This window comes from Leptodactylus fuscus, chromosome 2, assembly GCF_031893055.1.
Source record: "Leptodactylus fuscus isolate aLepFus1 chromosome 2, aLepFus1.hap2, whole genome shotgun sequence".
In the NCBI taxonomy this organism is placed as follows: domain Eukaryota; kingdom Metazoa; phylum Chordata; class Amphibia; order Anura; family Leptodactylidae; genus Leptodactylus; species Leptodactylus fuscus.
The window spans coordinates 75,082,055-75,143,002 of record NC_134266.1 but is presented as its reverse complement, the minus strand read 5'-3'; the positions used below and the strand labels follow the sequence as shown (position 1 = coordinate 75,143,002).

The window sequence follows — 60,948 nt, the reverse complement described above, 5'->3', positions numbered from 1 at the left end:
GCTTCAGGTGTATCCTAAAAACACATCTCTTCAGGCAGGCCTATAACATTTCCTAAAATAACACTTACGTACTTACTAGCCTCTGCCCGCAACTTCATCTGTGTGTTGTTGGCGTCGATGATTCCTGATTTAAGCTTGCCCTATATGTCAGTCATTGTTTAGTTCATTGAAATGGGAGCTGAAAGATTGAACAGGAGCAAACTAGGAGCAGAAAACAAGATGTCAGGGTAAGTCATTGGCATGGGGAGGGAGGGGGGAGAGGGGTTGAGAGCAATAACACACACTGACGCAGCAGAGCCGGGAATACTAGTATGAGCATGAGGCAAAAAACAAGTAAAAAATCAATGACAATAAATCTTATAATGCGTGGGTATACAAAACAGATACAGCAGGACAGACACAACATTACAAAGGTACAGAGGGAAAGAGGGTGCAGAAATCAGCAGAGTAGTAGAAGTGGTTCCACAGAAGCCAAGTTTCTCGGTGTAAACCTTCGTCCGGGCGGAGCTCAACCATCAGGTCTTCCATTGTGCGTAGGTGAAGGAACTCCTTCAGCCAGGAGAGTAGGGTAGGAGGGGTCAGGGATTTCCATAACCTGGGAATAACTGATCTAGCTGCCATCAGCATGAATCCCAGAAGCCTGCGGGTTGGTTTCCTGAATTCTCGTGAAAACATGGAGAGCAGCAGAGGAGCAGGGTCATCCTCCAGATCCACCCCAGTGACCTGCATGATAACCCGTCTTCCCCATTCCAAAAGGGGCGCAGGAGGGGACATCCCCACCAGATGTGAGCCATCGTGCCACCTACAACACCTGTCAGACATGAAGGTATAAATTTCGTGAAGGTGAGCCGGAACCCTGTACCATCGTGAGAATTTTGTAGTTAGTCTCCTGTGCTTTACATGAAATGGAGAACTTACTGCACATGTTGAAGGCAGATGGCCACACACCCAGCGGGAAGGAAACCCGCAGCTCCCTTTCCCAGCTACCCACAAAGGCAGGCAGAGTACTCTCCGAATCCTCCATCAACATGCCGTATAAAAGAGAAACAGTGTGTGCAGGAGGTAGGGAGGAGAGACACAGACGTTCAAGTGGGAGCAGAGTTCTATGAAGATCATGAGAATGTTTCAGAGAGGAGTAAAAATGGGAGAGTTGAGAGTAGTGCCAGTGCGCGGAGACCGAGTCAGGGTGCGGCAGCCAAGCCAGTAGTTCTGCTCGAGGGAGTAGGGAAGAGGCCGACGTAACATGTCGGGGCCACCAACAGAATGGTCCAGGAAGGGGGAATCGAGAGCAGCAGGGAAGTCTGCATTGCCCAAGATTGGAGTCAAGGGGCCGTCATTCCGCATTTCACCAAAGACACGGCACACTCCCAGAGTTTGACGGGCAACAAAGGGAAGTGGGTAGCCCTTGTTGTCAGACCAGAGCCTCTTGTGAAGCCAAGGAAGAGCAGTGAGAAGTAGCGAGCACAGTGACTCCTCCAGGGCAACCCAGAGTTTGGAACGGGCGGTATAGTGCCAATCGAGAATGCGTGAAGCAGCCACAGCCAAAAAATACTTTGAGCATTCCAGGACAGCCAGGCCTCCCCACCATATACACCGAGATAGCGTGGCTCGAGCTATAAGCGGGGGTTTTGACGACCAGATAAATTTGTTGAAAGCCTGTCCTACAACGGAAAAAAAGCACAAGGGGAGTATACAGGGGACCGACTGAAAAAGGTACAACAGCCGGGGAAGAACATTCATCTTCAGCAGGTTGATGCGTCCCAGCCACGAAAGACCCCTGGTGTCCCAACACTCAAGATCAGATCGTAGGGTGCATAAGATCGGAAGGAAGTTCAGGGAATAAGAATCTGCAAGATTAGTAGGAATTTGCACCCCAAGGTAGAATAGCCTTTGTTAAGGCTATTCCGACTTGTCAACTAGAAAAAAAAAAGTTTAAAATGGTAGAATCCCTTTAAGAGTAACCCTGTGTGCTCAGGCACTTTGGATTTGTACATAAAGGACACTGGCTGGTGACAAGCTCATACAACCACTATACAAAAACCTCTACCTCATGTGTTACGCTTTCTACCTCATAGATTGTAAGCTCTTGTGAGCAGGACCCTCACTCCTTCTTTCTAGATTGATCTATTACATTGTAATGACTCCTTTTGTCTATCGAGGAACCCTATGATTTGTAAAGTGCTGCAGAATATGTTGTGACAATATAAATAACATATTTATTATTATATTTGATGCTATGAATCTGTTGGATTTCTTAAGATTATGTGAACTGCTTTTACGTTTTCTTCTAGTCTTTTAATGTGATTTTAAGAGTTTCACATTATCCGGTATTTGGATCCATGTTACTGTAAATGTATCAGCATAAATCACATTTTATGATACAAAGTTTTGCCCAATCTTGGTGCTAGGAAAGAATGTCTTATTTTCCCGTTATCTGGTGGAGGATGATACATAGCTAGGATTGGTATGTCATAACAAAGAGATGCTTTTTTTTTGCCTAAAAATGAATCACTGTATCAGCAAACTGCCAAAAGTACATACTGTGATGCTTTTTCCAGAAGCCCGCTCTTTGGATTAACTATTAACCTCCTGTTTAAAAGAACAAACATTGTGCTGCTTGCTTAGTACAACGTGTGTCTTTTAGATAAACAGAATATGTACAGAGTATCTAGCATGGGATCCTGACTGGTGTTAGCACGCACCGACAACTACACGTACCAAAACCTCTAATAGAATGTTCTGTCTGCGGCAGTAAGTCAACGCCCTACCGTCAGTGCGAAAGTTCCTTCACTCACAGTGATGCAATATCCTGCTGAGGACCTTAAAGTTTTATGTGAAAAACAAACTCCACATACAGTCCTATGAAAAAGTTTGGGCACCCCTATTAATCTTAATCATTTTTATTTCTAAATATTTTGGTGTTTTCAGCAGCCATTTCAGTTTGATATATCTAATAACTGATGGACACAGTAATATTTCAGGATTGAAATGAGGTTTATTGTACTAACAGAAAATGTGCAATATGCATTAAACCAAAATTTGACCGGTGCAAAAGTATGGGCACCTCAACAGAAAAGTGACATTAATATTTAGTAGATCCTCCTTTTGCAAAGATAACAGCCTCTAGTCGCTTCCTGTAGCTTTTAATCAGTTCCTGGATCCTGGATGAAGGTATTTTGGACCATTCCTCATTACAAAACAATTCAAGTTCAGTTAAGTTTGATGGTCGCCGAGCATGGACAGCCCGCTTCAAATCATCCCACAGATGTTCAATGATATTCAGGTCTGGGGACTGGGATGGCCATTCCAGAACATTGTAATTGTTCCTCTGCATGAATGCCTGAGTCGATTTGGAGCGGTGTTTTGGATCATTGTCTTGCTGAAATATCCATCCCCGGCGTAACTTCAACTTCGTCACTGATTCTTGAACATTATTCTCAAGAATCTGCTGATACTGAGTGGAATCCATGTGACCCTCAACTTTAACAAGATTCCCGGTGCCGGCATTGGCCACACAGCCCCAAAGCATGATGGAACCTCCACTAAATTTTACAGTGGGTAGCAAGTGTTTTTCTTGGAATGCTGTTTTTTTGGACGCCATGCATAACGCCTTTTTGTATGACCAAACAACTCAATCTTTGTTTCATCAGTCCACAGGACCTTCTTCCAAAATGAAGCTGGCTTGTCCAAATGTGCTTTTTCATACCCCAGGCGAATCTGTTTGTGGCGTGCTTGCAGAAACGGCTTCTTTCTGATCACTCTCCCATACAGCTTCTCCTTGTGCACAGTGCGCTGTATTGTTGACCGATGCACAGTGACACCATCTGCAGCAAGATGATGCTGCAGCTCTTTGGAGGTGGTCTGTGGATTGTCCTTGACTGTTCTCACCATTCTTCTTCTCTGCCTTTCTGATATTTTTCTTGGCCTGCCACTTCTGGGCTTAACAAGAACTATCCCTGTGGTCTTCCATTTCCTTACTATGTTCCTCACAGTGGAAACTGACAGGTTAAATCTCTGAAAAAACTTTTTGTATCCTTCCCCTGAACAACTATGTTGAACAATCTTTGTTTTCAGATTATTTGAGAGTGGGCTGTCCATGCTCGGCGACCATCAAACTTAACTGAACTTGAATTGTTTTGTAAAGAGGAATGGTCCAAAATCCCTCCATCCAGGATCCAGGAACTGATTAAAAGCTACAGGAAGCGACTAGAGGCTGTTATCTTTGCAAAAGGAGGATGTACTAAATATTAATGTCACTTTTCTGTTGAGGTGCCCATACTTTTGCACCGGTCAAATTTTGGTTTAATGCATATTGCACATTTTCTGTTAGTACAATAAACCTCATTTCAATCCTGAAATATTACTGTGTCCATCAGTTATTAGATATATCAAACTGAAATGGCTGTTGCAAACACCAAAATACTTAGAACTAAAAACGATTAAGATTAATAGGGGTGCCCAAACTTTTTCATAGGACTGTATATACTGTGTATACGTGTATGTGTAATATATATATATATATATATATATATATATATCCCATACTTACTATTATTACTGCGCCTGAAAAGTATCTCATCTCCTAACCCCACTCACCACTTTTTAAGACGGTGGGTGAAGGGGTGACAGCATAGTTCTGACTTCTAGCCATATTTGGATATAATTACTTTACATCCATTTTCCTTGAAGACATTCAAGTAAATGTTATTTTTTGACTGTTTAATGTGAGTAAATTATATACCTTCATTTTTATCTTTGTGCATTTTTAATTTTTTTTTTCTTTTTGATGGAACCTGATACTTGAGGCACCACACTGCGGAAGTGGGGCATTATACTGAGGAGGCCATTTCAAGGCAGACATTATATAGTAGGGAGCCACATTAAAGGAGACATAGTGTGGTGGCCACAGAATACTATAGTGGCCATAATGAGAAGGACATTATACTTTGTCAGGGCTACTAAAGAGGCATTATAATGTGTACAGGCACATGAATGAGAATGGGCAAAACCAAGGTGGGTATAAGTGGGGTGGAGGAAGAACTTATAAAGATACATTCACTGCGGTGCTGTGTCCTTCTTTCAGTTCTTTGTGTCTGAGGCCAAGTTACTGTGGTTTCTAAATGCTTTCATTTTTCAATTGATCATGGAATATCTAAGAGAAGAAACTTGACAAGCTAACATACTGCAATGTTGACACCCTATTACAGTACCACGCTGGGATTCAGCTCTTTACAACGACCCTATGGCTACATAATGGCTTTTATACACTTGTGGTAGTAGGACTGGACAAAACAATTCAATGTATAAGAGGAGCGCCCCAATACTTTTTGCTCAGATAAGTGTACCTTCTTAGCCAGCCTTTGCATCATCACTTTCTGCATCACATTTTCGGAAGAAGTTTTGAATGGAAAACCAAGAATGGATTAAAGGGGTTGTGCAGGATTGGTAAACATGGCTGATTTTTCAAAGAAAGTGATCTCATCTCTGTTGGTTACATAGCAATGCTAATGCACAGTCCCCCTTTCCTATTGAAAACACATCCATGTGTATGGAGGAGGAGGGGGAGGAATAGCTGTAGACTGTAATAATTACCACATTTATCTTAATATTCAGATACTAGGTTTTTTATTTAAAGTATATCTTCAATATCCTGTGCTATAAAAAGAAAGAAGACCGAGATCCTGGAAAATGTTTAAATGCAGAAATTTAATCAAATAAGCATATTATACATTACAGAAATGTTGCAGATTTGTATGTATGGAAAAACAAGAGATATTTATGTATCTGTCATTAAAAACTGGAACTTTAATGGGACTTGCAGGTAGACAACAGCAGTTACATTGTAAAATGCCGCGTGTAATCGTATTCTATAGTGGGAATGACAGCCTGTACAAATTTTAGAAAAATGAGAAGGTACCTGATAAGATCACATTAAGGAAGATAATAGATCTAGACATAGTATTATTCGTTATCTGTTACATGCAGTAGAATAAATACCCAGCTAAACTGTGGTTAAGAAATGCTGAAAAGCAACTCAGTACATCTGTAATATGCATAAACGACATATACCGGTATGTCATGGAATGCTCCATGCCATATATGTACCTCATGTTTTATTAAAAGGATTTTGGATAAGAATACTGGACCGTGTCATACTCCATCCCAGTGTGCGCAGATCTCCTGATCTTCCTCCATACAATACATGTACAGGCACAGGTTCTGGTGAAACCTAACAGACATATTTAGCTTTGAAAATGCAAAAACTAAGCAAATGGTGATGAAGGGATGAAGCAGTATGAGAAACTAAACAGGGAAAGACAAGGAGGTATTACAGGTATATCTGTGGGGATATCGTCACTCCATAAGGAGAGAACCACCATTTAGGTGCACACCAATAGAGGGCGCTGACTGAGAGTGTGCAAGTCTATCTTCCATGATGTAATTAGGAAGACAGAGCCTCAGTCAAACAAACCTATAGAGTGGAGCACTCATGGCTTAATAAGACTCCACACACCTAAATGGTGGTTCTCTCCTTATGGAGTGACTATATCCCCTCAACCCTGTCTAAGCCTCTCACCTCTGCCAGATCAGTCCTCTCTGCGTCAAGCTGATGAGATGCAAATACATCGAAACAGCTGTCCTTGGCTGAGAAGACTGTATCTGGTATAATCCCAACATCATTGCAAACAAAGGCCTCTGAGAAGGTCGGCATGATGTTAAAGGGAGCGCCCTCTATAGGTTTGCTTGACTGAGACTCTGTCTTCCTAATTACATCATGGAAGATAGACTTGCACATTTTCAGTCAGCGCCCTCTATTGGTGTGCATACTTGAGGCACAGGCATCCTAATTACATAATGGAAGTCAGATTTGCATATTCTTCCCGAAGTATATCTGTGTGAACATCATTTTCATGGACAGACAGAGAGGTAGTACTGTGTCCGAATCCATCCAAGGGAAGCAGTATCATGCCTTCAACATTCAAAGGAGTTTTATCACCACAGATACTTATCCCTTATCCACAATATAAGGAATAGCTGTCTCACCACTGGTTATAAATGTATGATCTCTGAGCCCTAGTACCCCACTGATCACTGGAACATGGGACACAAGACTTACCTACATAACTTTGAATAGAATCGCAGCATTCCTCCTCTATCGCTGCTCCACCCAAACTCCTCCTCACATCAGTTGTGTAGGTCAGAATATTAATAATAAGTGCTATTAAACTCATATGACTCAATTGCAGGCCTCAGTGGTCACAAGGGGCTTGCTGACGTCACAACCGGGATCACAGACCTCATCAGTGATCTGGGCGCTTGTAACTGAAGAGGCCAGCAGATGCCAGTGGACCACTGGTCCTTAAGGAGAGGGGATTAATAGCCGTCTTATTTTCACTCACTTCTCCTGGGCTTTCACTTCTTATACTTTGGGGTCCACTGTTTATTTTGAAGGATGAAAAGGCTTTTCTATTGTTAAATACTACAGATTATGTTGTCATGGAGGTAAAATGGAGTCAAAAGTATGTACAAAAGTCTATGGGGATGTCGAGCAAAACATGTGTTGCTCAACAAAAGTCAAAAAATATGATGTGAACAGCCCCTAAGAAGTGACTAGAACAGTGGTCATGCATACTCACTACCACTCCATCACTCAGGACCCCAGTTCTTATGATCTCCCAGGGTCCCAGTACATGGATGATCAGCAATCCGATGCTTTTCCCTAGAATATGGATGGCAATGTGTTGTTAGAGGGAAATTCTCTTTATTAAGAATATTATAAATCCCCGGAGAATCCTGTGACCTGTATAAATACATTTGGCCTGTACTTTTGTAATATTGTACAAAGTATAATATTTTAATTATTTATAGTAAGGAATATAGTATTACATATATATTTCACATCTCCATATAATACTACACAGAAACACAAAGCCACTGATATATAGAATATACAGTAGTAATAAAGGATACATGTGAACGCCCAGCTCTCCTCCACCTTCTGCAACTGTCTCAATGATCTTCTTCATAACTTCTGCATGCCTTCACAGGAAAAAAAAAATTTGGCAGATGTTGAGTAAAGACGAAAACAATTGTATGCAATAGATGTGTATATTTCCGTAAATGCTGTTTTCACAATCATATTTCACATTCTGGACTTCTCTAGGAGGAGGAGGAGGAGGAGGAGGAGGAGGAGGAGGAAGTACTACTGCGTAATATTCACTGACCCAATGCAAGAACTAATAAGTCTTATTCCAGAGGTCACCCTGAAGTCACTAATAAGAAATCTCTCCCTCTCCATCACCCTATTACTGAACAGGTCTTCAATGATACATCTTTAGCTTCCACAAAGTTTTGTTACAACAGACGTTATTTCATCAGGTATTCTCTATGTGGCTGTGAAGCCAATATTTTTGTGACGGTCCACATGAGGAGGAAGAAAGGTTAAAACTGCCAAAAAATTACCCCAAACCCCAAGTCCTTTGCTACCTGCATGGATGTACTGAGCACATAGGTGGTGGTGGCAGGTTAGGGTGATTTTCAATAGTCACAGTTTTCTTCACATGATCTTGGCTAATGTCTTCATACATGTTCTCTACGGTCAATGGCTGACGTTGCTGGAAGTTTGAAGACAAATTAAAATGATTAAATTATACAAAATACTTCTATATTTTGTAACACACTATAATATATATATATATACACACACACAGTATATATTATATATATATTTACATACACACACACATGCATTTGCACATACAGTTGTGTCAGGAAGTTTTGAGACTGACACAAATTTTGGGTCTTCACAAACTACATGCATAACAAAATCAGATGCAATAACCATAGACATATCTGACTAAAGCTTGTAATCTTCATCATAGTATCATCTAAAAACGCCAGACAAAAGAAATCCTGCAAGCCTAACTTTTCATCCATCAATGAAGCAGCAAACTTTGTGAAAACTAAAATTTGTGTCAGTATGGTCAATTTTGGTTCGAGATCGAAAATCTGTACTAACTCATACTAAAAAATAAAACGATTAGTAATATTATTACTATTACAACAATATTAATAATTGTTAAATAATTATATTATACAATTCTCAATATCATATAATTAAACATATAGTTTGTTGCAGCTTTACTTTCATAGGAATTCAAACATTGGCTTTTTAAAGGGAGCCTGTCAGCAGGTAAAAACAGTATCAAACTAATGCCAGTATATAGTAGGACTACATCTACACTTTCCAAAGAAGCCTTTGTTATTCTGCATTGCAGCTCCAATAACATGAAAATCAGAGTTTTATTCTTATGCAAATTGTGTGAAAATGGCTTCAGGGGCGTTTCTTCTCCTACTGGGACATCACACATTGCTCCAGATAACCAACCCCAGAATTGTGAAATCGCTATTAGCCCTGCGCTACAGTCCATGCAGGCCTTGTCCTCCCTGCTGTAAATTATAATGAACAGTTTCTTCGCTGTAGTCAGTCTCACTCTTTTCCTCCAGGTCAGTTCACTGAACTTTTTAAAATTTTCCTTAATCAAAAACAGGAAAATTAAAAATCGAGAAGCGCCCATTAGCTTGAGAAAAGATTTTATTTTTAGGCAAAATTGCCTAGCCCAAACAGAAGTGTATGTCCATTCTGAGAACTAAGTTACATCAGTATATGCTATGTATTGTAGGAGAGGAACAAAAAGCTGATTTTATTTAATTATTTTTAACCTTTTTAATGTCATAGCTGAGCCAAGAGACATGGACTGGGTCAAAAACGTAGATTGACGTAGATTTTGTACTGGCCATTCAGATATGCCAATCTTTTCCCACCTTACACATCTTTTCTCAAGGTTAAATAACATTTAATTATTTTAATCTTTCCTTCGAACTGTTCTCCTCCATGACCCTTATTTTTTGGCTGGCCTTTGTAATCTGAACTAAAGCTCAAAACTAAACAGCATCTTCTAAATGAGGCCGTATCAATGCTCTGTAAAGTGCTTATATGATATTCCTGTCCGTCAAATCCATCTAATGCATGGCATGGTCTTAGAAGCAGTCAATTGACCTTGTCTACTGTATGCAATACAAAACTGTAGATTGTATGCAATATAACGACTTCCATGTTTTGACCACAAGACCAGTCTACAGAAATCTCACTGCATAACTTACGCTAGGTTCACATCTGCTATAATGGGGTCTTTCGGGTGTCCGCAGTTTTTATGCTGAAAGTGGCAGAGAGAAAAGTCCTACAAGCAGGATTTTTCTCTTTGCCGATTCTTGTCGGTTTCTGCAGTAGAGTCTTCCAAAGAGACTTCAGTGCAAATGTGAACTTAGCCTTACAGGACTTAAACTCTGTTGAAAATGTCTAAGATACTAAAGGGTTCCCCAGAATCCCCCAGTGGAGTGAAAATGGCCTTAAGTATCCATACACTTGCAAATGTGCACTCTCCTTAAAGGGGTATTCCCATGTACATAATCATATCTATATTTGTAGATAATTAAAAGTTAAACATTTTTGCAAATATAAGTAATTAAAAATTCTGCAGAGTTTAAAGGGGCTATATCAGTAAAATCATGCTGATAGAGCCCCAAATATGCGTAAATAGACTTTAAAAAGGCAATTCAGGCACCGTAAATGTTATATTAAACTACCCCCCCCCCCCGTTTTAAAATAAAACCCTAAAAAAGAATGTGATCTACTTACGCATCGTGCACGCTGGGCGGGCATTCAGGGTGCGCCGTCTTCTTTATCCACGCCTCCTCTTCCTGCGACGTCCTCCGGTCCTGTCCTCCTCCGGCGCTCGCGAACTGACACTGAAAAAAAAAATGGCCTTGTCGCCTGCGCAGTAGCCATAGTAGAAGCTGCATGCTACTGCGCAGGCGCCCAGGCCATTTTTTTTAAGCAATGTCAGTTCGCGAGCGCCGGAGGAGGACAGGACCGGAGGACGTCGCAGGAAGAGGAGGCGTGGATGAAGAAGACGGCGCACCCTGAATGCCCGCCCAGCGTGCACGATGCGTAAGTAGATCACATTCTTTTTTAGGGTTTTATTTTAAAACGGGGGGGGGGGGGGGGGGGGGTGGCTTAATATAACATTTACGGTGCCTGAATAGCCTTTTTAAAAGTTATTCACGCATATGTGGGGCTCTAGCAGCATGATTTTGCTGATAGAGCCCCTTTAATGATTTTCTCTAACGTTCTTAGTGGTGTTAGTCTGTTGTCTTGATCGGTTGCCAATGGATACGACCACAAATGCAGAAAATTTCTATAGTCTGAGACTTGTCAAAAAATCCAGCCATGATCTTCTTATTGTAGCTGGGATATCAGACCGGGACATTAGAAATATGAGAAGATATCCCGGCCACAATAAAGAAATCTTGGCCGATTCTCTGACCTTAGAAAGTTCCTGCATTCATGGTCGTATCCACTGGCAACCGATCAAGACAAAAAAAAAACTGTGACCAAAAGATATTTAGAGAAAATCTCTAAAACTCTGAAAAATATTTAATTACTCACCGTATTTTCCAGACTATAAGGCGCACATAAAATACTTCGATTTCCTCAGAAATCGAAAGTGCGCCTTATAGTCCGGTGCGCCTTATATAAGGCTTGAAGCGGCGGCACGCGAGGAGTTAAGTGGCGGCCGCCGGCAAAGTCTCCATGCCGCTTCTATACATTGCAATGGGAGCGCTCTATTCAAATAGTATTCGTTCATCTCTAACTATTTGAATAGCGCGCTCTCATTGTAATGTATGGAAGCGGCATGCAGACTTTGCCGGCGGCCGCTGCTTAAAGGGATTCTACTAGAGATGAGCGAGTACTGTTCGGATCAGCCGATCCGAACAGTACTCGCTCAACTCTAGATTCTACCATTAAAAGAACTTCTTCCCCCTGACCACGTCGGAATAGCCTTAAAAAGGCTATTCGTCTCTTACCTTTTCTATAGCCAGCGCCGCCTTCTCCCTGAGCTGTGTTCGCGCCTTCCGTGTCCCCGTCTGTGTTGTCTTCTTTGGGCCTCATGGATGACGCATGCGCAGTCGGCTCTGGCTGCGAGAGCCTGTTAGAGCCGACTGCGCATGCGTCATCCATGAGGCCCAAAGAAGACAGAGACGGAGCTGCGGAAGAAGGCGGCGCTGGCTATGGTAAAAAGGTAAAAGACTATTCCGACGTGATCAAGAAGGAAGAAGTTCTTTTAATGGTAGAATCCCTTTAACTCCTCGCGTGCCGAGCGCTTCCATTCATTTCAATGGAAGCGTGCCATTGAAATAAATAGAAGCGGCTGGCACGCGGGGGGTTAAGCGGCCTCCGGTAAAGTCTGCCGGCCACCGCTTTCAATCACATATAAGACGCACCGGACAGCGCTGCGCCTTATAGTTCGGTGCGCCTTATAGTCCGGTGCGCCTTATATATGGACCTAGGCAGGACTATAAGGCGCTCATGGGTAATGCGCCTTATAGTCCGGTGCGCCTTATAGTCCGCAAAATACGGTATATTTGCAAAAATGTTTAACTTTTAATTATCTACAAATTTAAAAATATTTATGGTCATGGGAATACCACTTTAAGGAGTTTTCTTAGTCTCTGACCCTAGATACTAAAGGACACTTTCAGACGTTTTGAGCTCCATTCCTAAATATGTCACATCTGTTTGGGTGCCGCGAGGAAGACCTAAACAATATTAGGTAGGTGGCTTTATTATTATCATGATCAGTTTAATTACCTCAGAATAGAATTACTAAAGAATACAACTTGTTTTGCAAAAAAGAAGTCCTCAAACAGTTGTGTCAGAGATGAAAATGACTGTTGGTATGAAACGAAATTTCTAAAATGAACACTTATAATAAAGTTTACACTATAACACAGCATACATTCTAATTTGTGAAATTTTGTTGTAAATACCACTGGTCAAGAAGGAGTTAAACAAGAGCACATTTCCCCCCATAAAAACTGTGACCTTAAACAGAACAAAATGTGGTTCACATCAAAGTCACCGCTACAAATCATACAACTATGTTATATCACCACGCTGTGACCTGCCCCATGAGCTAGTGGCGTGCAGAATCTACACGTCCAGAATGACGCAATAAAGCCGGTACAACTTAAGCAACTTTTTGTTTTGCAATATATAGAGAAAAACACAACAGTAAGGGCAGGTCTGCACGTTCTCAGAATGGAACTTCTTTCTTTTTAGAGACCACAGTTCAAGATGCGGAGATATATGGGGAAATAGTAACTGAACCACGAACCACTAAACAGAGGCCAGTTTTCCTCAATATAATTGTAAAGTTAAACAGGAAAACCAGCTCCGGGACATGCACTAAAATCCAGGACACAGGTCATTGCAGAATCAGCTGAGCCATGACGCCAACAGAAGTCACTAGAGAGCCCATGACCACCACTCCTTTCACACTCCATCCGGATGCAGCAGGCAGGCATGACAGAGGTTGGGTTCCTACTGTTCTGTAGATATACCATAAATGTCTGACATGGAATTACGCCTTTAAAAGGGAAACTCTAGTGATTTTTATTCTCTTCATTACATTGTCTAAAAGATGACCCCTTCATTAGTAATATCTGTCTACTCGAGTGTCTTTTCTTATTCTGCTTTCATGTTCCTCAATAAGTCACATGATCACAGTGCAACCTCTTTTTTATAGCATGGGTTGCTGTGCAAATAGGAGGTCTCTCTATTAATTGCAGACTATAGCAATTTTAAATATTAAAAAAAAAAAAAGTTAAAGGGGTCGTCCCATCACAAGGATCCTATCTATACTGCTAGTTTATGTGGATTTAAGACTTTTCCTAAATGCATTGCTTGTTTGGCCGCTATCTTATATTATTCACTTCATTGTTTACACTCCGTTTCTATGGCGCTTGGGATTATCTGCTCATTTGTCAAGTGATGTAGTTGCCTGCTCTCAGGGGGAAGGGAGGGGCTGGGAGCAGCTCTGAGCTGTTTGAGAAGCTGCGCTACTAAAATGACACATATAGGGGATGTGAGAACTCCGGGATTTCTGAGCTCTTAACAGTCGGTTTAATTGAATTTGGCTGATAAGGGCTGAGATAGGGAGTCCGTTACCTCTGTATGTAATGCAAACTGACTCAAATCCAGCTCTACTACATCAGCTTCACACTGTGCTAATTCATTTACAACCAATCCTGTGCAAGTGAAACCCCACCCACCTATGTGCCGAGAGAAGCAGGAAGTGAAGAGAGCACAACAGCCTGCAGGTTAGTGAACAAGCGTCATGGGAATACCCCTTTAATGGTTTTCACATCCAATCCAAGGAGGAGGGCTTATGGTGAAAGATGGTGCACTTTTGGGGCATTTTTGTGGTTAAGGAACAATAGTGCTGATGCAAGATATCAAATTATTAACTGTGGGCATGAGATCCTATTGCCTACCAAAGGAACTATCCCATGTTATGGTGATAGCTGCATATGTCCCCCACCTCTGCAAAAAGCTGATTCTGCCTGTTATGTTTACATGCGTTGCCCCCCTCCTCGTGTCCTCAAACTGCGGTTGGGCTGTATTATCACTTATTATCTTATTGTATTATCACAGAGAACTAAATGATCATGACGTTTTTTCTTTCTTTTTTAGAAACTCCTAGTATCTCTCTATATGCTATGAGCTTGTATGTGTTCTCTTTTGCTATATACTATTGTACTATCCATGAAGCTGTAACACACTGAATTTCCCCATGTTATGACTATTAAAGAATTATCTTATCTTATCAATGTTGACTGGATCAGACTTTCTAAGGGCAAGCCTCTTTGATAAAAGGAACTGTAATAAATAAATAAATAAATAAATAAATTATGAACACCCGAGATATAGCTGTCTGAAGTGACCCTCCCCTGCCCTCATTTTCTCTGTATTTTACACAGCCCCATACTCCAAGCCTGTACTGGGAGGTGGGAACAGTTCTCAATACAAAAGCAAGAAAAAGAATAAAGAGATGAAGGATATCACAGAAAGGAGACAAAATGTGTTCATAATTTATATTACAAAATGTATTCATGACGCAAATTCTGCCAGGAATTCAAAAGTTGTCCGAAAGCTTAGTCACCCTTTAAAACTAACATCCTACCCGTAAATATTCCAATTGGTGGGAATCCGATTCTCAGCATGGCATTCAGCTTTTCTGAAGGAGCAGACAGGGCTGTGGAGTTATTGGGTCAAACCACCAACTGCTCTATTTTTCCCACAGACTGATTATCCTTCACAAATAGCTGACAGCCGTGGTCAACAAAAGTAAAGATTCTGTAATTCATTAATAAGGTAGAGATTGCATTCCTAAGAAAGTAAATCCGCAAAAAACATGCATTTTTTTTCCAACTCCACAGCTCTAGAGGCCGGTGAACATGTGCAAGCACAGTAAGCACTGTGTCTTTATTGTTTACCGCTGGTGCCCATACTCAAAGACATATTACATAGTGGAAGTTCTGTAACAATGCAACAATACTGCAATATGACGCTCTGAGCACTGTAGCTCCTGGCACTCGAGGTAGACAATGAAGTGCTCACAGAGGTTGGGAGAGTGATGCAGTCCCTTCAAAATAGTTGCTCATCAGGGGTGATGAGAGTTGGACATATGCTGGGGTGACTATCACAGCAGGTGCACTTACATTGTGGCACACGGTTTACACTTGCTAGTCATGATAATATGAACATTTTATAAATGTTTCTTATTACAATTCTCTGTAATTCTATGTGGAAATCACAATGAGATGTGTGGAACACCAAGAAAACAATGTACAATTTTAGTTCATTTCATACCTCATCATAGCCGAATAACCAGAGTCTTGGCGTTTGGTAATACTTGTCATATGTAATATAAAGGTCGTATGTTCTAGTCTGTAAGATGGCATCTTCAGCACCTTCAGCTTTCGGCTTGCTTGCTTCTACTATTTTGGCAGTGTCTACAGTTGCCTAGTTAAGACAAGCAAATATATTATATTAGTGAAGACTTCAAACCATTCAATATACCGTAAGATATCTTTTATTACTATTAAAACAACGGCTGTTTCAATTCTTTTCTTTAACCTTTACAAAGGTTTAACATTAACTCTGGGTTTATTACTGACCCCCCACAACTAGTGATTGGCTCAGTTACATTTCTGTATTCACAGGGAGATGGAAATTGAGCTGCAGATTTACACCATGGATTTCACCGCTAGCGATGCACAGGATAAGATCAGACATAAATCCGCCACATAAATTACATGCCATGTCTAGCCAAGATTTCTAGTTACTGCTCATGATTTTGGTGAATTGCTTGAATGAAAGGGAAGAAATTATCTATCTGTGAATCAGTGGTACCTTTAGACCTTCTAAGGAATCTTTTTTTCTGCAGCCATAAACTGTCCCTGCACAGTCGCAAAGTACAGAAATGCAATAAGAGAAAGACAAGAGGTCCTGGCTCTGTTGTCCCAGATATGTAGCAGAATGGCCATTAAGGTGCATGAGTGGGCTACAAGAGCCTGCAGTTTCCCATACACATTACATATATCTGTGTGTAAGATTGCCACAATTGGACTCAGAATATACAATTAAATTAGTGATACTGATGAAAGAAAGCTATGTGCATGTCAACTTGTCATTGCAGGTTTTCAGTTTTTTTCCCCCTCTAATTATATAATTTACAAAAAAAAAAAATACGGTTTAATATTTTGACCTCCATTATTTTCCCTGACTTTCCCTATAAACAAATAATTGCATATGGGATTGTTAGAAAAAAACAAACAACAATACATGGTAGGGATATACAATGCCTTGGCAGAACACACTTTCATGAATAGACACTTTCAGAGCCATTTGCAATATAGGTAAAAGATAACGTCCTAAGCTTTGTCCAAACTGGTAATACTGCACTTACATCATCGGTATCTAGGAGTCCACTCTCTTCATATTCTGAAAAACAAACATATACACACATCTTTATATACCATCTCACTCATATACACCTGTAAAGCGCAAGCTACAATCGAAGGTTATTCTCATCTTGGCAAATCATCCCTGGGACTTGCCGTCAGCTATTCCTGTCTTGGCCGTGATTTGCTGATATGGGAATAAACTTTTCAAGGAGTTTCCCCCCCCCCCCCCTCCCCCAAGTTTGGAAATATACTAACTTTTGTTAAGGGTCTCCATGGGTGTCCCTGTGCTTCCAGAATATATATTCAACATGTGGTTGGGCTGTATGTTTCCCTTTTGGGTATGTTCACACGGCAGAAAATGAAGAGGAACCCCTCTTCATTTTCTGCTGCCGGCATTTTCGCCAAGGTCTAGCTGTGATAGGATGCATCACCATCCCGCTGCGGATTAGGCCCAGATGAATGGATTGTTTCTCTGTGCATTGGACTGAACATAGTATAGTATCTCACAGCTTACAATTTAAGAAAAGTCTTCTATGTGCTTTTAGCTACTGCTGGCTAGTAGTACTGCCATTATACTGCAGTATGATTACAGATGGGATATTATTCACAGACAGTAACAGCTTTACTGACTATTCTCGTAGATCCATTTATTTTTTTCAGGAATCTGACACACCATGCCTGCATGTATTTGCAGTTCAGTATTCCTATATGTCCTATTCTTCTATGCTCTCTTGGTCTTTTATTGTTTTCTATTTCAGTTACTTGAGGCAGAATTACATGTGCTACTTATTGTGCACATCCCCAGCCTGAGATAGAAATATAAAATGTGTTGCAGCCATAATGTGATTATTAGGAGCAAAAAATACTTAAAAGGGGCTCTATCACTAGGAAAAGTCATTTTTAACTAATCACATCTTTGCATAGCCTTTAGAAAGTCTATTCCACACTTACCTTTAGTATGAAGACTGCCTCAGTGGTTTCTGAATAAGTCAGTTTTTATTCATATGCTAATTAGACTGTTGCACAATACATCGTGCACTACTCTCCTGTTGTTTCCTATGGGAGGCTGATGATGATGATGACTCAGCTTCCTGTTTGCCTCACACACATAGGAGAATAGGAGAGAGGAGGCTGCTGGGAACTTCCTGAGCTGGCTGGAAGATCATTAGCATATGAATAAAAACGGACTTATTCAGAAACCACTGAGGCAATCTACATACTAAAGGTAGGTGTGGAATAGACTTTGTAAAGGCAATGCAAGGATGTGATTAGTTAAAAATGACTTTTCCCAGTGATAGAGCCCCTTTAATTATAGGACACCATGTCTGAAGGCTAATTCAGCCAGAGAACAGGCTGCCCATCAAGACCCTGTACATATTTCAACTGTTCATGAAAACTCAGGTACCCTTTTAAAGGGGTTACCACAATATCCATTTATGGCATATGCCATAAATGTGAGGTAGGTATGGTTACTAGGAGTGACATGCTAAATTATGCCCAGCTGACAACCGAATTCAGGTTAACCCCTCAATCACATCTGCGTTTGGTAATCCGCTCGGGAAGTCCGCATGGGGATCCCCTGAACGGACTACCAAACGCATTTGCAAGCGCTGTGCAGTAAAAGCACACAGACCCCATAGACTATAATGGGGTCCGTGTGCTTGCCGAGCGCTGCCCCCATAAATCATGCAGACAGGAAAGTAGATTGTGAACTACTTTCCTCTCTGCATGTTCCCTGCGGAGATCTCGCAGCAAGCACCCGGACCCCATTATAGGCTATGGGGTCCGTGTGCATTTACTGCACAGCGCTTGCAAATGCGTTTGGTATTCCGTTCGGGCGGGTCCCCATGCGGACTCCCCGAATGGATTACCAACGCAGATGTGAACCAACCCTTACAGCTGTAGTTGGACTTACAGAAACAGCTGAGCTCACTGACCTACACTGTTTTAGTAACTGCCACGGAAATGAGAGTTGTGAAACCAGCATAGTGCAGTGAACTACATTGTTCCCCATCTCACAAGTTATACAAACTCACTGTGCTACACTGTTTTTGTAATACTAATTAACTCCAATGGGAGATATGGAAGTAGAATAGCTCAGTAAACATGGCTGTTTCTGTAAACTGACCACTGCTGACAGCTCCTGTGGATGTGCTGTAAATGACTATCATGTAACAACCACTTTAATGGCAAAATATGACCAATTTAACAATATGGGTTGAAATCCATTTTAAGGAGGCTGGGATGGACATCATATTACACATGAATTTAAATGAAGGTTTTGCTATGTTTTACCTTCCATATCTGCTGCTTCCCCGTCATCATCATCGTCGTCATCATCACAAGCTGCACGGTTGGCTACTTTTCCAGAATCCTTGTATGAAAAAACCCCAAAACACATGAAATAAGCTCACTTTATAACCATATTATGGAAGTGCTGCTATCAGAACAACAATAAATAGAGAATTATTGGAAAAATAATTTTAATCTTATAAAATACTTCCAATTATAATAAGACACCTAAACTTTGTCAAGTGATATTATTTACACCCAATTTAATCATTATTATTGGTTAACCAATTTATCTCTTGCTACATTAACCCTTTCCCTGCCAACCACGTATTTATAGGTCCTCCCAGGGTGGCAGTTCTGTAGCCGTGGATGTAGCCAATACGTCCTTAGTACTAATGCCAATATCTCAGCACTAGTTGGGCCTAGGAAGAAGATTTTGGATTCATTTTAAAGATGAGAATTTCATCTTTACAAAGATAGATACCAAGATTGTCATGATAACTTACATGTCCAGAGTGATTCACTGTTGAAAACGCTATTTGGCATTGAGATACCATTGCAGATCCCAATTCCCGACAGCGTTTTTAACAGCAATTCGCTCTGAAACCGTAAGGGATATCATGAAGATCTTTGTATCATTTTCTCATGAGATTCTCATCTTTAAAAGGAATAAAAAAAATCATCATCCTAGCCCCATCCAGTCCTGAGATATAGGGCTCTAAAGTGTCCCTTTCCCAACATCCTGTCTCAGGAAACATCTTAAGAGCTGCTGTATGAGGAGAAGAGGGGCGGAGAAGCCCTGCAGACTGCGCAGAAATAATGACTCATCATCATCTGTGCATAACTTGTATGTGACCCCAGGAGGGGCTAGCATGGACTTCTGTCCATGTTACCCCCTCTCCTATCAATAAGAGAGCATACTGTACTTTTGCACTCTGATTGTCACATAGAGGTATAATGTAATTCCCCTCTGAGCCTTACTAGAGGGGTATTCTTATGCAATACCACCCCGAAAATAACCAGGAAGTTTATTGGCGCTGTCACCCAGACATTTACCTTTGTCAAGGTTGCATCGCCAAGAGTCTCGCCAGACACTTACACAACACATGCACAAAGTCGTGAATAAAGTTTACATTTCACCCAATCCCTGTCCTGTTCATAAAGATAAAACAATAGTAATAACGATTATCACTAGAGATGAATGTATAAATTGCTACCATTTTTCTAAGAGGATAGAAAAAAAGATATCTCTTTGTTCAGAGTGTATTCATTTTAGCTTACCTGTGTCTCAAGTGTGATTTCTTTCACAGCCTCAGTAACACTGTTCACACCTAGCAGACACATTAAAAGGAATATTACCATTTATACAAAGAGAAGTCAGTAAAAGAAAAATGTTCTGATGAAACACAGTAGTTACTACAATAAGAAGAATACTAAACATAAGTGGTTGCACGTGACAACAGAATTCATATTTCACATACACAAGAATCTGCATCGCAGAGAAAACCCCACTAATGTCATAAAATGGGGACAGATATAGTTGATTATTTTAAAAAGTATTAACAATATTTATTGATAACCAAATAGTTAAAAAGTCACAGAGAGACATACAAAAATAACTCACTAAAAATAGTGAGCAGACACATACATCAACCCACTCAGCAAAGTGCAGAGCAGCTCCTAGTCATAGGTATACTGTATACTAGAGAGTCTCTGAGACATATGTGCATATAACTCTCCACCCAGGGAACATAGCAGCCAGCCAGCTAGACAAAATCATAAATAACAACATCATATATCATAAATTACATACCCAAAGACATAGTAAAATAGTAAGCAACGGAGCCGATGGCAGTAAACTGCTGAACGCCTGATACACGTTTCGCCTAGGATTGCTTCATCAGCGCCGATGGGAGTAAACTGATGAAGCCATCCTAAGTGAAACGCGCTTCAGGCATTCAGCAGTTTACTCCCATCGGATCCGTTGCTTACTATTTTACTATGTTTTTGGGTATGTTATTTTTTATATATGATGCTGCTATTTAACTGGCTAGTTGTCTAGCTGGCTGGCTGCTATGTTCCCTGGGTGGAGAGTTATATGCACATATGTCTTAGAGTCTCTCTAGTATACAGTATACCTCTGACTAGGAGCTGCTCTGCACTTTGCTGAGTGGGTTGATTTATGTGTCTGCTCACTATTTTTAGGGAGTTACTTTTGTATGTCTCCCTGTGACTTTTTAACTATTTGGTTATCAATAAATATTTTTCATTATATATATATATATATATATATATATATATATATATATATATATAGACATATATATATATTTGCATTTGTCTCGGTTTCTTTGGTTGTTATGTCTAGTCTATAGTAGGACTTTATTTGGTAGTGTACTTTTTTTTTTTGGTTATAGTTGATTATTTTGCCTAATATTACACCAATTGTTACCATGTACCCGTATTTTTCGGACTATAAGATGCACTTTTTTCCCCCAAATTTGGGGGGGGGGGGGGGGGAAATGAGGGTGCGTCTTATAGTCCGAATGTGAGGGAGGGTGGAGGAGCGGAATTGCAGCATCACCACGCTGCTGCTGGATTCCTGCAGGACAGGAGTGTAGCGATGCCGCAGGCACTGGCACCTGCGTCGGCGTCTAAAACTCTCCCCAGCATCCGTTGTTCTATTACAGCGGTTGCTGGATCTGTAATGGCGGCCGCCATAGCAGCCGGGTTTCCGCTATATGCGGAGACCCACAGCTAATGCATTCTAATTGTGGGCATAAAAACTTAACCCTCCCTTCCTCCCAAAGTGTAAAATATCCCCCGGGGCTGGTCCCCACCAGCCCCATACTTGTAAAGTTGCAGGCCGGATCCTGCGTGGCGATATCGTAGGAGCCGACCTGTTCTGGTGACAGCCCGGAGCCTACTGAAGGCTCCCAGGCCTGTCACTGCTATATTACTATTGCGGCTGGTCCATGACCATCCGCAATAGTAATGTATAGAATCTCCCATAGTCTGCAATACACTTGTATTGCCGTCTATGGGACTTGCAATCAAATGATTGCAGGTTCAAGTCCCCTAGGGGGGAGGCTAATAAATACCGTAGTTAAAAAAAAAAAGAAAAAAAAAAAAAAAAAGAAAGAAAAGTTCTAAAATCACCTCCCTTCCCTAGAATACATATAAAAGTAGAGAATTACAGTGAAACACATACACATTAGGTATCCCTGTGTCCGAAAATGCCGGTCTACTAATATTTTTCCTGTACGGTGAACGTCAAAATCAAAAGTGCTAAACCTGGCGGGTTTTTTTTCACCGTTTTGCCTCTGATTTAAATATAAGGTGATCTAAGCAATAAACATTCCCCAAAATGGTATAACTAAAAAAGTACATCTGACCCCGCAAAAAAACACTCTATGCATCCCCGTACAGCTGCAGGGTCACCTGTCAATGTGGCCTTGCAGCTGTTGCAAAACTACAACTCCCATATATTAAATATTGTACCATTTGTGCTTCAAAATTTTTTTCCCCTATTTTCCTCCTCTAAAACCTAGGTGCGTCTTATAGTCCGAAAAATATGGTATATAGTATATCTATGGTTATATTTTGGCATATTAAAAAATTACATAAAGTAATAATTAAAAATTATTAACATAAGTAAAGCTAAGGTCAGACTACGAAAATTGTAGAAGACTTTGATGGGGACTGCCTCAGACTGCTATTCATTTTCCGTCCCTCCCCTTTCCACTCACATGAATGAGCCTAACCAGCTGGGTGTCACTTGCCACCGAATCTGAAGCAAAAATAAGCAGAATGCTTATTTTTTTCCATGTCCTGCTTCAATCTCTACCTCCCATTGAAAATAATGGGGGGCAGAAACATGGTAGCAACAACCGTGTGAACAGGCCCTAAAACTGAAATACAGCATATATTTTTATTTAATCAGATAGTTGTGATTATTTGGACCCCATCCCTCAGACAGGTTAAGGTGACCATGCACATAAAAGCAAAATCAGCTAAATTTGTCAGCTATCTACTTTAGGTGCATGGAGGTGTGTCGATGGTATAAAGATTTCAAACTGGCCAGTCCTCTTTACTCATGGGAGATAAGACGCCACTAGACACCTGTTAGTCGGTCGTCGTCCCCCCCCCCCCCCCCCCCCCGGTGAGAACACTTGCACTTCTGGCAACAGCTATAGAAGGTGTATGGACAACTTCATTATTTTCTTTGTTTAAATCTAAATAATACACAGCAAAAATACCAAAAAAATGCACAAAAAAGGTTAAATAAGAAACAACCCCTTCAACATCCTAAAATAGCCTGGTCTTCAAGAGCCAAATACTTGTCTATGTGAACATAATTGATAGATAAATGGGCCCCTGACACCTGTGTTGGTGGGTGAGAGTTTTACCATTTTACACTATGGAAGAATATATACATGAATCCCACAAGCAAGTCATACCTGCATGATGAAATGTGTCAACCCAACCTCCGTCTCCGTCATCCTCTTCTATAATGGCCTCCTGTTCATCAGAATACTCCATCTGCTTACACCTCTTGTAACAGGGCACTGAGGGAGGTGAAAGAATGAATCGCTGAGCTGTAGTACAAAGTAGTCCGTGGTGGCAAGTGTTATACCCTTCAGCTTTTCATTTACCTTTCTCCCCATCTTGTACTAGGTTTACAGCAGCTCTTTCTATGCTCTGTTATTGCAATGCCCATTCTAATAGACAACATGGAAATTAAGGTAGAAGAGGAGCTACACATTGCACACATAACAATTCATTGTCCTACAGAATTACACATTAGGTTTAGACAGGATGCCATGATACCAGAAGAGTGCAGAATGGTGGCATGCTGTGACTACTAGATGGCTGGTATTAGGCTTGGTAGTTCCTGCCACGACTGTCTGCTGAAATATGAGAAAAGGGTGGCCTGGCAAAATCTGCTTTTACAGAAAAGGTATGGAGGGGGAAGGGGTCGGGCATGTTGTAACCAGTAATAGAGTCTAAACATTTTAGTGGGGGATGGGCCAATGCAGTGATTACTGAGAAAATTCTTCTATTCTGACTGCTAGTGGGGCAAAGTGTTTACTAGATTCTGTTTTTTTTTTTTTTTTTGCTTTATTTCTTACACATGTATCAATAGCTTGTAAATAATATATTTAGCAGTGACTTTGGCGCAGGCTCCTAGACTTTGTGAAGATCAGTCCAGTCCTGGCTACAGGTTCTCTCACTGGTTATCCAACCCCAATGTTTCCCTCTATTACCAACACATATATTCTACTGCCGCTCCCATTATACAGTCTGATGATTTGCGCCTTTTTTATGTTCCTGGAATTGTATTGTAATTTCACTGTAGCTTTCACGTATTCAATGAATATAATGAAAGTTATCAAATGCTGACTTATTCAGAAGACACTTCAGGAGTTACATTTACTTTCACTGTCGCTCCTTTACTCAGGTACGGGGTTATATTTCAGGGGATGGATTACAGTAGCAGAAGGAATCCCTTGTTGGGTATATCGCATGCACTTACCATTCTTTGTCATTAGAAACTGCTTCTCGTTGGGCAGATAAGGTTTAATTTTTAATTCTTCACCGGCGGCCCTAAAGTAAAATGTGAAGAACATAACAGATTAAACCCCACGGACACCAATACAGCTACAGTGTAGAAGATTATATGACAATTCATCTCAAATATGTGTGACTCCCAGCCTCATAAATGTACATACAATCCTACAGAAATGACAAATATTTTCGGGCATGTCCCAAGACAAACTGATAAAATTTACTGCCAAAAATCCTTGAGTGCACATTAGGCTTCCAATCTAGATGGGCTTGTGATACATTATTCAGTGTTTGTCAGCTCATTAACAGCAGGAGATAGGCGACATGGCACAGTTCACGTTAATATTTAAAGAAGCTGCGTGATGGCACAGTCATGTCGACAAACTGAAAACAGAGGGCTAATATTAATACAAAACTATCTGTACTTGGAAGCGTCATGCAGTCACTTTTTTTTTTTCTCCGGGGGAGGGGCAAAATCCAAATTCAGAAGTGGATCCAACAAGCAAGAGAAATATGTTTTTTTTTTTTTTTTTGTTCTTTCTTTAAATTTCCCATTGCTTTTGAATCCACTTTTGGCTTTGACGAAAAAAACTGCCTAAAAATGATAAAAGTTATATGAGATATCAACAAATATATGTGAAACAGAGATACAGGACCCCAGTGATTCAACATATGCCATGACTGTGTATTTATTGAATAAGCTGAAGATATATACTTTCAAAACAGGGACATTCAGTAGTAAAAAGTAAAAAAAATACTGCACAGTATACATTTACCACATGTATGCCTATACGGTGACATATCTTAGAGCTGTCAATCACAGGTATATGCTGGAAAATACCCTTGATGTATAAATCGGAGGCGAACCTTACTCTGCCTTCTTAATTGCCAATTGTGGACATAGGGAATACAACTTAGTCAAGAATTGTTGGCCCACCTATGAAGAATTTGTGGGTGTAGCCAGTAAATCTAATAGAGATTCTATTGTTAAAAAACAAGTTGTAAACTAAAAGCATATAGGAATACGCTTTATAAAGGCTATTCATCTCTTACCTTTATCTTGAAGGTTTTCACCCCCGTTTTTGAATTTTTCTTCAGTATGGTAATTTTGCTCAGAGCACAGCATTGTCATCCATTCCAGCTCCGCCTCGGTCTTCTGCTCCATCGGTCATTCTCCTCCCGTTCTTACACGAGATCTCTGTGAAATGGAAGTCAGAAAATGTGCAGTCGACTGTTCCGTTGGCCATTTTGTGGCGGTCTCATGTAAGAAGAGGAGGAGGAGAATGGCTGATGGAGAAGACAAAGGCAGCACTGGAATGGATGACAACACTGTGCTCTGAGCACGGGGAGGGACGCCCCCTGTGTTTTCTGAGCACAATTACCATAACGAAGAAAAGAAGTAAAATTCAAAAATGGCAGCGTGGACCTTCAAAATAAAGGTGTGCTTTTAGTTTAAAACGTGTTTTTTAATGATAGAATCCGTTTAACGCGTGTCTTTTGGTAATTGTACTATGTAAAACTTTGCCTAAAACAAAAAAACACTACTTGCCATTGCCAGGTAGGGCAGTGATGAACCAGGTGATCACCCGCAGCCAGGAACTGTGAAAAACAGGAGGCTTTAATAAACTTTAAAGAGTAGCACCACTTTTACAAATCTGTGGTTATAAAGACAACTAGTAACAGTAGACTATGGGAACTTTTGTAGTAGAAGCCTGTGTGATCATTCAGCCTACTAGGACTTAGGGTTGGTTCACATGGCGATATTCAGAGCTGATTTCGAGGAAGACCACAATTGGCCTGATACCCTCCCCATGTAGTAAAACCTGAATAGGAGCAGAAATGTCTCCAGCCAAACTCCTGTGGAGAGGCTACCAGTATCCATTGTGTGTTTTATTTCTGCCTCCAATAGATAGGTAGGTCAGGTTTTCTTCCCAATATTTCTGATGGCTACTGAATTTCCTGTTCTCTCTTGTTCTCCAAGTGTAAGATAATCTTTTATTGAATAGGTCATTAGAGCAACAATGGCAATGACATTTGTAATGAGCTTTGTCTCATAGGTGATCATCCCCAACATCCACAAAGAGGTCAGTAGGTTTACCGGAAGCCAATTTACCTATCAGTATATTTTTAGTATGTGGGAGGAAACCAACACAAATAGATGATGTCCTTGGTCAGAACCGCAGCGCTGCAAGGCAAATAGCTACACAAATAGCCATGTTATAGAGGATGTCCAGCCTAATATTTATATTTTTTAAATTAGATTGGGGGAGGTGAAAAAAAAACAAAACAAAACCATACTCACCTGTCCCCAGTGCTCTGGTATCCTCCAAGTGCGGTCTGGTCCAGCTGCTCGGTGGATTTCTTTTGCCAGAAGTCCTCACCGCCTGTGTCGTCCAGTGTCCCTGTAGCCAATCAGTGGCCTAAGGAAAGGACGTAAGAGGAAATGACGTGTTGTGTCCTTCGTGGAGGTCACTGATTGGCCTAAGCAGTGACGTGTGGCAGGGACTTCCACCAGAAGAACACGGTGGAGCTGAAGGACCAGACTGTGCTGGGAGACAACAAAACACCGGGGAGAAGCGACTATGGGATTTTTTCAACGCCCCCAACTTAAAAAAAAAAAAAAATATCCTGGATAAACCCTTTAAAGATGACCTGTCACCTCTCTTGACATGTCTGTCTTAGTAAATATGACAATTTTGGAACATCTTGTCTTAGAACTCTGCATGCCTCATTCCTCTGCTTCTAAACATTTAGGAACAAACTGACAGCTGGGTGTTGAGGCCGTGTCCCTGCACTCTCACACTGTCCACACCTTGCCAACAGTACAAACTATGTAGCACTCTGTAACACCCAGTTATCAATGTATTCATGCACTGCAGAAAGAATAAGAAGAGACAGAACAGAAAATGAAAAATACAAATGTTTTGTAAAAGAGACACATCAGGAAAGGTGACTGGGGCTTTATGGGTAGTGTGCTGCTTTACACACACTGCTGATTCTATGGACAACCCATGTACATCGAGGTTGTACTGCTACACCGCCCCGTCATGCAGTTTCTATATATGTAGCGCTAGATAAAATATTAACAACTAGGCCTGTCCAGTCACTTACCTCTTCTGGAGTAATGACACCAGTTTCCTTAAATTTTGACTCCTATATACATATAAAAGAAAAAACAACAACACATTGAGCCACACATAAATGAACAAAGCTGTTGACAGTCAACCGTTATGGTCTCAAGAGCAGTCAATGGGCCGCTTCTGAGCTAATCTATTCTATTTGGTTGAGGAAAAAAGAAAAACTAAAACACAACTTGCCCTGACGTGGACTACAATCTGCACTTTTTTGGGGTAAAGCTGTGGTTATTTCAAGCTGCCTCTTCTCTTAACTTTAAAAGGAAAACATGTAACTGTAAGAGAAACTGCAAGCATAACCTTGAGGTTTTTATGTAGTGCTAATAGAGTATTACCTAGATTACCTAGAAGCATAGCAAAGGATTCCTAGAGCTGTCATGGGAAGTGGTTTGGTTTTCGTTTTAAGCAGTAAAGATGATCTCTCTGAGTAGTAGCAGTTCTCTTCATCTTGTCTAAGAGGGCTTGTGAAATTAATAAAATACAGATTACATTAAAGGGATCTTATCATTAAAACTGAATTTTTTCAGCCTACCACGTAGGAATAGCCTTAAGAAAAGCTATTCTTCTCCTACCTTTAGATGTATTCTCCACGCCGCAGTTCGGTAAATAATCCGGTTTTCGTTGGTATGCAAATTAATTCTCTCGCAGTACTGGGGGGCGTCCCCAATGCTGCGAGAGAAATCTCCAGCGCAACCTCCATCTTATTCAGGAACGGGCCTTCTGCGTGTCTTTTTCCGGAGGTGGTTTCAAACTCCTAGGCCTCGGGCAGCCAACTGCGCATACCTGCCGGCCACAAGACAATAACCGCTTACAATACTGTACAAGCGGCCATTTTTTTGTGGCTGACAGGCGTGCGCAGTCGGCTTTGCCATAGGCCCGTGGCCTAGAAGTTTGAAGCAACCGCCGGAAGAAGACCCGTTCCTGAAGAAGATGGAGGCGGCGCCGGAAATTTCTCTTGCAGCATTGCGGACGCCCCCAGTGCTGCGAGAGAATCATTTGCATACCGGCAAAAACCGGATTATATACCGAACGGCGGCGCGGAGAAGACATCTAAAGGTAGGAGAAGAATAGTCTTTCTTAAGGCTATTCCTACGTGGTAGGCAGAAAAAATTCAGTTTTAATGATAGGATCCCTTTAATGGTTTTTGCACAATCAATGTGCTCAGTTCCTTCTGCTCTATAGCATACTGCCTGCAGATTTAATATCATTTATGCCAGTTCTCTGTTATGAGCTGGTAATCATTTCAGTGTATGAGTATGGCCTGCAACGGGTATATCCGGTTTATGCACCTTATTACGGATTAAGTAAATCTTCCAGCAGAGAAAGGATTAACGGGAGTAGCAGACAAAATGCCAATCTTGATTATTTTACTTTGCTATGACACTTTGGGACTGTAGCTTTGTAAAAGAAATACCCTGCCTATCCAGTGCTGATGCTCCATATGCTGTGCCTACTGGACACATGGAAAAGCGCTGTACTGTTTTGACATCAGGATTATAGACAATTTGGATGAAAAAAATTTACTTTTAAATAGTGGTAAAAGTGCATTAAACAGTAAATACTATACGCTAGGAGAGATATAAAGTCTTGGATGATCACAATTCTATGTAAGATATGTATTTCTGATCATCATATAAACTATTACCTTGGTATTGTGAATGACATATTTGTGCTGTATGATGAGAAATCGCCCTCTACGTACTTCTGGTTATCAAGTCGGAAACAATTGTTTTCTATCTTGTTTGTAAACCAGAAGGTGTGGGAGATTAATTGCCCAGCTCTACCCCCCCCCCTCCCCATGTGGAGAAGGCGGGGGGAGGTAAAACGTCCAATTAATTATGATTTTGGTAATAATCGCTTGGACCTAGGAGGGGGCATGGATCGTTTTCCTTGTTGTGTAAAGTTAGCCCCCCACCCCACCTATCTGTACACTACAGGCATGCTTAATGGTCTGGCTGTACTTGTACAGGACATCCTAAGAAACGTGAGATTTTCCATTTTAGCTGGATATGATACAAGATCTCTCTAGTTGTCAAGAAACAGAATTTCATAAGACTGCAGCAGAAAACAACTCATAATATGTGGTTGTGGGCGATAGTTTTCTAGGACCATGAGCTCTGGAGACAAGAAAGTAGAACATATCCTAAAATCGAAGACGCGGCCAATACTGAAGCCACAGACAGATTAAGAGTATACAATATAATAAGTGCTGACATCTGAATGGAGACCAGATACATCCAGGAATTGGAAAACCTTCTTTTTTTCTCTGAATAAAAATCAAATTTAAAACAAATAGATACTTCTAGGAAGAACTCTCCACCCCGGTATACGGCTGTGTAAGTCAGGGGGCACTGGCACAGACAAAGCACCACCTGGGGGCATCAGGCTACACAGGAGGAGTAAGTCACCAGGCTACCTTCTCTTCCTTCCTATGCAAGTGTATGGAAACAACATGCAATCATTTCCCTGTAACGTCTACAGGCTGCCAGGGCGGAGGGCACAACAGCTGCCATACACAGTAACTTTTCAGTGCCAGCCCCATGCCATGGTGTGGGCATACCTTCAGGACAGGAGTCAGGTACTCGGCCACTTCCAGTGCCTTGCCCTTTACCGTGTTGATAACGCTCTGCATGGCTCCTCTTCCCCCGCACAGGGGCGCTGCACAGGAGAGCAAAACAAGCCACGTTATTAGAGCTGGCAGCTACCACACAAGGGGCACTCATCGTCATGGCAACAACCCTCACCTGCTAGCAGGGTCTCTCAAGCGAATCTCTCCGCCCTGTTCCTCTACCCTAGTGCAGGTCACATGGGGGCGCTACGCCCGGAAGTAGCCTCTGCGCATGCTCTGAAAGGTGTGGGCGGGACTGTTTGTGGCGACTAATGTTGATGAGCTCTGGTGTATAATTGATGTGTTTGACAGATTCGCACGAGTTGATAGTGTGTGGCCTCACTCAGGAGGCTCCAGACAGTTTCCCACTCGTCCGCTTAGTAAGTCCGCCATTATTCTACACACAATCGGATCTGTCACGGCATATACCTTTAAATATACTAATATTGTCCCGGCCGTGGTGTTCTGAGGGCGAGGCTTGGAACGCATGACGTCAGAACCCGGTTGCTGTAGGTGTGTGAGGCTGTTTGAGTGGAGTTGTGCGGTGAGATGTGTGCCAGTGTGCCTGTGACGTGTCCCTGCCCTGGTGTCAGCTCGTTGGTAGTCACTCCTCAGGTAAGTGATAGGATGCTGCCTACAACTGGCAGTGTAAAGAAGCTCAGCATGACCACAACATGGCGCACATGGGGGCAGTAGAAGACGTGAACTTCTGCCATCTGCACATAGTTGGGATCATCCTGGACTAGATCTCATCTCACGTGATGGCTTTATGTTTGCTCTTTTCAGTTGTTTTGTTAATTCCCATATACCTGGATCCTATAAAGTCTGCACCGTATGTTTTCTATTACAAAATAACATGATAAAGTATCCAAAATATGTAATTGCATATACAATGATCATTCTTCTAGGAAAAAAAACCCTAAAAAATCCATTGTAGCGCTATAGGAAGAATAAAACATGTTTTAGATTAATAAAAAATTATATATTTATATTAAAAAAAAAAGTTTGGCACAAAAATCAGATTTGGTTAGAAACTAAAATCCAAGGATGACAATTTGGGGTGTCGCCCTGTCTACAACTCTGAGTGCCCATAAACTAATATCAGGCATACTAGGAGGTGTAGTTGCCATAGCACTAAAACAATCATAAGAATATTCTGTACAATTACAGTTATACTGTACAAATTATAGCATATTGTTTATTTATTATGCTTACTTATATAGCGCCATCATATTCCGCAGCGCTTTACAGATATTGTCAGTATATACAATGTAACCAGTTATAACCCTCCTTGTATCTAGCAACAACACAATGTCCAGGCATCACAAGGTAGACATATGTACCCAAAGCCTAAAACAAAATAAAAACTGTATATACACATTCATACTTCTCTTATGTATATTGATCTCCTATCTCTGCAATTCACCATCCAGTCTGCTCTGATCAGACACCAGCTTCATATTTTTTTTTTCGTTGGTCACTATTAATACACCAATATGCCTTAGCACAGCATGACATGAGCTAGAGCCATTGCCATCTCTGTCTATTGGGGGTTAGTGTAATTAACTGTCAGAGTCTAACATAAGAAACCATAAATGTGTAGATGGGTAGTAATCCTCTCCATTGTCTAATCTTCAGCAGTAACTTTCATAGGAGTGTTTGATTCCTCTATACAGAGCCTTTGTAGTACAGTCCTTCATAAAGAAATTTCTGATTTGAGTTTTGGGCAGAGAGGCGTTTAAAGATAACTTTTCACCACCTCCTTAAGGGGTTGCCCAGGAAAAAATGAACGACTTGTTTAAGTTTTAAATAGGCTGGGGCAGTCAATAAATAAATAAATTGATACTATTCTTTTCACTGTGCTCCAGTGATTCTTTGCAAAGTCCTTTTTCTAGGTCTCGTGTTGACATGTGACTGAAGTCTCAGCCACTCTTGACCGCTGAAGCTAATCAGCAGCCTTGGCAACGGGCAGGCGATGTCACTACCTGTGATATCATGGGTCTCTTCCTGAGGCCTGCTCAGCGGCTTCTGTGGAAGGGATCTGTAACATTACAGCCAGTGAACAGTTTCACTTTAAAGGGGCTCCATCATTGGGAAAAGTCATTTTTAACTAACCACATCCTTGCATAGGCTTTAGAAATGCTATTCCACACCTACCTTTAGTATTTAGACTGCCTCACTGGTTTCTGAATAAGTCCGTTTTTTATTCATATGCTAATTAGACTGGTGCACGATGCATAGTGCACCCCCTTTGCTATTGTTTCCTATGGGAGTGTACAGCACAGGCTGCTGCTGTTGATGATTCCTCTGCTTCCTGTTTGCACACACACATAGGAAATAATAGCAGAGACGAGTGCTGCTGGGAACTTCCTGTGCTGGCTGGAAGCTAATTAGCATATCAATAAAAAAAGGACTTATTCTGAAACCACTGTTGCAATCTACATACTAAAGGTAGGTGTGGAATAGCATTTCTAAAGGCTATGCAAGGATGTGATTAGTTAAAAATGACTTTTCCCAATGATAGAGCCCCTTTAAGAGGATGCTGGAGCAGATGGACCGGAATGCGCCTGGACAACCTCATTAAGGTCCAGTTCTTTGCATAAATGGGTGCTGCTCCACTCCTTCTCAGTTGGAATTTATTCTCTAGTTCCTATTGTTCCCAAGCAATTGGGGAAGTTAGTTTTTGTGCCTGTAATGGTAATTAGTCTTTCTACTAATGGTGGGCGGGTGGTCCCACGCATGAACAGACAACGTATAAAAAAAAAATTTGCGATTTTTCAGTAGTTGATACCTTTTTTAATGGCTAACTAAACATGATGACAGATTGCAAGCTTTTGAGGCTCTAGGCCAGTGATGGCGAACCTATGGCACGCGTGCCAGAGAGGGCACGCAGAGCCCTCCATGCTGGCACGCGTGCGGTCGCCCGGATCGCTCACCAACAGGGAATCCGGTACAGGATTCCCCGTTGATGAGCGATCACTGCCTTCAGTTGTATGTGCAAATGCACATACAGCTGAAAGCTGTCAGGGTAGGCCGCGGATCGCGCGACCGTGGCCTACACTGGCTGCAGAGTTTGACCTCTGCCCCGACGCGGGCGCGATGATGTCATCAGCACCGCCAGTGACAAGAAGGTGGATGCCGGCGGCTCTTCAGGGGTGAGTATGAGAGTGGCTTACTGTGTATATGATGTTGGGGGGAGCGCTTATAATACTTGGTGGGGTGTATGATACTGGGGGGGAGTGTATAATACTGGTGGGGCTTATAATACTGGGGGGAGTGTATAATACTGGGGGGAGTGTATAATACTGAGGGGGCTTATAATACTGGGGGGAGTGTATAATACTGGGGGGGCTTATAATACTGGGGGGAGTGTATAATACTGAGGGGGCTTATAATACTGGGGGAGTGTATAATACTGGGGGGGCTTATAATACTGGGGTGGCTTATAATACTGGGGGGTGTACTAAAGAGCATATAATACTGGGGGGGGGGCTATTTATAAGCACACAATACTGTGTGTGGATGCCACTGTGGAGCATATAATCCTGTGGGGGGGACACCTACTGCGGAGCATATAACACTGGGGGGCTACTGTGGTACTGTGGAGAATATAATATTGTGTGGTGGGCCCACTGCAGAGCATATAATACTGTCTGGGGTCCCCTCACTATTTATATCACACAGTATCTGTTTTATAGCAGACGTGATATTAGTACAGGATGTAAGAATATTACACGGTAACTATAAAACAGATCCTGTGCGATGTAAATAGTGAAAATTAATTGTTCAAAGTACCAAATGCCGAGACCTTTACATTTCAGTACAACGTTGTTTGTATTATTGAAAGCTCTGTAAAGCCCCACATGACTGTAATTTTTGGTCAGTAACTGTCCGCAATTGTGGATCCGCATAGTATTAAGTCTATATTGTCGTGTTGGCACTCCGCGAAAATTTTGTGGGTTTTGGGTTGCAGTTTGGGCACTCGGTCTCTAAAAGGTTCGCCATCACTGCTCTAGGCCTATTCCTCAGACAAGGTATGTGATTCTGACACTCCCTGAACAGTGTCAGAGAGTTCTGAGTCACACCCGCTTGCAATACTAAGGTTCCTATTCTCCTCAAACTGACCAAGCAATATGTGGCTCCCTAAGATCAGCATGGTGTTGGGTAAGCTACTGATACCAAACTGTAGTCCGTCTTCCCAGTGCCTGTAAAGCCCATTAAAAATGAATGCATGTATACACATATGCGTCAATAATCTATATTCACCCATTGTCCTCTTATGCAACATTTATGTGTTAATAGGAAATGCTGGACTAATACTGACTACAATGAGGTGCAAGACCTGTATAAAATCGTCATGGTTCTCCAGATCCAACCTGCACACCTTTCTGCTGGGGTTTACTTTTGTCGGCCTTGGGTCAAGCCGTGTCCTTTTGGTGAAATTCTCCGCTAATGAAGGTTGGTGGACTTCATTTCTTAAAATATTTTGGTGAATTAGTAGTTACCACAACAATCTTATAGATGTGCAGCCGTTTGTGCCAAAATGAACCACTTTGTACATTTTCTGACCTGCTTAACGCTTTGGAATAAGTAGACGTAGTAGGGCCGGGATCATGCAGGCTGGGGTGGAGATGTCTCAGTCCACAGTTCTGACACATCTGCCCCGGATACACAATGCCCCAGTTTTAAGAAATTTTCATCATTGTCTACACTATGTGCAGTTCAAAGGATGTATGCTGTAAACTTACAAGCCTAGAGTTTAGATTTTTATAGTAAAGCCCAGAATCCTCATTTTCATATTATGATAGTATTGTAGGTGCAATATTGGGGTAAAAGCACTTGTGTGATTTTGGGGAGCAACATCAATAGTTTTAAAGGGAGTCTATCACCAGAGTAAAGTATATTAAACCAGCACCATTAGATAGGTCAGACTCAAAGGTAACACTGAAGGTAACACTATGAAAATTTGTACCTGTGTTGCATAGAGATTAGTCTATTTCAGAATATGCAAATGAGCAATCTGAAGCTCCGAGGGCAGTTTCATTGCTCCAAACTACTGCACCCCATGCTCCTCTAATATGCCCTACTTCCACCCGCATTTCTTTGAGCGAAAGAACCAGGCAAGATTTCAGCTTGGCTGCCCCTCAAAGAAGAGACGGTGTAAGGAAGGTAATCCTGGGCGGTATGGGTTATTATAGTTTGGAACAACGGAGTCTCCCTCCGTGCTCTAGACTGTTCTATTGCATGCTCTGAAATAAATCAATATCCAGGCAATGGAGGCATGCATTTTTTTGGAGGAAAAGGGCATTACATTCAGGGAATCTTGATCTAACTAACTGTGTTGCTGTTTTAATATGTTTCACCCTGGTGACAGACGACCTTTAATTTCTAGTAAGAAGGAGTAGAAAATAATACAGACCATTCGACTGCTAGATTTCTCAAGACGTAGAACAAGTTGGCAACCTAGCTATAGTCATTTCAGACAGCCACAAACGAGATCTTGGGATTTCGAGGATAACGCAGTAGTAACTCAAACATGAATATTTATGTGTTTAAATATATATATATATATATATATATATATATATATATATATATATATATATATATATATATACATATACATACACACACCGTGTATACGCGCGTATAAGCTGACTTTTTCAGCACAGTTGTGCTGAAAAAGTCTGCCTCTGCTCATATTTGAATCATTACGGTAATACCGTAGTTACAGACACGGGGGCGGGTGCCGGGCCGCAGCATCGCCATGCTCCTGGCAGAAGTACCGTAAGTACTTCTGTAGTTTGAGATGAACAGCATTGCCATGGCGATGCTGCAGGCCCGCCAACCGCCCCAGTGTCTGTATGCCGGGTCTGTAACTACAGTAGCTGTAATTTGTAGTGGTCTGTAGCTATAATAGCGCCGCTCTGCTCCAGAGCGGTCGCCATTGCAATCGGCACCTCCACTGTAACTCTTACACTGGTAATGCCGGAGTTCCTGAGCACTGGAGTTAAAGTGGAGATGCCCTCCGCTGCGGGGAAGCGGCCGGCGCCGCCATGCCCCTGGAGAGAGGAGGGAGCAGGTGTGACTGCTCTCTCAAATGTGGCCCTGAAGTGTTGAGGTAGATCCCTGGCCGCAGGAGCACGTACCTGAAGGTAGACCTTGGCTGCCGGACCTGAAGGGGAACTGCAGCCGGCAGAAGCGCTGAGGGGAAATCCAGGCAGCCGAGTCTGCCGAGTCTTCAGGTCTGGCGGCCGAGGTTCTCCTTCCGGTCCGCCCCTCAGTGCTCCTGCCGGGGATTCCCATCAGCGCCTCTGTAAAGGCTCCCTGGCTGCAGTGCTTTTCTTTTGCAGGCTGCTCTATGCAGCCTACAAAAGAAATGACGATTTTTGCAATGCATTAGCATTGTAATGCATTGCATTAGTGATCAGACCCCCTGGGGTTCAAGACCCCTAGGGGGTCTGATAAATGCAAACTTTTTTTTTTTTTTTTTTTTTCTTTTTTTTTTTTTCTTTTTTTTTTTTTCTTTTTTTTTTTATTTTACTTTAAAAAAAAAAAAAAAGTATAAAATATTCAAATCACCCCCTTTTCCCTAGAACACATATAAAATTAATACTGTGAAACACATACATGTTAGGTATCCCTGTGTCCGAAAACACCCGCTCTGCATACCTATAAATATATTTTTCCTGTACAGTAAACGTCGTAGCTGGAAAAAAAAAAGTTGTCTAACTGCCCCTTCCCTGAGACTGTTTTTTGTTCCCCCCCACTTGGAATTCAGTCTGACTATAGCCAAGCTAAATATAGGGTATCTGCAGTGCTCCTATTCCGTTGCCAAGGGGTTAATAGGAGCACTGCAGATACCCTATATTCAGCCAGGCTGAATTCCAAATGGGGGGGAAAAAACCCAGTCCTCAAGCTCAGGGAAGGGGCAGACAGACAACCAAAACACCCATTCCCCTTCCCCAGAACCCAGCAACTACTGCACCCAAAAACTCCGACCATTTTAATTTTTGAAATATTCCAGTAGCTGCTGCATTTCCACCCTAGGTTTATACTCGAGTCAATAAGTTTTCCCAGTTTTTTGTGGTAAAATTAGGGGCCTCGGCTTATATTCGGGTCGGCTTATACTCAAGTATATATGGTATATATGTTATGCTTTGATGAAAAACTGCATTATTGCGAAGTGTTGGAAGGTGTTTCCCCAATGTGCCAGGTGTCTTATCTCAGTATGTTAAAAAAAGAAAAATATAAATGATTTTTATTGTATTTAATAATATCACAAAAGCTTAGCAAAAGCTGAGGATTAATTGTTTGAACCGATTAAGGTTGTTTAAGGAGGACCTATTTTCACTCTTGACAAGTGTATTTTAGTAAGTTCTTGCATTTTCCATGCAGTCATTCAAGAGCAACCTTTCTTAGAACCTATGCATTATATCTCTGTTCTTCCTAGAGATGTATTAAATGGACAGTTGGTGCTATTGCTCCCCTTGTCTGTGGGATTGTCCTTACACCACCTGGCAGTGTTAGCACTTATTGGGGAGTTTATGGATTGTCTGTAGACAAGGGGACTTTTTACACCCATTTCACAATTTATGTATACATTTTCAAATAGAATCACAGAGGAAAAACACAACTCTTCAATTTTCAGTAATGGAGACTACAAACCTTTACTAAGACTGCCACATAACACTATTGTCTGCATAGCAGTTCCTTAGTGTATATCTTATGCTCTCCATTTTGCTGCATAGTTACGAAAAACCCTTGGGAATGTTTCTGTATATTTCCTGCATTTGCTTTTTACATTCATCTTCACACAGCAGCACACTGGCCAAGAGATTACCGTAATAGTGTTGCCTTGTACACATGGAGCCCTTGGTTTATTATATCCAGTAAGGATAATATCTGCATAATACTTTGAATGGGATTTTTTTGGTTGCTCCAATCTCTTTCCACACACCAAACACATACTGACAGATTGCTTTGGCCTTAAAGGGGTTGTACCACAAATTAAACTTATCCACAGTTTCAGGGTCTGAGCATTGGGTTCCTTGTTTCCCCGTGGAATGCGCTCTGCCCCTCTATTCAACTCTGAGATGGCCTAGTGCATTACTTGACTTCTCCCCTCTGCAGTCTGATAGAGGTGAATGGAGCTGTAGCATCCGACCACTGTGACCTACTTTAGTCACAAGAATGGAGGGATCCTACATTCGCTTGCCCGTCTCAATGGAGTGGCAATTGAGCATATATGGTGACGCTCATGAAAAGTTGAAATGTCTACAGGGTCTTGCTGGGGAGTCTGTTCCATGACTGTGTAAGCCTTTATACATAATGTCTTATTAGTTTTTCTTACTGGTAATAATCACATTATGGCTGAAACACATTTTACATTTGTCTCTCAGGCTGTGAGTGTGTTAAATAGCATATCCATTATTTATACTGTTCTGCCATAATGCCAGGAGTAACTGTATAATAGTAAACAAATAGTTGAGAAAAGCCCAAGTGACCATAATATAGGAGATCCAGGAACACTGACTGTAAATATAGGAAAAATACATGTAGCTAAACACAAGAAAAACAATCTATGATCACAGTCAGTAAAACCACTTGCTGTCTATAAATAGCACCCTTAGCACTGACATCCCACCTGATGAAGGTCCTAGAGAGACTGGTCCTGACACACCTACGCCCCCTAGTGAGCTCCGCTCTGGACCCCCTCCAGTTTGCCTATCGGCTAGGCATTGGGGTAGATGACATCATCATCTACCTTCCTCACAGAGCTCTGTCTCACCTGGAGAAACCCGGGAACACGATGAGAATAATGTTCTTTGACTTCTCCAGTGCTTTCAACACCATTCAGCCAGGGCTATTGAGGGAGAAGCTGAACCTTGGTGGAGTGGACCATCACCTGTCCAACCAGATCCTAGACTACCTGACAAACCGCCCTCAGTATATGAGAGGACTGCATGTCTGACACTGTGATCTGTAGTACGGGGGCACCACAAGGTACAGTTCTTGCCCCATTTCTCTGCACACTGTACACTGCTGACTTTAGGCACAACTCCTCCAGCTGTTACTTACAGAAGTACTCCAATGACTCTGCTATAGTAGGCCTTATCACTGATGGCGGCGATAGGGAATACAGAGACTTAAACCGGGATTTTGTTGAATGGTGCCAGCGGAACCAGCTCAGGATTAATGCTGGGAAGACCAAGGAGATGGTGGTGGACTTTAGTAAATGGAGAAGTGCTCCGTCCCAGGTGGAGATCCAGGGGACATGCATTGAGATAGTCAGGACCTATAAGTATCTGGGTGTGCTCCTCAATAATAAACTAGACTGGGCTGATCACCTGGAGGCGCTGCACAGAAAGGGCCACAGCAGACTCTACCTGCTCAGGAGGCTGAGGACCTTTGGAATCCAGGGGCCACTTGTTAGGGCCTTTTTCAACTCTGTGGTTGCTTCAGCCATCTTTTTCGGTGTGGCCTGCTGGGGGAGCAGTATATCAACCAGGGACAGAAATAGACTTGACAGGCTGATCAGGAAGGCCAGCTCTGTCCTGGGGAGTCCCTTGGACCCAGTACAGGTGGTGGGTGACAGAAGGATACTGTCCGTGGTGGCCTCCATGCGGGAGAACAAATCCCACCCCATGTATGAGACCTTGATGGCACTTGGCAGCACTATAAGTGACTGTCTGCTTCACCCCAAATGTGAGAAGGAGCGCTATCGCAGGTCCTTCCTTCCAACCGCGACCAGGCTGTATAATCTACATCAGACCAAGCGAAGATCATTCTGCAGAGAAAACTGAATGATTATGATTATGAAGTCTTCCTTCTTTCTTCCTCTGTTCCTTAGCTGCTATGGACTCCTAGTATATCTTCTCTTCTCAGCATATGTGTGTCTACGTCTGTAATATATTACTGTGTATTATCCTGTATCTGTATTACTATGCTGCTGTAACAGCAATTTCCCCACTGTGGGACTATTAAAGGATTATCTGATCTGATCTAAATAATATCCCATCTATAACCATGTAGAAGTGGTTACAAGTACATACCGTAGAAGACGTCTCTTACATTGTAAAGATAATCCTTTAATAATCCCACCATGGGGAAATTTCAGTGTTAAAACAGCATAGTAATACAGATACAGGATAATAAACAGAAATATATTACAGAAGGAGATACACATAAACTGAGAAAAATACTAGGAATCCATAGCAGCTAAGGAAGAAAAATAAAGAAAGAAGTCTGATGTAGATTGGGAGGAAGGACCTCCAATAGCGCTCCTTCTCGCACTTCGGGTTGCAGCAGTCGGTCACTTACAGTGCTGCCAAGTGTTGTGAAGGTCTTATACATGGGGTGGGATTTATTCTCCCGTATGGAGCTCACCACGGATGGTGTCCTTCTGTCACCCACCACCTGTACTGGGTCAACGGCGCGCCCCAGGACAGAGCTGTGTGGTTTGCAAAATTTTCAGTCCTTTTTAACAGAGCATCAGTTTGCAGATATGTTGTGAGGAGAATCAACCCCTCCCATCTCCATTCATTGCATTAAGAGGAAAAAACAACCACCCCTAGACTCGCTGTCTTTCATGATGCTTCTATCTTGCATTGTACTTCCCTGGTAACCAAGGAGTGAACTGCAAATTAGCTAGAAAGGAGGATACCTAGTAACAGACTCTTTAGGGAGGTTTTTCATACAGAAAGCAGCCATGTTTTTAATCGCATGCTCTATTCGGAGAGTTTGCTTGGTGACTTCCCCCATGAACAGAATACCGAACGCATTAAAAAGTGATTAGCAAAGAAACCACATGGACCTCATAGGCTATAATGGGGTCTCTGTTTTTTCTGTGCGGTGTCTGCATGAATCATGCGTAGAGAATAGTGCTGCTTAAAGTACTTTTCTCTACGCATGATTTGTGCGCAAAACATATGAACCCCATTATAGTTACATATAGATGAGGTTGGATAAAGACATCAGTCCATTAAGTCCATCTCATAACCCTACAATCTCTACAGTGTTGACCCAGAGGAAGGCAAAAAACCCCATGAGGCTTGTGAGGTCTGTGTGGTTTCTTTGCTAACTGCTTTTTAATGCGTTCAGTATTCCGTTAAGGGGGTCCCCAAGCGGATTCCCCAAATGGAATACTGAACTCTGATGTGAACCAGGTCTGAAAGGAACAAGCCTTTTGGAAAAAAAATAACCTTTCCTTTGTGTGCAGGAGGCTTTAAACCTTTCTGAAGCTTGGTGGTTGAAACTGCTATGGTCTTCTCCAGTGCTATAATTTGGTTCAGCTATATTTATCTAAAACTATTCCTTGTACAGAAATTGGTTCACCTTCCTGATTGGGAAAGTGCTTGTTATGTTGCTGGTTTTGGGGCACAAGGAGCCCCCTGAACACGGGCTGAACACGCTTTGCTATATTGAGCCGCCATCATGTTAGGCACTGTATAAGACTAAGTTTCCTCTGTAGTGATGCACTTGTAGCTTATGTACATGAGCCCTTTGACTTGCCTGATGAAGATTATATAGGTAATGACCCTTGACACTGTCAGTAGGTATATACTGTATGTGTGTGGTGTAGTTTGGGCTTGAACGCTTCTGCGGCTCTGCAGTACTTGTCGTTTCCTTAGTAACTTTTCTCTGCTAACCTTAATGGCAGTGCTTTATTGTGCCGCCAAACAATACAAGCCGTCATCTATGTACACTCTGGATGTACATTCACAACCATGTCCTTTCACAGACTTTTTTTTTTTTTTGTAGGACCTTTATTTTAATAAATAGTCATTGAAGATCTCGGCCAAAAGACCTAAAATAACATTATTAATGTTATATATAAAGGGGTTGTCCAGACTAGGCATGGACTTCTGTTAAGCTAGAAAAAAACCCCTAACAAATAAAAAAAAAAAAAACCTCTACTGAAAAAAGCGAATGGTGACTATTCTGACTCAACTGTACCCCATTTATTCTCTATTGTAATGGATTGTTAATGGTACGTTTTCATTTCTATAGAGTTACAATGACTTTTTTTATATATATATATATATATATATATATATATATATATATATATATATATATATATATATATTTTTTTTTTTTTTTTTTTCTTTTTGGCAAGTCACTTTTATTCAGAATTGTCCTTGATTGTATTCTTGAGGGTACTTGACTAAGAAGTCGTGAGCGGCACTGGTTTACAATTACAAAGTGTGACCAGTAGATGGCACTAGACACTCGGAGCTGCCATAGCCGTCGCAAACTGCAAACCGTTTACATTTTTATTTTTTAATTGACCGCTATTTAACTATTTGTACTTAGAAGGGTTTTCACTTTTTTTTTTTTTTTTTTTGCTATTGTCTGGTGAGGGGTTTGCTGAATGTTTTTTAATATACTTTTATTAACCAATTGTTCATTCTTTTAGTAGTAGCGTTTTTAAGGAGATCTGTTCATGTCCGCCCAGCATTGCCAGAGTATACAGAGACTTCAAACAACTGTATATCCAATTTTATACCCCCTATACTGCAGATTATGAAAATCACAGTCCTGAATGTGTTTCATTGTGTTTTTTACTCTGTTTCTGTTTTATCTAGAGCTGAAAAATCTCTTTAACATATCAAAGCTGAGACCCCAAATGACAATCACTTTTCTAGATACAGCAGTTTGAGCTGACCAATTGAGGTGAGCAATTGCTGTATCTCTGCATACGAACAACACAAAGGTGAATACGGGATGTATCTAGCAGCGCTTACGCTAGGTTCACACCAGCGTTTGGGTTGCCATCGTCTGGGTCCGCATGGGGACCAGAAAGACAGAGATGCTGTGCGCTTAAAAAGTGGTTAACCGCACACCCTATTAGCTTTAAGAAGGACTTGTCTCCTTGCAGGACTTTCCCCTCAGCTGATTTTAGGCCGAAAAATACGAAAAAACAACTAAAGGCAAACAAATTTTAGATGATAATCCAAAAAAATTAATATAGAACATGGACAATGGAATCATCATACGTAAAAAAATGATTTATTTGAAAATATTAAAAAACATTGATACAACAGTGCAGAGACATAAACATATACATATAAGGGGACCAATGCTACCTGTCAAAGAACATACGTGGTAGTTGAAAAAATGTAAGGAACGCCCTTCTGACTGTTAAGAGCTATGGTACCGGGACTGCTACGGTACCGGGACCGATAGCTCTTTACCTGGGGCACAGATCGGGAAAGCCGACAGTGCGCTGAATTCACTGTTGGCTTTCCAGCAATATATAGAACTGCCTGTGCCCAAACCTATGAAAGGTCCTCTTTAAGAAAGGCTATTATTCCCCTACCTTTAGATGTCTTCTCCGCGCTGCCGTTCCTTTAGATATCCCAGTTTTCATCCATATGCTAATAAGTTCTCTCACAGCACTGGGGGCGATCTCCAGCACTCAAACAGTACTGAGGATGTCCCCAATGCTATGAGAAAACTATCTAGCAACCGCCTTCTTCTTGTTGATTGTCATGTCGTCTTCAAAAAGCGCCGACCTCACATGTGGGAGAGGCCACAGAAAAATGGCCAAAAGGCATGTGCAGTGGGCGCGGTCGGCCATTTTCCTGTGGCCAAACAGGAAAGAAGAGGCAAAGGTGGCAAACAGAAGAAGGCGGCGCGGGAGAGTTTTCTCGCAGCACTGGTCCTACCCCAACTTCTTTGAAATGTGTTGCTACCATCTATTTGTAAATGCGTTATATTTTTCAAAAGAATTGGATGTCTAACTTTCCCCCGTCTGATGTTTTCAGTTGTGAATAAAATATGGTTGTGAGATTTCCAAATCATTGCATTTTTGTTTTCTTTACGTTTTTCACAGTGTCCAAACATTTTTGGAATTGGGGCAGCTTTTGAAAAAAATTTTTTTATTAGTTTATATAATATTATTATATTATCATTAGTATAGTATATATAATAAAATTCTGCTCACAGAACTGCCTTATACTAGTTGGAAATCACTGTCTATACACAGTAGAATATAGTATAGCCCTTGGAGAAGTCCGCCATGTGTAATGCATCCGTTATCTGGCATCCTTCATGTGACTTTGCACGGCAACATGGCATCTATCATATGCCTTGCACACAAAGACAATCATCATTATGTGATTCTTGACATTCAGTAAACAGTCTCACTTATTATCCATGTCATAACATTACTGCCTATCTCTAGGTGATTTTTAAATGGTTGTCTGTCTATAGATCAGCAGACATGATGCTATACTGTAGTAATACTGTATATACTCCGACATATGATGAGATGCTGTAGTAATGCTACATTTGTTTTTGGTACACTACTGTTCACCTTAGAGATATCTGGACACTTGTAATTGAATACTAGGGGTCACATGACTAACACTCTCTCCCAAGGGATGTATTCCTAGGGACTAACCTGTGAGCTGTACTGCTTTTGTTTTGTGTGTGTGTGAGTTATATTCTGTATTAGGTCTTATGCACATGACTGTATTTTCCAGCACACATCTGTCTTTATCCTCCATGTTCTGTCCAGTTCAGTGCTACATATAAAGCAGCCCTGCTCACTGCTATGTAATGTTCTCCATGTTGCTGTGAAGGCTACTTCTGGGTTCCACTACTTTAAGCCTTTGCTGTGCTGTGACTTTATATGAGCTGAATTGCAGGCAAAATCTGTTCCGAAATTACAGCGATTTATGTATGCCTGGATTATAATTGACGTCTGTGATTATGTTGAATTGCATGCATAGAAGTACCATATTGAGCTCTATGGATGCAAGCAACTTATCCTTTTTTCTTTTTTGGAAGGGGCAGCTCAAGCTGTATATTGTAGGTTTATATTGGTGTCCTGTGCATTGTATTACTTACATATTTATTGTATCACTACAGGCTATTAGGTTTGGGTGTTTTATGAATATTTTATCCTGACACTGAATAATGACTTGCGCCTTCTTTACGCCCACCACGCTCTGCACAGGGCTGAGATTATATCTCCATCCTGTATGAAGCTCCATATTATACAGAGCTTGATCATGGTCATTGATTTATTGGTTGGCTTTTGTTATCTATTTATTTCTCGTTCTGTGTGGAAATTAATAGATTAAGGCCAGGGACTCACGGACCGGGAAAAATCGCGCTGTTTTACAGTACTTGCAAAGTGGATGGGATTCATGCCCACTTTGTCCCCAGCACGGTTTTGGAAATCATAGCATGTCTATTATATCTATGGAAACGCCGGCATATTTCCCGTAGATTTAATGTTAACAGAGTCCGCGGAGGAAAACTCTGTGAACTTTTTGTCCAAAGTGCTGCGGGAAGAACCCTGATTTGTTCCTGCATTAGCGCTGCGTATAGTCCCTTGGGGCTTTAGCCTAAAGGTACATTTTTAGCAGATGTCTTTTGGGTGGGGAGAATCTTTGCCCAGCACTGTATTCTTATTTTCGGTTTACTTATCCTGAAATAAGTGTTAAACTATAAATATGGTGCATGGGTCCTTAATATCAAACTTTTATAATCCTAATGTAGATTTGTATTTTGCAGATAATACATACGACTATGTTCCAGCCACAGTAAACGTGTGCGCCGAGGCTGTCAAGCTCCTATTTTGTATGTTGATGGCCTTCCGAGTCATTGTGAAAGGTAAGTTGTATGCTGCATTTTCCGCTGAGAGATTTCAATACATTAGTGTACACCTCATTTGTAGTCTGGCAGCTGTGACTACAGGTGTCATTGGTTTATTTGTGCTCTTGTCAGAATACTGTTTTATATTTTAATCTATTTTATTAAATTTTCAAATAAAACAATAACACAGAATAAAGTCGGCGCTTCTCAATGCAGCAAGTTGTTGCCACAAACACAATGCAACGAAGCATGTGACATTAAAAACTGAATAATAGACCTTCAGAATTTACAAAGGAACGGCACATTGTCAGCAAGTCACATAAGGTAGGAATGATAAAAAGCATTCACACCATGGAAGACTGAAAACTAAGGCATCGGTAACCAAATCAAGAGGAGGGGGAGGAGAAGGAAGGAAGTGCAAGATAAAGGAAAAGGGTGGAGAGGACTTAAAGGAAAAGAGTAGGAGTGGACGGTGGAAATGAGAAAAGTATATTGTGCAGCTCTTGGATGAAAGGTGTAAGATGTCAGAGGTCTGGAATTGTATTGAGGAAGGAAATCGCACTGAATATGTTGAAGACTTGGAGCTCTCATAATAGCAATGCAAAGATTCAACCCATCTGATACTCTGTACAAAAATGGTTAATGATGAAGGACACTTGATTGAATACAGTCTTAGTCCAGTAATGGATGTTTCTATCAAGCCTGATGGGTAAGCACAGACCCATGTAGAGAGTAGCATACACGGTACTGTGCTTATCCTAGGCCTCACCTGTTTAGATGCCTACCCCCATGATTGGACACGCATATCCAAGACTGTTATCTGATTGGTGGGGTCCAACACTTGACACCCCCATTAGCTAACTTCTCTTGCATCTGTGCACTGGATATATAAAGTGGACCATCAGGTTACAAAGCCCTCCGGATACATTAATTTCAACATGCAGTGATCTTTTCTGGGCCATTGTAACTTGAAATGGGACTTGTCTGGAGGGTCCAACAAATCCGTATACACATCCAAATGGTAAACCCCTGTGATAGGTGAGCGGCTGACCTGTAGAATGTCTCTACATCATAGTACAGTACTACATATTCTGTACCGTATTTTCCGGACTATAAGGCGCACATAAAATACTTCGATTTCCTCAGAAATCGAAAGTGCGCCTTATAGTCCGGTGCGCCTTATATAAGGCTTGAAGCGAACGGCACGCTCGCATAGAAATGAATGGACGTAGCCGGCACGCAGGGGGTTAAGTGCGCCTGCTACGTCCAAGCGGAAGTACCAGGTGCATCCATTCATTTCTATGGCGCGTGCTGTTCGGATCGGCTGATCCGAACAGTACTCGCTCATCTCTATGTATAATGATTTGCTAGATCTATATTTGATATTTCTCTAATCTTCCTTTTTCTTCTTAGTTTTGGTGACATGATGGGTTCTGTGGAATCAATTACTTTCAACTTACAATAGTCATATCTAAATCATTAAATATTGTAACTTAAGGCATCACTGTACAGTGGATGGAGCCAGAAGTAGTTGGCTGCGTATTGGCAGTGCTGGAGTAATGCAACTTGACACCCATTCACTTGAAGTAGATGGGAATATCCAGGGACAATCTGCTTTTGGCTCTGTCCACTGTGTAGTTCTGGTATCCAGGTGATGTGTTTGGGTTCTGGGTGTCCAGTAACATATTGATGGCTTGAGGATCAATAAAAAATGCCTGTTACGGCCCTATAGTATTATTGTTGGTAATACACGGGACTACTGAATCTCCTGGTATTATATGAAACAAGATGACAAATCTGCAGCATCACTCCCTTACACTTGACTGTGTTTGACTTAATTTGACCTTCTTTACCACCACCATATATCCAGTAATACATGATATACATGAAACCAGTGCTTCGCATAAGCCTTAAAAAAAATTGTTTATTATAAAAGGTAGCCATTGTTTCGTAGGGTAATATGATTATTATCTTCTATGATGTAACATCGAAAGTTCCAAGTTTTATTTGATGCACTAAAGCTTTGGATTTCATTTTGATGTCTAGAGTTATATAGTTTTACTGTATGTGTTCCATCCTGACCTCATTACATTGCAGGATGATCGTGATATTTATATATTTTTATGCATTTTTCAGAAAGGCGATCCTTGCGATGCTCTTCTTGTTTTACGGTGAAGGAATTCTGCCGCTATATTAAATGGGCTGTGCCTGCATTTCTCTACTTTTTAGACAATCTGATTATTTTCTATGTCCTGACTTATCTGCAGCCAGTAAGTGACATTTATATTTACAAAATATCATATCTAATGTATACATCATATGGAGAATTAGTATACACTCTATAAGTATTAGTATTGGGTTATTCAACTAATTTCTACGTCTTTTTTCGGTGACGTATAGTGTTATCTGTTTCTTCCCCTTTTTAATATTTAATAGCAGAAATTGCTACTAAAAAACTTTTTTAAATAGTTTTTCCTCTCTACTACAGTAATTTTAATGTTGTATGGGGTTGTCAGGGGTGGAGGTAGAACCTGTAATAAGGGTGTTTTATTGACATTATTTTATTTATTTACATTGTGTCCCCATAAGGTCATAATAGACTTCTTGGGACATCTCATTGTTTTTGGTTTTTTTTTGTAGGTGGCAGGAGAGCTGATTTTCCCTGACACTGCGGCTGGTATATTTAGCCCCAGTTGCAGGAGGAATACAGTCTCCTGCACATTACTGTAGAGCTGATCTGGGTCCTGTAAGATCCAGCAGCTCTAATCCCGGCAGATCAGGTGACCTCCTGGGTCAGTGGGGAGCCGCATCATGGCAGTGCCCATGGTTGTGTATAGCTGTGTTATTGAGCGCTTTGTACACAGCGATGATGAAGGCAGGGATGGTAATAAACCATCCTTGCCTTCTCTATGGGAGCATTCCGGCTGTAGTCTCTCACACACAGCTGGCTCCCCGTTTCAGCAGCGGCACAATTTTGTGCTGCTGCTGAAACCTGCAAGGATGTACCGGTACGTCCTTGCAGAAAAAGAGAGGGACCCTCTGGATGTATGTAGTCTATGGGCGGTCCGAAAGAAAAAGGTCTGTTAGTGCTATTAATGGGTTAATAAGTACACCCATATACCTTTCAGTGTTTTGAGTGATTTCTGGGTTCTGGCCTAGTATTTTCTGCATTTATTTACATGGTGTAGCTTCCTGCTGCCTTAGCTGATGCAATGCATTCTGGTAGTTTTCGGCTTTCACGCTATCTCCATCTAACTCCTTCCCCTTCCCTCTCTAACGCCCTGAATTCAGCGTACTGTTGACGTTCCCGTTATGTGCCCCAGTGGCTGGAGATATTGTTGCGGTTAATTTCGACACCAATATCTCCACTGTCAAGAGGGCATTCCTGACAGTCTAGCATCATTGCTGGGCTGTGAGGATTGCCCCTTCCCCCGACTGTACTCGTCTTCAGACTTGTTCCTCAGAGTTCAGCATCATTGCTGGGTGATAAGGAACGCCCCCTCTGACAGTACAAGGCCATGTTAGAGCATGTTGATGACACTAGACTGTCAGGAACGCCCTCCTGACACTAGGGAAGAGATCAGTGCGAAATTAACCGCACCCATATCTCCAGTTCCAGGGCACATAATGGGAAAGCCGACAGTGCACTGAATTCACTATAAAACCACATGCACCCGAGGACATGAAAGGTTCTCTTTAAATAGCAGTACTGTTCTTGGTGTTGGGGTGGTTTGTTATAGAAGATAAATGTTTCATGCGGTTTGTCCAAATGATTGGAAATAAAAAATAAAAAAAGAGATTACTATGTTTTTATTTTTGCTCATCTAAATAAAGTTTTGTTTGCGTTCTGTTTTTAGGCCATGGCTGTATTGTTGTCCAATTTTGTTATTATTACGACTGCGTTCTTCTTCAGGATCATATTAAAGTATGTACTAATCATATGTGTGTATTATTCTGATTCTGCACAATTCATATTTGTCCACCTTCTTCCCTTTCCAAAAAAAACACTTAAAGAGGACCTTTCACCATTTTTCCCACAGGCAGTTCTATATACTGCCGGAAAGCTGACAGTGCGCTGAATTCAGCACACTGTCGGCTTTCCCGATCTGTGCCCGGTGTGAAGAGCTTACGGTCCGGTACCGTAGCTCTTCTATGGTCAGAAGGGCGTTTCTGACACTCAGTCAGAGACGTCCTTCTTCACAGCACAGCCAATCGCGCTGTACTGTGAGAGCCGGGAGGAACTCCCCCCTCCCTCCCTGATAATGCTCGTCTATGGACGAGTACTGCGAGCAGAGGGAGGGGGGAGTTCCTCCCGGCTCTCACAGCACAGCACGATTGGCTGTGCTGTGAAGAAGGACATCTCTGGCTAATCGTCAGAAACGCCCTTCTGACCATAGAAGAGCTACGGTACTGGACCGTAAGCTCTTCACACCAGGCCCACATCGGGAAAGCCGACAGTGTGCTGAATTCAGCGCACTGTCAGCTTTCCGGCAGTATATAGAACTGCCTGTGGGCAAAATGGTGAAAGGTCCTCTTTAAAACGTTTCCTTTTAATTGTCACTACATTTGACGTATTGTGTATATTGTTTTGGAGAATCAAAAACGCGTAGTAAAATAAGTCGTCTTTAAAAGGATATTTGGATCTTGGACACTTATGGCATATCCCATGGAAAATGGAGATCCCCAAACCATGTCTCATGGGCTAATGTGTATGGTTTCTCCACTTTCATGACAATAACTGAGCAGGTATGCTCTGCTATGTTAGGCCCGTTCACATCTGCGTTCGGGTTTTCGTTTGGGAAGTCCACTTTGGGGACCCCCTGAATGGAGACCCTAAACGCATTAAAAAGCGGTTACCTAAGGAAATCACACGGACCTCATAGACTATAATGGTGTTTGTGTGGTTTCCTTTTGGTTCTGCAGTGAGAACAGTGCTGCTTGCAGGACTTTTCTCTCCGCATGTTTCTTGTGGAAACCGAGCAGAAACCACACAGACCCCATTATAGTGTATGAGGTCCATGTGGTTTCCATAGGTAACCACTTATTAATGCATTTAGGTTTCCGTTTGGGGGGTCCCCAAGCGGACTCCCCGAACAGAAACCCGAATGCAGATGTGAATATGGCCTCAGTAAATAGAGAGTGGTGCATGCCCTGTTACTTCTCTATCCGAATTGGCCGTGAGATGGGAGTTCTGGAACCCCATTCTCAAGACCGGTTCAGTTCCTGTGGATCTACTGTAGATTCCCATGACGGGAATGTGGGAGGTTCCTTGAGTACTATAGTTTCCTCCCACTGCATTGTAAAATCCTTCCTATTTGATAACCTAAATATCTGTATTTCTTTGTGCTTATTCAAAAAATACTTCAATTTCTAAGGTTTAAAAACTGAAAATTGTAGAAAAGCTGATATATTGTGATTTGTTTTTTTTCTTTATTTTGTTTTCAGACGACACCTTTCTTATGTTCAGTGGGCTTCTCTTATAATACTCTTCCTATCCATAATGGGCCTCACATCCCAGAATGGCACCCACAAAAACGTCTCTGTTCATGACGTTCACCACATTTTCCACTCCAAACCATCCAACAGTTGCATTTTTGTGGCCAAGCCTGATGCCGAGAGCCATGAAGCCAGTAATCCTACAATACAGAGTACACTGAAATCTATCCCCCTTGGATTTGGACACATTCTGATTCTACTGCAGTGTGTTATATCTGCTCTTGCAAATATCTACAATGAGAAAATCCTGAAAGAAGGGGACCAGATTTCTGAGAGCATTTTTATTCAAAACAGCAAACTTTACGTCTTTGGCGTTTTGTTCAATGGACTCACGTTGTCTCTTCACAGTGAGCACTTCGGCAAAATCAAGTCCTGTGGATTTTTTTATGGTCATAATGGATTTTCAATTGCTCTCATTTTTGCAACTGCATTTGTTGGGTTGTCAGTGGCTTTTATACTGAAATTCAGAGACAATATGTTTCACGTCCTCACAGCACAAGTGACAACCGTTATAATTACAGTTGTGTCATTTTTTGTATTCAATTTTAAGCCCTCTCTGGAATTCTTTCTCCAAGCTCCTGTGGTTCTTCTCTCTATATATATTTATAATGCAAGCAGAATAATAGAATCCAAAGGTCCTGCACAACGTGAAAAGTTAAAAATAGTAAATGGAGATGTTTGGGAACGCACTGGTGGTGTAAGTATTTTTTTTCTTCTTCTCCTTTTTTGTTTTAATATATATAAACACTACAGAAATGTTTATACCGGATCTGTATTTTACTTTACTAGGAATAAAATATTTTAATGTATGTTTGAAGCCATATTTATGTCTAATTTCTATTATGTCGCAGCTGTGTGATGTGCAGTCAGGAGAGCCCTCTTTAACATGAGTTTGCCTGTATAATCTGGAGTGCCCCTTTAACAATAGGCTGGATTTGCTGGAAAGCGGAGTGCCCCTTTAGCAGTGGAGTGGCTGTGTAGTCTAAACAGCAGTCTCGCACTGTAGTCTGGACTGCTTCCGATAACTGTGTTCTCTTGTCTGGATCACCCCCATAACATCGGTTTGGCCTTTCCTATATGACAGCTGCATAACTCAATAGTCTGGCATGTGCTTTTACCAGCACTCTGGCTGTACAGTCTGTACTGCTCCCTATGACAGCTGTCTGGCTGTGTAGTCTGGACCTTTACCTATATCGGTAGTCTGTGGAGTCTTTGCTGCTCTTACACCAGCAGGTCTGAACCTTTGTCTATAACAGTAGTCTGGTGGTGTAGTCCATACACCATTCAGGTCTGTACCTGATCAGATTTATGAGGGCTCTCAGAGGCTAAATAATAATGAAATTATTTATAAAATCTGTTCATTTTTAAATTTAACAGGAACGTAGTCACTTAAAAAATAAAAAAAAATCTGTATATGGAGACCTTCAGAGAACAGATAGCAAGGGGAAGAGTAATTGTGCAGAATGAGATATATGTATGTATGTGTGTATGTATATATATCTCCTCTCCAGTCTGTCTGTCTATCTCGATAATGAATTTAGGAGTCAGTTCGGCCAACAGCTTTGTCATGTTTATGTGAGACTTTATTTTTGGGTTCATTTGATCGTTAAAGTTCCAATTTGTGTTTTGCTTTGATTTATTTATTTTTTTACCTGTAGGATGGTGAAGAGCTTGAAAAACTGACCAGAACAAGCGACGACTCAGAGACTGATGAAGACATTTTTTAATGAATATGACGGAGCACAGATCGAAGAAGAAAAAAAATGGAAGCAAAGTTTGATGTACTGTAGATTGGAAAATGGTTTACAAAGATGGACACTTTCTCTAAAAGAACGTTGGTGATAGAAACTTTGCACAAGGTCCATATTGGGCACAGTATTCTAAGAAAAAAAATTTTTTTTGGGTTGAGAAGCATAATGTAAAAAGTAAAATATTGGTATATTATTTAATGTAGAGTATCTTGTCACCTATGATCTGTGTTTTAATGTCATGTCTTTATCCTGAAGCCTCCTTTACAATTCTTTAAAGTCAGTCTCTACCTCTGCTTGGACAAGTCCTAGTTACCAGATCTCTCTATTTTTCAGATTGGGAGCCATCTTGTGATCCGATCACAGCTAAGCTGGTACCACTGGGAACTTCATGAGCATTGGGTGGTGTCAGCTCCAGCCTTTGTCACTGCAGATAGAATTTCAGACATTTATATCTGAGCAACAAATTCTGCTGTAGATCAGGTTTATGAACCAAGCTTTAAAGAAAACCAGTGTAAGGGAAAGTGTTTACACTCATTCTGAATCGCATCCTAGTTGTTGGATGCAAAAAGTAAATGCACCACAATTTCAGTGTAAAAACATGACCCACTAAGGCCCCACTCTGCAGAAACGCAGCTTTTTTTTGTTGTAGAATTTGCTGCGGTTTTTAGAGCCAAAGCCAGATGTGGATTGAGCAGAACATAGAAGTATACGACTTCTTATATATGTCCTATTCCTTTTGTGTCCATTGTTGGCTTTGGCTACGCAACAAAATCTGCAACAAAAAAAGCTGTCTAAAAGGTGAGTAGCATCTCTAGCACCTTCACTTATTAGAAGAACGTGTCCAGTATATGATCAGAGCTCAACTCTTGCCATATTAGCCAAAGAAATAAAAGGAAAAGGCTGCACAAATTCAGCCACCTGTCCAATGAATCTCACCTTGCAAAGACCCCATTCCAATGATGGGTGCGAGTGCATCCTCTGTGAGTTAAGATTTTGGCACATGGAAATTGGGCAGAATGGGATAAAAATAAAAGAAGCTTTACTAACATGCTAATTCCCCTCTACTGGCGTCCCATTGCATCCCTGGTTTTCCACTGGTCTCTACTTGCTAATCCCTCTCTACATGCAAGAATTCGATGCTCAGTCAGTGACTGCCCGTAGTGGTGACTAACCTCAGTCAGTGACCTAGTGACCTGCTGACAAGTACTTTTTTTTTTTTTTTTTTTTTTTTTGCATGTGGAGAGGGGACCAGGGAGGTGTTCGATCAGAAACAAGTAAGGATCAGTGAAGTATATAATGCTACTTTTTTTTTTTTTTTTTTTTTTTTTTTTACTCATTCTGTACCATTAAGATATAGTTACTTTTTAAAAGTTGTATTTCTTATATAGAATAATACTGGTCCTATATGTAAAGCTATTTTACATGAGTGCCTTAGTCTTTTCCAGCTAGATTGTCTTCCTTGCAGGAGATATTTCCATTTACAACACTGATTACATCGCAATAATTGGAAACGTGCAATTATATAGCTAAAGTTGGCACAAAATTGAATAAGAGAAAAAAAAATGTATAGAAATTTTTGATAGTGAACTGTATCTTAAAAATGTGATTTAATGTGCGCTCTGTGAGTGCATGTACTGTATGTACACATTGTATACATCCTGTTATCCTCCCCTTTAATGTCTTTCTTATTCATCTTTGTCTCAGCATAGTTGTTCACCATAGGCAATATGTATTTGTCCTACCCCTTAAATGTACTATGATAGTGCACATGCCACACACATAGTCCTGCTGTTGTGTTGGTGTTGCACTCCAAAGCTCCCTCACTTTCCAAGGAAAGACGCCTAAATATCTAAAGTTATCTTTAAGTTCCATTCACTTGACTTGTACTGTAATCCATTGTGATATTGTTACTATTATTACTAATATAGCACCATCATTCCACAGCACTTTACAGTCACTGTCCAATATAGGTCTCTCAATCGACATTCCCTACCAGTATGTCTTGGGAGTGTGGGAAGAAACCCATGCAAACACACGAGAACATACAAACTCCTTAAGATGTTATACTTGGCAGGATTCGAACCCAGGACTCCAGCGCAACAGTGTTTTGTTTTTCTGTGGAGGGACTGCTGATGTCTTAACATGCAGTTATACTTTTTCTCCCAGATTTCCAGTTCTGCTTTTTTCCTTTTTAGCAGTTATCTTCTAATTATTATATCTTAAAAAAGAAACCCAAGTCAATTGTGCCTTACTAGACAATGTCCACCTACTTCCATGACCAAATATATTAGTGAGAAATCGTGTTTTATTGTCTTACTTTGAAATTTTTTACTGTAAATGGGGTATTAATCTCCAGTCACAGTGTAAAACTGTCCCCTGTAGTGATAGTAGCCCCTGGCAAAGCTGAATTATGGCTGCCATGGCCCAGCAGCTCTCCCATGAAAATGGAGGTGAGGCTGTTCATAGAGAAAACAGAAACTGGGTTGAAAACCTCTTCTATCTTCTGAGGCACAAAAACACCAGCTCTTGCTAGCTTGGAAAAGCAGGAGCTTTAAAGCAGTGATGCCTTAATCCGTCAGAGATAGCGGTGGGTTATTAAGGGTTTAAAGGTTAACTTTTGTGCCACGTTTCTAGTACTTTGACGTATTACATCCAAGGTCACAAGCCAATAGCACAGATTACTACAAATTGTTACAATAGAGGTTAAAACTTTTATTTTATTTTTTTGCATACTTGGTAGTTGTTTTGTTTCATTCAGAATATATTTAGACAATTAAAGGTAATATGTTACATTAAAAATGCTGTTTAATCTGGTCGCATGTTATAGAGTAGGAGGAGCTGAGCAGATTGATATATATTTATGCTTTACAAAAGTTCAAGCTCTCTGCTTATTCTGGGCTCTAGTAGACAAGTGGGCGGTACTATTCAGCGATCGGCATCCTTCCTTGTCCAGTGTTGTGAGTGTTGCTGTCAGTCATTGAGTAGGACTACTTACTCGAATTCTAAACCCAGGATAAGTAGAGGTCAGAGTGATCTATCTGCTCAGTTCCTCCTAGTCTATAACATGCTGCCTGCAGTTTGCAATCTTAATGTAACCTTTAAAAGGTTCTTAAGGGTAAGTTCACACGGGCTATTTTGGACTGGAACCTGAGGCGGAGGCTGCCTCTGGCTCCGGTCCAAAAAAATGGGTAGCCACGAATGAATGCCGGTGCACTGCATCGGCATCCAGTCGCACACTCCACTCCAGATTAGACCCAATGAATGGGCCTAGTCCAGAGGAGGGAGTGTCTTCAGACCAAATCGTGAGGCGAAATGTCCTGAAGAATGAGAATCTCACTTCTTTTTCCAGGAGCCGGATTTTCAATGGGAGCTGTCTTTTTGGTCAGGATTTTGAGGCAAATACGGCCTCAAAATCCTAACCAAAAAACCCTGTGTGAACTTACCCTAAGGGTGTTGCCACAAGAGAATGGGCTTTAGTTATAATGAGCCACAAGCCGCCTCATAAATCAGGTGCATGCTCTGGACCTATGCTGCAATCTGGTGTAAATGAAGATATCATCTGATGGGGTTGACAGTGGCAAGAACAGTGCTAAAATGCTATTTGTGACAAATTTTGCCAGAAAACTATTATCACGTGTTCATAACCCTGTTTCCCACCACCACCACCATGTTTCAGAAGCTTTTATGTTTCTTATTTAGTTGACCAGTTCCAAGTATTACTTTTACTGTAAACCCTCTCCACATATTAAAGGCTTGGTGCGACCCATTATTATTAAGATGGGGATTAAAAGCTGCGAAATATTTGGAAGGGACCAATATACTTTAATACGATACTTAGTAGGAGACTCTGCCACAGAGTTTCAGTATAAAAAAGCAGAAAGTAACTGCCGTTTTAGTGTACGGACTCTGTCGTTCGGATCCCCAGGTGGGCCCGAGCAACGGAGAGTCCGACGCAATTGTGAACCTAGCGTAAAACAAATTTATGCTGTATGTAAAGCTTTGACGACTGAATTCTTGAGGTCTTAAATATTACTAAAGATATTTAATACATATTATTGTCACTTGTATTATTTACAGAGGGAAAGTGTGGGGATTTATTTTGCTGTTGCTATTTTTGGTAAAGTGTGTCTATAGCACAATGGCCCTCGATCAGAAATCAAGTAGACTTTCACCATAAGTCTTTCCCAATTCAAGTAACTGTATAGGAAATATCTTCCATATAGTGATGTCACACAGTGGCCTAGATTTACTAATAGTTAGGCAGTGTACAATAACTGTTGTGTATCTAAGGCCTCATGCACACAACTGAATGATCCGATGCTGCATTCCATTGATTGTAGAACAGGTTCTATCTTGTTCCATGACATGGGAGCAGAACCAAATTGCCCATTGAAGTCAAAGAAGGACAGGGGACATTTGGTTAATATCCAAGAGCATTCAACTATGAAATCTGTCTGCTCTAGGCATGCACACATGGTCATATGATGTGTATGTATCCTTTGATCTAAGGGACAAAGCCATATTCCATCCAGGAAGCACAGTCCATTTAGTTTAGTTCAGTACAGCAGCGATTGCCCCATTTGGAAACTGACTGTGATAGTGAGTTCCATGTGCACATGGCTGTGGGAAATACAGTTTGCACAAAGTCTTGTTTCCTGAATGGAATACAGTCGTGTGCATGAAGTCTTAAACTGTCTAGAGTAAGTTTATATCACCTTGTAGTTGGCTTATTTTGAGCTAGATTTTTATAACTCCAATTTTAGTCCATTTTTGGTACTTTAAGCAATGGTCCCTTTTTCTGAGAATCCATACCCACATGTCTATCAAGTCGGAATATTTTATATCATGTGGCTATAGCTGCAAATTGTTCCTCAAGAGAAGAAGTTAGAGAAGAATTGGTTGTGGTGGACCCTATCAAAAATTCAGATCTACCAACTTGGCAAAAGAAAATGATGAAGATCTGAGTATTGACAAACTGGGTTTTTGACATAAGGAATGGTAAAGTTGGAGGTTGTTTACAAAATTTTTCCCCCACCTGGTGAGCATTATCACAAACAAGTGGCTTCTAGATCTTCTAGAAAAAGGTTTTGTAATAGAAATTCTCCACAAACCAAAATATTATTTTCTTCTGAATGAAAAAGAAATACCTCCATGTTTTTCCGCTGATAGAATTTTTGGCAAAAATACCATAGAAGAAGTCCCAAAGGGGAACAATGTCCTGGAATTTATTCAAGAATTTTTTCAGTTCCAAAGGTTGACAGTTCTTGGAGATTGATCATAGACCTCAGGTCTCTAAACTGTTATGTGGAAAAAAATCACTTCAAGATGGAGACAATAGGGACTGTCACAGCAGCCTTACAGAAAGGCCAAGTCTTGGCATCTTATAGAAACCTATCTACATGTTCCAATCCATCCTATGTCAAGAAGATTTCTGAGAATAGAAGTCAATCATTCAGGATCAATCAGTCACTACCAATTCAAAGCACTCACTTTTGCCCTAACGTTCTCTCCAAGGGTTTATACCAAGGTGGCAATAGTAGTAGCATCTCTGAGACTGAAAGCAATTTAAGTTTTTCCCTATCTGGACGATTGGTTGATAGCTGCTTCATCAATTTCCCTTCTGCAAGATCACCTCAATGTGATCATCATTAGAGATGAGCGAGTACTATTCGAAACCCCAGTTTCGAATAGCACGCACCCATAGGAATGAATGGACATAGCCGGAACGCAGGGGGTTAAGCGTCTGGCTGCCGGTAAAATCTGCGCGCCGGCCGCTTCCATTCATTCCTATGGGTGCGTGCTATTCGAAACGTCTGTTTCGAATAGTACTTGCTCTCCTCTAATCATAATTTATTTAGTTTCTTGTATAGCGACATCATATTCCGCAACACTTTAAAGACATTGACAATCACTGTCCCATATAGGGCTCGCAATCTATACCCAAGGCTGAACATACAAACTCCTTGCAGATGTCCTTAGCAGGATTGGAACCCAGAACTCCAGTGCTGCAGTGCTAACCACTGATCCACCATGCTGCCCCTATCATGACTCTCAAGGAACTTGATTTCCAAAAGAATTGGGAGAAATCTCATCTGTTGCCAGAAACTTTAAAATTTTTTCTATGGTTTGTAAATTAATTCTGCAATTCCTGCAAAATTGGCTTAAAAAATGCATTAAGTTTAACGCACTTAAAGTACACATGACTGCAATTAATGCCATGACCGATAGAACATTTTCTGGTCATTCCTTGGTAGCGAGAGTCTTCAAATCGATCAGGAACTTGGTCAGACCTCCTGTACCTGCCTGTGATTTATCTATTGTTCTAAATGCCTTAACATCTCATACATTAAACCTATTCAAGATCTAGACCTGTCAAGACCTAGTCATGTCTGTATCTAAGAATTCTACCCAATGGAGTTTTGAGAACTTTGTCAAGTTTTATACCTAAGGTTCCTTTTTAAAAAAATATATCAATAAAGAATTCTTTCTACCAGTTTCCATATATTAAGAGAGCTAATCTGGCCGCATAAATCCAAAGATTTCAGGCAAGAACATTTATCTGTATCTGTATCTATTTTCAGGCACTAGAAAAGGGATGAAAACTTCTAAAGATGAATTGGCCAGATGAATCAAATCCACAAGTTTGGAAGCCTACAGATTAGCAAATATCCCTTTGTCATCTACACCAATGACGCATCCTACACGTTTCACAGAGACCGCATGGGCTGAAAATGCTGCAGTATACAATCGAGGATATTTGTAACGCTGCTTCCTAGAGCTCTTCCTCTACCTTTATCAAATATTATCGTCTGGACATCCACTCTGTTGGTTCAGGCTTTGGCACAGCAGTGCTTTAATCCGAATTCCATATGATGAGCCTCCCCCGCCCCATCCTTAGGTAGCTAGCTAGATCTCATCTGTGCTGCCGCAGAACAAAAAGAAAATACAAAATTGGGTTTTTACCTGGAATAGACAAACATACCCTCCCAACATAATTTAAAGAAAGAACTCATCCAGTTAAAACAGAAGGGAGTAGTGAAAGAGGGGGGTTCTTATACCATCAATTATGCTAATTAACGGTTTCAATGCTACCTAAGGCCAGTCCTTGAGGGAAAGTAGGTGGGCTATATACACTCAGTGGCCAAAAGTCACGGGAAGGCGTGTCCCAGTGTCAGATATGACACTCAAATAGTGCAACGCGATGCGGCCTATGGTGCTAGTGTTGCCAGGATATCTGAGCAGACTGATGCAGACAGGTGTCTCGTGAACATGGCAGTACGTCGCAACTTAAGTGACTTTGAACATGGGATGATAATCTGTGCAAGACACATGGGGCATAGCATTGTGGAGATTACCCAGGAATTTGGGTTTCTGAGGTCAACAGTGTCTTGAGTGGACCTGCAATATCGCAGAGGCAATATTGGCAGCTGCGTAAACCGGTGCACCGGTTCAAAGAATGGACATCACGTCACCTCTGCAGAGTTGTACAGGGCTCTTGACGGTCTACTGTGGGTCAAATCGCCTTCGATTTAAATGTGGGGCACCAGGACCCCATTTCCACCAGGACTGTATGCCGAGAACTGCACCGCATAGGCTTCAACAGTTGACGCCCGAC

General features: G+C 41.3%; 2 protein-coding genes across 2 annotated transcripts; one reads left to right on the top strand and one right to left on the bottom strand.

Moving 5' to 3' along the window:
- Window positions 1-5,686: 5,686 nt before the first annotated feature.
- On the bottom strand, window positions 5,687-30,716 carry ATG3 (autophagy related 3). The gene is made up of 13 exons (XM_075264037.1): window positions 30,611-30,716; window positions 30,427-30,524; window positions 27,844-27,885; window positions 26,282-26,331; window positions 24,701-24,771; window positions 23,625-23,732; window positions 20,446-20,495; window positions 19,168-19,246; window positions 16,875-16,909; window positions 15,776-15,928; window positions 8,488-8,615; window positions 7,972-8,040; window positions 5,687-5,917 (listed from the first exon to the last, which is right to left on the bottom strand). Exons 2-13 carry the CDS (start codon window positions 30,496-30,498, stop codon window positions 5,836-5,838), a joined length of 939 nt encoding a protein of 312 aa, XP_075120138.1. The 5' UTR covers window positions 30,499-30,524; window positions 30,611-30,716; the 3' UTR covers window positions 5,687-5,835.
- Window positions 30,717-30,976: 260 nt separating this feature from the next.
- Window positions 30,977-53,931, top strand: SLC35A5 (solute carrier family 35 member A5). Its single transcript, XM_075264024.1, has 7 exons — window positions 30,977-31,089; window positions 34,777-34,932; window positions 46,006-46,104; window positions 48,223-48,356; window positions 49,944-50,011; window positions 51,532-52,279; window positions 53,241-53,931. The coding sequence occupies exons 2-7, from the start codon at window positions 34,803-34,805 to the stop codon at window positions 53,307-53,309; spliced, it is 1,248 nt and encodes a 415-aa protein (XP_075120125.1). The 5' UTR covers window positions 30,977-31,089; window positions 34,777-34,802; the 3' UTR covers window positions 53,310-53,931.
- The last annotated feature ends 7,017 nt before the right edge of the window (window positions 53,932-60,948 follow it).

Bases quoted from the DNA above. Each gene is read 5' to 3' on its own strand.
- ATG3 (XM_075264037.1), bottom strand. From the start codon at position 30,498: ATGCAGAGCGTTATCAACACGGTAAAGGGCAAGGCACTGGAAGTGGCC. The intron at 19,247-20,445 runs GTAAGCTAAAAT...TTTTCATACAAG, and splicing joins AAATCACACTTGAGACACAG to GATTCTGGAAAAGTAGCCAA. The intron at 16,910-19,167 runs GTAAAACATAGC...TTTGTTTTTCAG, and splicing joins GGAAGCAGCAGATATGGAAG to AATATGAAGAGAGTGGACTC.
- SLC35A5 (XM_075264024.1), top strand. From the start codon at position 34,803: ATGAGGTGCAAGACCTGTATAAAATCGTCATGGTTCTCCAGATCCAAC. The intron at 48,357-49,943 runs GTAAGTGACATT...TTCTGTTTTTAG, and splicing joins TCCTGACTTATCTGCAGCCA to GCCATGGCTGTATTGTTGTC. The intron at 52,280-53,240 runs GTAAGTATTTTT...TTTTACCTGTAG, and splicing joins TTTGGGAACGCACTGGTGGT to GATGGTGAAGAGCTTGAAAA.